The 70546-nt window shown below is 49.2% G+C and overlaps 2 protein-coding genes across 3 annotated transcripts; both read left to right on the top strand.

The window, feature by feature from the left end:
- Positions 1-15633: 15633 nt before the first annotated feature.
- On the top strand, positions 15634-42423 carry POLA2 (DNA polymerase alpha 2, accessory subunit). Of its 2 annotated transcripts, XM_079928465.1 has the most exons (19): positions 15634-16595; positions 17015-17320; positions 20781-20905; positions 21416-21507; positions 21723-21780; positions 25261-25367; positions 27584-27777; positions 28401-28489; positions 29740-29895; positions 30836-30898; positions 31581-31623; positions 35057-35181; positions 35761-35799; positions 36484-36557; positions 39520-39631; positions 39902-40008; positions 40836-40895; positions 41160-41286; positions 41942-42423. In XM_079928465.1, exons 2-19 carry the CDS (start codon positions 17242-17244, stop codon positions 42089-42091), a joined length of 1800 nt encoding a protein of 599 aa, XP_079784591.1. In that variant the 5' UTR covers positions 15634-16595; positions 17015-17241; the 3' UTR covers positions 42092-42423. The 2 variants fall into 2 exon arrangements, with proteins under 2 accessions (XP_079784591.1, XP_079784592.1); XM_079928466.1 differs by lacking the exon at positions 15634-16595 and having other exon boundaries at positions 16816-17320; positions 39523-39631.
- Positions 42424-57051: 14628 nt separating this feature from the next.
- On the top strand, positions 57052-63079 carry CDC42EP2 (CDC42 effector protein 2). Its single transcript, XM_079928779.1, has 2 exons — positions 57052-57137; positions 61647-63079. Exon 2 carries the CDS (start codon positions 61979-61981, stop codon positions 62621-62623), a length of 645 nt encoding a protein of 214 aa, XP_079784905.1. The 5' UTR covers positions 57052-57137; positions 61647-61978; the 3' UTR covers positions 62624-63079.
- Positions 63080-70546: the final 7467 nt, after the last annotated feature.

Here is a 70546-nt window from a genome sequence, read left to right as displayed (position 1 = left end):
GAGTCCTAACCACTGGACCACCAGGGAATTCCTCTTCAGAGAAGTTGTAATGACACATAACAAAGGTTTCCATGTTGTAACTTTGTTTTACCGTGATGTTGACAGTTTATTCTCTTCCCAAACTTTTGCCTGGTTTCATGTTCAGGTAAAAGCTAAGAAGTGTTTGAAAGGAAATTCAACCGACAAACTTGTAAAGATAATTTTTCATTCAATATGCCAAACAAGACACTACTATTTAACAGCAAGCCATACTACATGCAATACATTTTTGATGGTTTAAAAAGCAACAAAGTGACTTTAGAACATAAAGGAATACTTAAATATTACTTACAGAAGAAGAAATAGCTAAATGTCCTCTTGTATCTGAAAAAGACTCAAAATGTTCTAGATTTTTTTTTCTTTTGGCCCGATTAGGAAAGAAGAAATAACTAATAAACTATGTAAATACATTAGTTAAAAGAAAACAAGATAAAGAAACAGGAAATAAATCAACTATACTTCAATTTAAAAAAAAAGATAAAACTTTTCTTTTATGCCCACACACAAAAAAGGAAGAGACGGGAAGGAACAGAATGTCAGAGTCAGCCTGCTAATTTTGATGAGGAAGCTCATTGTAACTACTAACACAAACCGAAAATCTGCTGTTTACTAAAGTAGGAGGATGTATAACAACTGTAGCTTTAATTCCATATAAATGGAGCTAAAAATGCACTACAGCTTGTGGTCACTTGCTAGCTACATGCACGCAGGTATTTCGGTATTTGTTTTGCTTTGTTCATTAGTAAAAAATCAGCTAATTCTAAAAAACAAAACAGGAAAAAAAACTTGCCTCCTTGATAGCTCCATCTTCCCAGCTTGTCTTCCTGAAAGCTTATACTGTGCCCACAACCAGCCAGAAGAACATTTGGACTCATTAAACTTGCCCACCCCTCCAGCCCAAGAAGCTGAAGTGCTTGGGACAACAGGTCTCCTCTGGCTCGACCTCGGGGTGAAACACCTTAGAAGGGGAACAGCATTCCTCCTCAGCTGCTGTCCCCACCCACTCGCCAGCCTTGAGGGAGAGGGGCCGGGGAGGAACAGCTCTTCTTTGATAAATGGGGGGGCGAGGGGGAGGCCAGAGGACCACAGGGGAGAAAGGAGTCGCCTCGGGTTTCCCTTCAGTGAGTGCTTCCTAAAGGGAGAAGCACAGTTCGTCTTGTACGCTCACATGATCCTTGGAGACACAACTCATCTCCCACAATGTCACCTGTAAGGACAAGATAAACAGCCACACCTGGGGCCCAGCTCAGGCCAACCCTGGTTCTAGTTCACGTCACGTCCTAAGGAAGAACGTCTACATGCTGAGGATCATGCACCTCAAGAGCAGGGCTGGGACAGCGCGGGGAAGAAAGATTGACGGCATTTCCATATTTTCCCTTTTATACACAACACTCCCCAAATAAACAAGTTGCCTTTTCTTCCTAAATTCTTACAGTACAGAGCGCTTGATTCAATTAAAACATGTGAGGGCATAGGGCTTCCCTGGTGGCGCAGTGGTTGAGAGTCCGCCTGCCGATGCAGGGGACACGGGTTTGTGCCCCGGTCCGGGAGGATCCCACACGCCACGGAGCGGCTAAGCCCGTGAGCCATGGCCGCTGGGCCTGCACGTCCGGAGCCTGTGCTCCACAACGGGAGAGGCCACAACAGTGAGAGGCCCGCGTACCGCAAAAAAAAAAAAAAAACATGTGAGGGGACTTCCCTGGTGGTCCAGAGGTTAAGACTCTGTGCTCCCAATGCAGGGGGCCCGGGTTTGATCCCTGGTCAGGGAACTAGATCCCGCATGCTGTAACTAAAGATCCCGCATGCCACACTAAAGACCTGGTACAGCCAAATAAATACATTAATTCATTTAAAAAAAGTAAAAAGTAAAACATGTGAGTGGACTGACCACAACTGACCATAAATGCAGGGCCACCTAGTCCATACACCACACCTGAGTGAACTTGGAAAAGGTACCCCCCTCCAGGAAGATGCAGCATCCTGGGCACTCAGCTTGGTGGGTGAATGGTGCCCACCCCACCCCCAGGGAGATACAGCTTCACAGTAGGATGCACAGCTTGGCCAGTAAAACATAGGCTCAATTTCGGCAGCCTGTCCTCGCCCATCTGGCCAGGCCTCCTTGCTCAGTGAACAGCCTGCACAACTGCACTCAGAGGTTCTGCTTAATCACTAAACATTAAGCTGTTCTACAATAGGAGGAAAGCAGTTTGCCTGGCCCAGTTCCTGTCGTGTACAGTTTGCTGATAATCCTTAAAGCCTCACAGCAAGAGCTACTTTCTTTTTTTTTTTAAAGAGGAGGCTGTTAACTCAAGAGAGTCTCAGGAAATTGTCTGGTATGTAAAAGAAAGTGAACCAAATGAGACAAAACTCAGAAAGATATTTGGGCAAAGGTGCAACAGAGGGATAGATGACTTGGTCTCTAGAGTGAGCTGGAGGTGAGTTCAGATTATGGCTACATGACCTCGATAAGTCATTTAGCCTCAGTTCCGCCATCTGGAAAATGGAGATAATAACGTGCACTTCATCGGGCTATTCTGAAGATTAAAGGAGGTAACATTCATTTATTCATTCATTCATTCATTCATTCAACTGATACTTACTAGCACTTGTTACATGCCAGGCACTGAAACACAACTGTGAATATATATATAGGGCCCCTACCATCTAGAATGGGGTCAAAAATAGTATAAAGTTTCCATTAAGATGAGTTATGAGAGAGTATGATGAAGGGTAATTGGCCTGGTCAGGTGGGTCAAGGAGAGTTTCTTGTTGGTCTGTGATCTAGAGAAAGAGTGGGAGCTACCAGGCAATGAGAGACCCAAGTAGAGAGAAGGGCATGTGCAAGGGTCCTGTGGCAGGAGGAAGCTTGGCTCATTCATGGAAGCTAGACCACTGGGGCTGGAGCACAAGAATCAAGGGGAAGAGTAATATCAGAGGCGGCTGGAGGGAGGTAGCTGGGGTCAGACTGGGCAGAGGCTTCAGGCCTCAATGAGGATGTGGTTCTTCATCCTATAAGCAATGGGAAATGAAAGATTGGTCTTACGTTAGATGGGGCAAGAGGCGAGAGGTGGCCGGTGTGACAGGATTACATTGCTCTTTGAAAAGATTGCTCTGGCTGCGGAGTAGAAAATAGATTGGAAGGGAGCCAGAGTGGTGTGGGGACCAATCGGTAGGTCACTCCAGCCATCCCGGTGAGATAGGATGGTAGCCTGGTCTAGCATGGTGGTGATGGAAAGAGAAAGGCGGTTTCATTGGGAAGAGAAGAGTGAAATAAGCATATCTTGGAAATACTGCAGGTTCAGGTTCAAACCACCCCAATGAAGTGAATATTACAATAAGGCGAGTCACATGAATTTTCTGGTTTTCCAGTGCATATAAAAATTTTGTTTATACTGTAGTCTATTAAATGTGCAATAGCATATGTCTAAAAAAGGTACATACCTTAATTCTAAAATATTTTATTGCTAAGAAAATGCTATCATCTGAGCTTTTAGCAAGTCGTAACATCAAAGGTCACTGATCACAGATCCCCATAAAAAATATGACTGGGGCTTCCCTGGTGGTGCAGCGGTTAGGAATCCACCTGCCAGGGCAGGGGACACGGGTTTGATCCCTGGTCCGGAAGATCCCACATGCCGCGGAGCAACTAAGCCCATGTGCCACAACTACTGAAGCCCGCACGCCTAGAGCCCGTGCTCCACAACAAGAGAAGCCACCGCATTGAGAAGCCCGCGCACCACAACTAAGAGTAGCCCCCGCTCACTGCAACTAGAAAAAGCTCGTGCACAGCAATGAAGACCCAACGCAGCCAAAAATAATTTCTTTAAAAAAATGACAATAATGAAAAAGTTTGAAATATTATGAGAATTAAAATGTGACACGGAGACATAAAGTGACCAAATGCCGTGAAAAAAATAGTGCCGACAGACTTGCTTGTTGAAGGGTTGCCACAAACCTTCAATTTAAGTGGAGTAAAATGAGGTATGCCTACAAACAGAATAGGTGATGTGGCGGGAGGGGATGAGAGCTTTGTCGTGGGGACTCCTAGACTTCTGATGTGTGGGCCTAGGTGGACACTAGTGTCACTTGCTGGGACAGACAATGCTAGAAGAGGACCAGGTTGTACGCGAAACCCTAATTTAGTTTTGGGAATACTGAATTTAAGATGCTTCCTCTCTAAAAGAGGCACCAAAAAAGCAGTTGTGCCTGTACCTCTGCCTCAGAGGAAATGTCTGGGCTAGAGATCCATGTTGGGAGTTCCCTGGTGGCCTAGTGGTTAGGATTCCAGGCTTCCACTGCCGTGGCCCAGGTTCAATCCCTGGTTGGGGAACTGAGATCCCAGAAGATGTGCGGCACAGCCAAAAAAAAATGAAAAATCCATGAGTCATCCGTGTAGAGGTGGCGCCTGGGGTAAGATTGCCTCAACACCACTTGGATCATTTGTAAACTTAAAAAAATTATATACCTTCTTGTGTATGCTTGTTCTGTAATCAAATCACTGAATTAATATTTTAAACTTTTTATTCCTAAAGATTTTATACAATATAAGAATTCATCCAGCCAAGAAGGATATGAGTTCAAGGGAAGCTCCCACGCAGAGAAATCTCAGAAAACCTATGTTAGTTATCTATTGCCATGAAACAAATTCATCTAAAATTCAGCAGCTTAAAGCAACAAACATACTATCTCACAGTTTCTATGGGTCAGGAGCTGGGGGGAGCTGAGCTGGGTTCTTCTGCCTCAGGGTCCCTCATGAGGTTGCAGACAGAATGTTGGCTGGGGTGGCATCATCTGAAATCTGGACGGGGCTGGAGGATCTCCTTCCAAGGTGCTCATTCATGGCTGTGGGCAGGAGGCCTCAGTCTTTGCTGGGTACACCTATCCCTAGGACTGCTTGGGTGTCCTCATGACATGGCAGCTGGTTCCCCCGGAGCAAGTGAACGGAGAGAGGCTGGCTTTTATGTCCTCGTTCCAGATGTCACACACGGGCTCTTCCACCACATTCAGTCCACTAGAAACAAGTCACTAGGTCCAGGCCACACTCAAGGGGAGGGGGATGAGGCTTCACATTTTAAAGGGAGAAGTATCAACGAATTTGTAGACATATTTTAAACCTCTAAACTGAAATTACACCGTCAAATTCTTTGACCGACAAGAATCAACTCCTTCCTCTGGGTTTCTCCATGGCCTTCCACATTCAGAGGGAGTGGCTGTCGTACCCATATTTCCTTGGCTCTTCAGTAACCACTGGTAATCAAGCCCAGGGCTTTCACTTTGTCCTTCTGAGAACACAGAAGGTGAGTTGCGAGCTGGGAACTGACGCTGATGCAGCCCTGACTGTCTACACTGGTTCTTCACAGCTCCTTCATGCTTCAGATTCTGGTCCTCAGCTTTGCATGAAACAACAAACATGCATCACATGTTTGTTGGGATGGAAACAACATAAAACATGTATCACATCCTCAGAGATAATCAGGATCTGGAGAAGTGGTCCCCACTAAACTCACTTTTGAGAGACTACTTTATAAATACTTAGAATAATTCATACACCAGAACACCTCTGTGCTTGTGGCCTCCCAGGAATCTTTTAGGCCTTATGAATGCAGGTCCACCTAGGGCCATACGGAGCCACTCTGGGCATCTCCAAGAGGACCTGGTCAGCCACCAGGGATATTGCATCCAAACACCCAGCCTGCTGGGCTCTTCCTTCAGGAAACAGGACAAAGGAGTAGAGATGGATGCCCTTGGAGAAGCAACGATGTCCATGCCCAGCTTCCTCCAGCCACACCAAGGACCTCAAGACACAAGCTCAGCCTTGCCTGGTTCTGAACCAATCTGGACCAAGGCAAGCATGGGAATCCTGGTATCCAAGGTGCCAGCTTGGGCAACTTCTGGGCACCAGAGCTGCATGAGTTAGAGTACACAGAAAGCCACAATAATAGTGGCCTTAAAATTGTATTATTATTATGTTCACTATTTTGGCTACACCGGGAAGCTTATGGGATCTTAGCTCCCCAACGAGGGATTGAACCCGGGCCCTTGGCAGCGAAAGCACTGAGTCCTAACCACTGGACCACCAGGGAATTCCCTAAAAAATTAATTTCTTCTGTAATAAGCTAGGCATAAGCCTCAGGGCTGGGAAGAATATGTCTCTACAGCATCAGACACCCAAGATTATTCTCTTTGTAGCTCTGTCGTCCCTTGAGCATTTCCTTTGTTCTCAGAGTCCCCATTCCAGATGGCTACCACCATGTCCCCATTCCAGCCACAGGGAAGGGAAAGAAGGGGAAGTGCCGGCATGCCCTTTCTTCCTCTTAAGGGCACAGCCCAGAGGATGCCCACTCACATGCTATCGGACAGAGCCTGGTCACATGACCACACCTGGCTGCAAGGGAGGCTGGGAGATGCAGTCCTGATTCCGGGGAGCAATGGGCCCGGCTAAAAAGCAGGAGTGTCTTGGCACAAGAAGAAAAATGTGGATATGGGGCAACTAGCTGTTCCCACCATCAGAGTTCTGTCTAATCCCTGCCACGCGCATAAGTAGGATAATTTACATTTATCAAGGGCATTCCAGGCACCAAGCATTGTGCAAGGGTTTCACTTACATCATCACACAATTTTCACAAAACTTACACTTACTGAGATTCAGGAATATCGGCAAATTTTTCCAGTCCACCCAATAGTGCAAGGCAAAGCCTGCATTTGGACCACCCAGCTAATATTCCACATCTGAACCACGATCTAGAACAGCACCAGTAGAAATATAATGCAAGTTACGTGTGTAATTTAAAGTTTTCTAGTGGCCACGTTAAAAAAAGTAAAAAGAAATTAATTTATAGGGACTTCCCTGGTGGTCCAGTGCTTAAGAATCCGCCTTCCAGTGCAGGGGACACAGGTTGGATGCCTGGTCGGGTAACTAAGATCCCACATGCCGCGGGCAACTAAGCCCATGCACTCGAGAGCCCGCGTGCCACAACTACTGAGCCCGCGCGCTCTGGAGCCTGCGTGCCATAACTAGAGAGAAGCCCACGTGCCACAACTAAGACCCAGTGCAGCCAAACAAATAAATATTTTTTTAAATCTACTGTGACTTGTCAGAAAAATGAATAAATAGGCACATTATTTTTTTAAAAAACAAATTAATTTATAATATACATTATAGTAAAATATAACATTTTTAACCCAATATTTTGGGTTAAATATGTAATCAATATAAAGCATTATTAATGAGATATTTTACATTCTTTCGTTGGCCTCTAGCCAACACTCCAATGCCCAGATGCTTCCCTCACATGTGTCAACTCATTTCATTTTCACAGCCATCCTGGAGTCCACCTGGTTTTATACCCATTTGACAAACTGGGAAACTGAAGTGCAGATGAACTGAAGTTCATCCGTCCAAGGTCACATAGGGCTCAAAGCCAACTTGAGTGGACAGAGTGGAAATCTGCACCCGGTCTACGCTGGCATCTCTACTGCCTGCTGGACCCTAAGCAAGGCGTTCCAACCTCCACTTCTTTCCTTTGGTCAATAAGCACCTCCTGAGAGCATCTACCTGCCACACGTCAGGCACCAGAATATAAGAACAGACACGTGGGACTTCCCTGGTGGCGCAGTGGTTAACAATCCGCCTGCCAGTGCAGGGGACACGGGTTTGAGCCCTGGTCTGGGAAGATCCCACATGCCGCAGAGCAACTAAGCCCGTGCACCACAACTAATGAGCCTGTGCTCTAGAGCCCATGAGCCACACCTACTGAGCCCGTGCACCACAACTACTGAGCCTGCACTCTAGAGCCCGCGAGCCACAACTACTGAAGCCTGCATGCCACAACTACTGAAGCCTGAGTGACTATAGCCCTGCTCCACAACAGAAGACACCGCAGTGAGAAGCCCGCTCACCACAATGAAGAGTAGTCCCTGCTCACTGCAACTAGAGAAAGCCTGCACACAGCAACGAAGACCCAACGCAGCCAAAAATTAATTAATTATTTTTAAAAAACATTAAAAAACAAGAACAGACATGTGATCTGCCCCAGGGAGCTTACAGTAAAATGAGCTGGAGAAATATGAATCCAAGAAGGACAAATGTGACATTAAAGCTGTGATAAGGGTCATGAAGGAGAGACTCTGGAGGTCAAGGAAGAGGGCCTGAGAAAGAGGAGCTGGACCACAGCAGGGACTAGAGCTCTGTGGCAGATGGACCAGTGTGGCCTGAGACAGGAGAACAAAGGCTGGACCTTGGGGGTCCAAAGGTAAGAGGAACCCACTGAAAGGGTTCTACGCAGGAGCTGGGGCTGACATAACCATGGTTGAATTTCAAACAGATCGCAGTGGCCATAATAAGGAAACGATCTGGGCAGCAGAGGCTAGTCGCAGTAATGCACACCGGGTTGCCTTACATACGAGTAAGGACTACACAGAAGAGGCACCCAGTAGGGCGAGTGCGCAGTAGACATCAGCTGCTGGTATGGCCCCGGCCCTCAGCCCTCCCCGATGTAACGCCCCTCCCCCTCCCACCATCTCCGCACCACGGGGCCAACGCAGCGCCTCAGACGTGGTAGTAAGTTAATAAACTGTAGTTAATTGGTTCAAGGTTCATAGCTTTGTTTTTTAAAATCTTGCCTTCTCCTCTCCAGAAAGCCTTAGTTTCCCATAGCAACAGCATGGGGAATCTGGGAAGGGTTTGAGTAACAATCCTGCAGAAGCGCAGTCCCTGGGACTGTACCACACTACCGCCACCTGGTGGTAACATGTCCACACTGCAGAGCAGTGCCCTCCAAGCAATATTAGTGTCAAAAATAAATAAAAGATAACATTAATGAAGTGTACAAATAAAAATGGTTAAGATGGTAAATTTTCGTTTATGTTTTTTTACCACAATAAAATAATAAAAGTATAAAATAAATGAAATTATTATATAGAGAATGGAATAAATTTTTTTTAATAAAATAAATTAAAAGTGTAAAATAAGTCCTTTCTCACTTGGCTTAGGATACAACATTGCTTAATCTTGGGATTACGTTGTAGTCTCAAAATTTACTTCTCATTATTATAAATTACATTATTACATGACAGTTCAAAGTATTTCTGTCCTATCTCTACACTTCCCTCAAGCCCTTTAAAATTTCTATTTGGCAAACTTCGGGGGGGTGTATATAATTATATACTATTATACATGTATTATTAATTATGCTATATAGTATATAAAATATTATATGCTATATTTATATATACTGCTATTCTTGGCTCAAAAGCCACCCTTTATTAAGTTTGCATTTTCCAAACATAGATTCTCAGCATTGTGTTCCATATGATTTCCACTTTGCGCCAGCTCTTGCTGGGGTACAGAATACATGTGACCTATCCACCCTGTGTGTGCCAACAGCAGTGTACAATTGGCCCTGACCTTAAGCCTTTCAATCATTTCTAGCAAATGTGAGGTCCCCATTTGCAATCAAAGTCCAGGATCCGAGACAGGAGATGGTTTGAAATCTCACCTCATTGTTCCCTGGGAGTTCCCCACAATAGTTTTGCTACACCTACTCACAGCTGCAATATAAAAGAACTGGTCCACAGTTTAGTCTGTTCCTTACCAACAATGCAACCTCCAGCAAATTATCTAAACTCTCCAAGTTTGTAGAATCCCCATCAGTAAAATGGGACTAACAACGTCTTCCTTGCATGTGCTAAAAATGTGCTAGAAATCAAGTGATAAGGTATAGTAAAAGCATTATAAGCTGTAAAGCACTATGCAAGTATTGTATTCCTATGTTAAGATGGGATTCTCTCTGCTTTTTTGGTTTTGGGGGGGTCTGTTTGTTTGGGGCTGTAGTTAAAACATGAACTTGTGTTGGAGACCTGGGCTGGGCTGGATCTGCCTCAACCTTTAAGCTAGAACTCTCTCCAGACGTGTCACTTCCCTCTCTGAGTTTCCTTATTTGCATGTGGGAAATAGAGGTAACAATACCAATAACTCAGGGATTGCATCATCATTACATGACACAGTGAAGGTCAAAGAGCTGCCCCAGAGCAGGTGTGCAGTACCTGGTAGCCAAGGGCTCTCTTAGAGCACAGCCTGGTCTGGAAGGCCCCCCAGAGAGTGGCTGTTTCCTGACTGGCCACACGGCCACGTGGGCCAGAAGCTGTGCCTCTCTCCACCATAGATAGCCTGGGTTTTATGCCCACAGACAGACTTCATATTGGGAGAACAGCACGTCACTGCATGAAACATTGTATTTTATTCCCTGACCAAACTGTTCCTTTGAGATGACAAGCCACTCGAAAAAATAACGATAAACCCTACCCACCTCAGCCCTTCAGGATATGAAGGGTTTTTTATGGCTTAACAGGAATTATATTATTTCCTTTAATGTGAGATACTATATAACGAGCACTTGTATTGGACTATATTGCTTACAAAACACAGCTACATGAACATTTTTAAAATAAAAGCTTTATTGAGATAATTCACCCTTTCAAAGGGTACCATTTGATGTTTTTTAGTATATTCACACTATTGTGCAACCATCACCACTATCAACTGCTAGTATATTTTCATCACCCCAAAAAGAAACCCTGTACCGATTAGCAATCACTCCCCATTCTCCCCTCCCCAGCTCCTGCAACCACAAATCTACTCTCTGTCTCCACCGGTGTCTATTCTGAATATTTCACATGAATGGAAATATACAATATGTGGCCCTTTGTTTCTGTCTTCTCTCATATAACATAATGCTTTCAAGTTTCAGCCACGTTACAGCATATATCAGTGACTTTATTCCCTTTATTTACTGAATAATATCCCATTGTATGGATATACCATATTTTATTTGTCCATTCATGTCGATGGACATTGGAGTTGTTTCCAGTGTTGGGCTATTATAAACAGTGCTGCTATGAATATTTTTGTAGAAGCATTTTGTGTATACATATGCCTTCGATTCTCTTGGGTACACACCTAGGAGAGGAATTGCTGGATCATAGGGCAATTCTATATTTAACTACTTGAGGAACCACCAGACTGTTTGCTTCACCATTTTGTATTCCCACCAGCATGTTTGAGGGTTCCAATTTCTTCACAAATTCGACAACGTTAGCTGTTGTTCCTCTTTTTTTGTTATAGCCATTCTATTTTGAAGTAATATGATTTGCATTTCTCTAATGATTAATGAGGTTAGGCATATTTTCATGTTTTATTGGCTATTTATATATCTTCTTTAGGAAAAAGTCTATTCAAGTCCTTTGCCCATTTCAAATTGGGCTGTTTGTCTTTTTGTTTTTTAGTTATGAGTTCTTTATGTATTCTGGAAAATGGACCCTTATCAGATACATGATTTGCAAATATTTCCCCCTATTCTGTGGATTATTTTTTCACTTTCTTGATAGTGTCCTTTGATGCACAAATTTTTTAATTAAAGTGAATATTTTATCATTTTAAAAGTGACATGATATTATATCCATTAGTTAAAAGAGGAAATCATTCTCTTGTGGTATTGAGTACAATGCAGCAGCCGTTCCTAATAAACTCTAAGTAAAATAGAACTAGAAGAAAATAACTAAATTCTGATTGTGCATTCTTAACACAAACCAGTAGCAACCATCAAGCCAAATGAGGTCATCCTGAAAACCCTGCCCTCAGATACAGAAGAAGACAAGGTTGTCCACTGTGATTCAATAATGTTTTCAAGGTTTGGATTAGTGTAAAAGGTAAAGCAATTAAATTAACGCAAGAAATATCAGAAGAATAGTTGCATAAGTTTAGGTTGGGAAGATCTTATTAAGCAAAGTAGGAAACCTAAAAGTCATAAGGGAAAAGATAGACATAAAAGTTGTAAAACTTTGGATGAAGAAACATGGTTAAAAGATTGAGGAAGAAAACACAGGTAAGATGCTCTTTGACATAGGTCTTAGCAATATTTCTTTTGGATATGTCTCCTCAGACAAGGGAAACCAAAGCAAAAATAAACAAATGGAACGACATCAAACTAAAAAGTTTTTGAATGGTGAAGGAAACTATCAACAAAACAAAAAGGCTGCCTACTGAATGGGAGAAGAAATTTGCAAACGATATATCTGATGAGATGTTAATATACTATACAAAGAACTCATATAACTCGACATCAAAAAACAACCCAATTTTAAAAGTAGGAAGAAAACCCGAATAGACATTTTTCCAAAGACATACAGATGGCCAACAGACACATGAAAAAATGTTCAACATCACTAATCATCAGAGAAATGCAAATCAAACCCACAATATCACCTCACACCTGTCAGAATGGCTATTATCAAAAAGACAACAGGGACTTCCCTGGTGGTGCAGCGGTTAAGAATCCACCTGCCAATGCAGGGGACACGGGTTGGATCCCTGGTCTGGGAAGATCCCACATGCCGCAGAACAACTAAGCCTGTGCACCACAACTACTGAACCTGCGCTCTAGAGCCCGCAAGCCACAACTACTGAGCCCACGTGCCACAACTACTGAAGCCCGTGCACCTAGAGCCCACGCTCCGCAACAAGAAGCCACTGCAATGAGAAGCCCGCACACCACAATGAAGAGTAGTCCCGCTCTCCGCAACTAGAGAATGCCCGTGTGCAGCAACAAAGACCCAATGCAGCCAAAAAGGAATAAATAAAATAAATTTTTTTTAAAAAGACAACAAATAAGCGTTCGCAAGGATGTAGAAAAAGGGAACCCTTGTGCACTGTTGGGAATGTAAATTGGTGCAGCCACTATGGAGAACAGTATGAAGGTTACTCAAAAAATTAAAAGTAGAACTACCATCCAGCAATTCCGCTCCTGGGTATTTCTCCAAAGAAAAGGAAAACACTAATTCAAAAAGCTCTCTGCACCTTTATGTTCATAACAGCATCATTTACAACAGCCAAGATATGGAAGCATCCTAAGTGTCCATCAATAGATGAATGGATAAAGAAGATGTGATATATAGATAGATAGATAGATATAGATACATATACATACATACACACACACACAAGGAAGTATTACTCAGCCATAAAAAAGAATGAACTCTTGTGACAGCATAGATGGACCTAGAGGATATTATGCTAAGTGAAATAAGTCAGACAGAGAAAGACAAATACTGTATGATTTTGTTTATATGTGGAATCTAAAAAACCAAAACAGGACTTCCCTGGTGGGGCAGTGGTTAACAATCTGCCTGCCAATGCAGGGGACATGGGTTCGAGCCCTGGTCCGGGAGGATCCCACATGCCGCGGAGCAACTAAGCCCATGGGCCACAACTACTGAGCCTGCACTCTAGAGCCCGCGAGCCACAACTACTGAGGCCCGCGAGCCTAGAGACCGTGCTCTGCAACAAGAGAAGCCCCCGCTCCCTGCAGCTAGAGAAAGCCCGCATGCAGCCAAATAAATAAATAAAATAAAAAACCAAAACAAATGAACAAACATAACAAAACAGAAACAGAGTCATAGATACAGAGAATAAATAGGCGTTTGCCAGAGGGGAGGGGGTGGAAGGAGGAGAGAAATAGGTAAGGGAGATAAAGAGGTACAGACCTCCAATACAAAATAAAAGAGTCACAGGAATGAAATGTACAGTGTGGGGAATATAGTCAATAATTTTGTAATATCTTTGTATGGTGTCAGATGGTAACTAGACTTATCGTGGGATCATTCTGAAATGTACAGAAATATCGAATCACTCTGTTGTGTAACAGGTACTAGCATAGTATTGTAGGCCAACTATACTTCAAAAACAAACAAAATCATAGAAAAAGAGATCAGATTTGTTGTTACCAGAGGCAGGGGTGGGGTGATACGGAATTGGATGAAGGTGGTCAAAAGGTACAAACTTCCAGTTAAGATAAATAAGTACTAGGGATGTGATGAACATGATAAATGTAATTAACGCCATTGTACATTATATATGAAAGTTGTTATGTTAGAAAATCCTGAGTTCTCATCACATACACAAGTTTGGTGGGGTTTTTTTTTCTATTTCTTTAATGTATCTCTAGGAGAGATGGATGTTCACTAAACTTCTTGTGGTGATCATTTCATGATGTATGTAAGTCAAATCATTACACTGTACACTTTAAACTTATACAATGCTGTATGTCAATTATATCTCAATGAAACTGGAAGAAAAGAAAAGAAAAATACCTCTGCTTAAAAAAAAAAAAAGACAGGTTGGGAAAAAAATGTGTGCAACATATTTGATGGACAGGGGTTACTGTCTATGGCAGGGGTCTGCAAACATTTTCTGTAGAGACAGACAGTAAATATTTGAGGGCCACGAGGTCTCTGTCACAGCTGTTCAAGTCTGTCTTTGTAGCACAAATGCAACCATAGACCATTCATATACAAATAAGCATGGCTGTGTTCCAAGAAAACTTCATGGATACTGAAGTTTGCGTTTCATATAATTTCCATCATACATCATAACATCATGGAATATTATTATTCTTTTTTCTCCAACCATTTAAAAATGTAAAAACTGGAAATTCCCTGGCAGTCCAGTGGTTAGGACTCCACGCTTTTACTGCCATGGGCCCGGGTTCAATGTCTGGTCAGGGAACTAAGATCCCGCAAGACACCCGGCGTGGCCAAATAAATAAATAACTAAATAAATACGTAAAAACTATTCTTAACTTACAGGCCTCATAAAAACAGGTAGCTGGTCAAATTTGGCCTAACGGCCATAGTTTACAACCCCTGATCTTTGATATACAAAAACTCCTGCTACTTGGTAAGAAAGGCAAAGGACAAAGGATGTAAACCTGCAGAAAAGGAAATCCAAATGGTCAGTAAGCATTGGTAACAGGATATGGAGAGGTTTTTTTCCTGTTAACAGAGTAAATATATGACAAATAACCCCACATTCTAGAGGGAGGGCCTTGACATGCTTTTAAAAGCTTTCAAGAGGCCAGAACCAGTCCTTTGACTATCAACCCCCATCACCCACCTCCAAATAATGAGACAGCTAAATGATTCATTAAAGGAAAGAGAAGGGGGTCAGTGTCATACTTAGCCTATTTGACACACAGAACAGATGACTTTTTAACTCTCTCTCCTCTTTATGAGACTATTTTGGTAATTATCATGAAATGAAGCTATACCCAATATTGAAGACATTACATATTTCAAAATAGATCATGTCTTTGTTCCAGTAACTTCCTCTTTTGCTTTTTTTCTTTGTTGTGCTCTATTGGGCCAATGTCTTTTCCTGTTGGAACAGTGCCCTCTTCACATGCTATAAAGGGATTCTGCAGATGTAGTTATGTCCCCAAATCAGTTGACCTTAAGAAAGTGACATTATCAATGTGGTCCTAACCTAATAACATGAGCCCATTAAAAGCAGTGTCTCTGGCTGGTAGAAGAAACCTCTAGAAAAGAATGCAACTTAACTGACACTTTGATTTCAGCCTTACTGAGAACCCAGACATGCTGTGCCCAGACTTCTGACCTACAGATCTGTGGGCTAATAAACGAATGTTGTTTTATGCCACTAAATTTGTGATAAATTATTACATAGCAATAGAAAACAAATATACGCTCTACTGCCCATACCCAGGTAGACTGCTCCCACCCTCTGCCCTTGGTACCCACCAGTAAGAAGCCTTAGGGGAATGTAAGGTGGTTTTCCCTCTCCAGCCCTCCCCCAACTGTGGTTAGTATGCAGACTACCCCCTGTTTCACACGGCTGGACTGAGGCCAAGACAGGGCTCTGCCTGGCTCTTCCTCCCACATCTCATGTGCCCGCTAAAAGTCTTTGGTCTCTTTAGTGCAGTCGTGAGAATCACTGCTGTAGTGATACCCTATACTCTCCTACCTTTGGATGCTGTTTCCATTTTTTAATTGTACTTTTTTATCGTAAATTAAAAAACGAAGAGCATCTTTGCTCATAAAACTTTGAATTTCGGCTGGTTTTCTTAGGATAAGAAATGCTGAGTCAAGGCGGATGAACATTTTTAAGGCTCCTGACATACACCGCCAAAGTTTTCTAGAGACTCTACCCATCTACCATCCCATTAGTCAAGTATGATGCCCAAGGTTATTTTATCTAAGCTGAGTCAGTGGAGATTTTGGGTCAAAGAATTAGGAGATATTTCGGGGGAAGACCCTCTTCTCATTTTACCTCTGAACTCTCTCCCCCTCAGGGACCCATCTTCACTCCCAAGCTTCCAGTCGCCTAATGGGAACCTCTACCTGGAAATTCCAAAGGCACCCAAACTTGATATGCCCAAAACCAAATCACTTCTGTTACCTTTCCACCTCTTTCCACTGAAATGCTCCAGATCCAGAAAACTGACCTATCGCTGTGGCTGGGACCACGGTGGTAACCATGACGATAACCATGGCAACCAGATTCCCTAACGAAGTCACACGGAGTGCAGACATGAAGCAGGAGACACAGAGGGACGACAAGCCCGTCCTCTCCCGCGTTGGGCACAAAATGGGACATTTAAGGGCATATACACGACAGCGCCTGCGCACCAAGGCACGGAACGAAAGGGTGACGAACATACGTCACGGAGTTTCGCGAAGCCCGGAAGTCAAGGCATCGGCGGCTGGTGCAGAACCGCGGTTTCGGTTCCGGGAGTCCGGGTTTTTGTGCGCCCAGGCCTTGCTTTCGCGCCCGGTTTTTGTGCGCCCAGGCCTTGCTTTCGCGCCCGGGGATAACTGCGCAGCCGCCGTAGGGCGGGCCGACCGCCAGGCGCGGGCGCGCGAGCGGGCGCGCATGCGTTTGTGCGCACGCGCCCTCGGATGCGCGTGCGCGCGTATAGTCCGGGAACTGGGAACAGGAAGCAGAGGGGAAGGGGTGGGGTTGAACCCGGGTCTCGCGCATGCGGGCGGCATACAAAGCATTTGGCGGGTTTTTCCGGGCTGCTCAGCTCTAATCCCGTCTTGAGATGTTCAGTGGTGGCTTTTAGGAAGCTGGACGTTCTCCCCAGGAGAACGACTTCTCAAGATTTCTGCTCTCTTCCTTCAGGCGTTTGGGGGCTTCAAGAAAAAGAAAACGTGTTTCTCCGTGACTGACGGCTGGGGCCTTCCGACGGCCTGAGGTCTTGGGCCATTTGGTCACTCTCCGTCTCGGTCCCTCGGAGGGTGAAAGGATCAGAGGGAGCTCGTCCTGCTCATCGATCTCCACGCCTGTGGGTTTCTTGGCGTCAGGTCGGAGCTGGGTGGGCCCGGCCCCGGCCCTCCTCCTGGGTCATCATGGCCGTGTCCGCCCAGCTCTTGGTGGAGGAGTTGGAGATCTTCGGCCTAGAATGCGAGGAGGCTGTGGTTGAGAAGTGTGAGTCCCTTGCCCCCTCCCTGGACCCCCAGCCCAGGTTCACGCTCCCGCTCGGTTCCGAGGTTCACCTCCCCTAGATGGGGCTTCTCCGTGTTTGTGAGATGAGTTAAACTGAGTATTGAGGTTTGGGATGTGAGGACTGTGAAACGCTCACAGGGTACTGCGTGGATTCCCAAATCAAAAATAAGAATATGAAGAGGGATTTTAAATCGGCGCAGTCTCACCGAGTTTGGAAAATGCTTAAAGCTCAATAACAAAGCAAGAGATGTTGGGGTTTTGAAAAGTAGCTTTTTATTCCTGGCTCCTCCCTTTCCAGCCTACACCTAAACTTCTGCTGAAGCATCACTTCTCATCAAAACTGTTGGTGGTCTGTGCAAATATGAGTCCTTTGAGGTGGGTTCCTAAAATTGAATTTTAGCTTTGGAAGGAACTTTAAGGAGCTTCTCAGCTGTTTACAGATGGAGAAACAAATAAGGAGAGTTAATTGCCTGAGCTGGTCTGTGAACCAGGTCTCCTGTGCCCGAGTCTGGTGCTGCGTTGTATTGGTCCATCGTATCGGTCAGGGTCTGGGGCAGTGTAAGGAGTTGTTGGAAGCAAAGTCTTTGGAGGTGTGGACAGTCTCAGTTTTAGAAGCAGGGTGATTGTGCACCTGCCTTAATCATTCATCAGCATATTGAACTTTTTTAATATATAAAACCAGGATGCAAACGTGGTAATTTATGAGAGACCAGAATACTCCAAGTTTTTATCTCCAGGGCATTCTCTTCCTAACAGGAGACTTGAATGAGAAAGCCAATCATAGTCAGAAATTTATTTGGTGAGCCTGAAATCGAAACAAGAGAATTTATAAAGGCTTCCATCTCATGTAGGACTACATTGGCAGTGCTGTTGGAATTCTAGACTTGGTATTCATAATTGCTAACCTCGCTGGGACTTTAATATTGCCTGACAGTCATACCATATTTCCCTGGTCTGTTCACCCTGAGTCTCCTATGATTATTCGTCACCTGCCGCGCCTTTAACGACCTTCTGTCCCACTCTCACTCTCAGCCGACGAACTTACTTCCTGTTTTGCTGAGAATAGAAGGAATTAGAAAACTTCTTTAAGCTACCCCCATTACTTCTTCCCACTGACCTGTGTCTGTGCCATATTCCTTGCCTCCTCCCATTACAGTAAATAAATTCTCCATATTCCTGGCAAAAGCCACATGCTCCACCTGAGTCCTAAATCCCATTCCTTCTCCTCCTCAAGGACATCACTCTAATAATTCTCCCCTTATTTTCCGTTTTTCTCTCTATAAGGTTTTTTTTCCTAATAGCCTAGGAATGTGACTCTTAGACTCCCTCCGTTTAAATACTCCATTGTCCCGCCTTCCCACTCCAGTTATCTTCTCCCAATTACAACAAACCTCCTCCTCAGGATTACCTGTTCTTCAAATTTTTCCTCTTTAAGCCCACTTCAGTCAGCTTTTTCATCCCCACCACTTCACTGAAATTGCTCCTCTCAAGGTCACCGACGACCTTCACCTAAAGCCAGGGATGCATTTTCAGTCTTCGTTTGGATGAATAGCAGCATTTGATGCCATTTATCGTGTCCTCTCCTTTAAAACACGTTTTTTCTCATAGCTGCTTGGATGCTCCTCCCAGGTGTTCTCTACCATGCGTGTCACCTCCTCTCAGCCTTTGCGGATTCAGCCGCATCCTGAGCCCCGAGATGCACTCGGCTTCTTGGTGATCTCACCTGGTCTCCTGGGTTTACATTCATGTGTTTGCTGATGACTTCCAAATTATATCTCAGCCCAGACCTTTTGCCTGATCTGCGGGCTGGTCTGCCTCCTAGATGTCTCCAGCTGGATGTCTCATTGGCATCTAAACTCCACGTGTCTAAAGCTAAGCTCCTGCTTCCTCTCCTCATAGTTCCTCCTGCTGTCTCCCCAGCTCAGTTAACTGCCCCCTTCCAGGTGCTCAGGCTAAACCCACAGCATCATCCTTGTCGCCTTTCTCTCTTCACACCCCATATCCAGTCAGCAAATCCCACTGGCTTTACCTTCAAAGCGTTTCCCACCTAGAGTCCAACCACTTCTCCCCCTCGTCCACTGCCACCACCTTGATCCAAGCCACCATCATCTCTCACCTGGACTTTGCCATGGTTCTCTTAATTGGTCCCCCTGATTCTGCCCTTGTCCCCTTCAGTCTGCTTAACACAGCAGCCAGGGTGACCCTGTTGAGTGGAAGTCAGATCGTGTTACTGCTCTGTTCAAACCCTCTGGTGATTTCTTGGCTTGCTCAATAATTACAGTGGCCAACGGTCTGCACCCCCTTCATCCTTTCAACTCATCTTCTGTCGCCTCCTTCCTCAGTGCATCCCAGCCCCAGAGGCCTTACCGATCTTGCTTCTCCCTCAGGATCTTTGCCTGAAAGCTCTTCCCCTCAACACTGTCTGACTCGCTCCTTTACTTCCTTCAAGTCCTTACTCAAATGTCACCTCCTCGGGCTTCCCTGGTGGCGCAGTGGTTGAGAGTCCGCCTGCCGATGCAGGGGACACGGGTTCGTGCCCTGGTCCGGGAAGATCCCACATGCTGCGGAGCAGCTGGGCCCGTGAGCCATGGCCGCTGAGCCTGCACGTCCGGAGCCTGTGCTCCGCTATGGGAGAGGCCCCAACAATGAGAGGCCTGCGTACCGCAAAAAAAGAAAAAAAGTCACCTCCTCAATGAAGCCTTCCCTAATCACTGGGTTTAAAATTGCCAGCCAGGGCTTCCCTGGTGGCGCAGGGAAAAAAATTTTTTTTTAATTGCCAGCCCCTCCCCCCACTCCCCCACCCCTGTCCAAGCTTTATTTTCCTACAAAGCACATTTAATTGTCTAACGTATGTCTTTTACTTATTTGTTTTATTTTTTCATTTTTTTAAAATTATTTATTTTTGGCTGCATTGGGTCTTTGTTGCTGAACGCGGGCTTTCTCTAGTTGCGGTACACGGGCTTCTCATTGTGGTGGCTTCTCTTGTTGAGGAGCAGGGGCTCTAGGCGCGCGGGCTTCAGTAGTTCTGGCATGTGGGCTCAGTAGTTGTGGCGCGCGGGCTCTAGAGTGCAGGCTCAGTAGTTGTGGCACGCGGGCTCAGTAGTTGTGTTACACGGGCTTAGTTGCTCCGTGGCATGTGGGATCTTCCCAGACCAGGGCTTGAACTCATGTCCCCTGCATTGGCAGGCAGATTCCCAACAACTGAGCCACCAGGGAAGCCCTACTTATTTGTTTTCTGTTTCCCCTCCATAGTGAGCTGCGTTAAGGACAAGGGTGCGTCTCTTTTTGTTCACTGCTGTGTCCTTGGGCCTCGAACAGTGCCTGTCCCTAGTAGGTGCTGAATAAATTTTGATTGAATTTAAGTAGAGGATTATTTTCACTTTTCAAGATGAAAGCTGCAAGCAATGAACTAAGTTCTTACGTGTCTAATTTCCCCCTGCAGTGATAGAGCTGTGTGTTCTGTATGGACAGAATGAGGAGGGAATGGCTGGCGAGCTTATAGCCTTCTGCACCAGCACACGTAAAGACTGCCTCACCTCAGAGACCCTAAACTCTTTTGAGCATGAGGTAAGAACAAACTAAAAAAAAAAGAAAAGAGAAGAAAAAAGAACAAACTGTAGGCGAACTGATAACGTAACTCTCCGTGTCTACTCAGTCGGGAGACAGTGCACTGTATTGAGAAGAGTGTGGGCTTTGGAGTCGGGCCTGGATTTCAGTCCCAGTGTGAGCTTGGACCAACTAACCTAATGGCTCCGAGCCTCAGTTTCCTCTCCTCTCAGTGGTTCTCTTGATCTGTACTTTTTATGGTTATTGAATGAAATGAGAATGGATGTAAATCACCTAAAACTGTCTTCAACAAATAATTGGTGTTAATATTAGAACTGCTATGTGTTATAGGGAAACAGTCACAGGTGAAGTCTTTAATTTTTGGTCTTGTGCATCTTCTGCATTCTTCCTTTGAGGAATTTTATATCTTTGATTATGTTTCAAATGCCCATTATTACCTCATGGCTGTGGGGAACGCCTCCTCTATTACTTGACTATGGAATAATATATTCATTATCTTTTCTTCCTCAGTTTCTGAGCAAAAGATTGTCCAAAGCCAGGCTCAGTGCCTCCAAGGACAGTGGGCATGCGGGAGCCAGAGACATCGTTTCCATACAAGAGCTGTATCCTTTTCTGATCAAGGCCTTTGCATCAAACCACATACTGTATTTCATCATTTATCTATTGTTATTGTTGTCATTGCATTATTCTTATCTGTTGCATGTATAATTTTAGAAACAAGCAACAAATGTAACTAATACTCAGATTTCTTATTTGATCAACGCTTGCCTTAGATTTTGGGTGGAAGTTTATTGTTTCTCTTAACCAGTGTTCTTAGGATTGAAGTGGAGGAGGAAGAGGAGACCCTCTTGAATGCTTACACCACACCCTCTAAGGTGCGTGTGCCGTGTTTGGAAATTGCATTCTACACACAGCATTTTTTTCTTTAGTCTAAAAATATCAGCACAGCGTTTGAAGTTCTAAGGGAGAAAATTCACCACTCATACAGTTTCCTGCTCTACTTCCACTTATGCATCTTCCTTTCCGATCACATGCATAGATGTTTATGCATGATGGCAGTCCTCGTGGACACATGGTTGTCCTGCTTTCTTCAGTTATCATATCATAAAATTTTTATAAATGCAATTTCTCCATAATTACTCTTTTTTAATGGTTGCCTAATTTTGTATCAAGTGGACTGTAACTGAATGATCCGACTTGGGTGTTGGACCCCAGTGTGAGAGGTGGAGTAGGGCAGTGGAAAAGCATTGCCCTCCATGCCTGAGTCAGAGACCTCGGTGACCTTGAGTGAGTTGCTTTTATCTCTCTGAGCTGCCTTTTCCTTTCCTTTAAAATCAGGATCCATTCATTCACTTATTGAGCAGCTACTATATGCCAGGCACTGGGTGAACTGGTGAATGAAACAGGTTTGGGTGTGCTCTGCCCTCAAGAAGCTGGCAGCCAGCGCCGATAATATCTCCTATCTCAGAGGGCTTGAAAATTAAATGAATGTGTAAAGCGCCAAGCCCAAAGCAATGTATTCAGTAATATCAATAGTAGTTACTCTTTATAGAAAATATGTTTGTGGAAATCCTTAACCAGGGAGTAAGCCTTAATCTTTCAAAGTAAATTACATTGTAAGAAAGGAGGTGAATAGTTTAGGTGCGCCTGTCCAGAGCAAGAAAGCGAAAATGTTCACAGTGTTCTGCAGGACTGACTCATGGTAATTCAGCTCTCAGTAGACTGATGCATAAGTCAGATGCCAATTTACTTAATTTACTGTTGACGTATACACCCTTCTGATGGCTGAAATACCATATCAAGGACACCCCATTCCTGCTACAAAAGTACCTAAGAGGCTCAGTCACGGATTAAAATTTGTGACCCTGGAATCAGAGCTGAGAGAGTTGGGTTGAAATGAGCAAACAATTTGAAATATGTGTCTGAAGCTCAGAGGAGAGGCAGAATGGGGCTGGGCTAGAAACAGGAAAAATGCTTAGAACCGTGCCCATCACACAGAAACTGTCAGACATCAGTGGCAGCATGATGACAGAGTCAGAGCCAAGCCTTGGCCTTTCCCACCCAAACAGTGCCCGTGTCAGATCTTAGGGGCAGCGGTGCCCCTGTTACAGAGGTGAATATGTCAGTGGTCTTAGCTTGTCACCATTAAATATTTGGCTTGTGCAATTGACAGCTACACTTTTGCTCCCATGCTCACCATAAATCTTGGCTCTCCACATGTCCTTCCTGCCAGGGAGAGATGCATTCGCCTGAGGATCTGAAGTTCCCATGATGTCGGCATTATGATTCTAATAAGTGAATAAGCTGGCATCCTTGGCTACAATTTGGGTTCCTGTGTGGTGTGAGGATATGCTCACCCCAGGATGTGAGACTGTGGTCCCTCGGTATTTCTCATTACAGGTGAATGAACTGGCACGTAGTATTAGTGAGTCTCCTGAGCTTGGTTAGAGGGAGCGCACCCCCAAGGAGCGTAGCTGGAGCTGGTTTGCTGACACAATCAGGTTTCACCGCAAGGTCTGAGGATGAGAGCCACGAGGCTCTGCTCTCTCCCAGAGTCCCATCCTCTGTCCATGTCCTGGGAGACCTAGAGTTCTGTAGCCCACTGTATATTGAAGGGTCTTTGGGGGAAGTAGTTTGAGAAAATATATCAAAACCATAAAATCTTTACCATCCTATGGCCCAATAATCGTCCCTAGTAAGAGTCTCCCCTAAAAAAATAATCCAGGGCTTCCCTGGTGGCGCAGTGGTTGAGAGTCCGCGTGCCGATGCAGGGGACACGGGTTCGTGCCCCGGTCCGGGAAGATCCCACATGCCGCGGAGCAGCTGGGCCCGTGAACCATGGCTGTTGAGCCTGCGCGTACGGAGCCTGTGCTCCGCAACGGGAGAGGCCACAACAGTGAGAGGCCCGCGTACCGCAAAAAAAAAACAAAACAAAAAGACAAATCCAAATTCTAGGAAAAGCTGTGTGTGTGAAAATGGGCATCTCAGCATTATTTATAGTCACCAGAAATTACAAATGCACCCAGAAATAGAGAAGTAGTTAAGTAAATTATTGTATATCAGTTCAATCAACACAGCTACTAAAAAGGATGAAGATTGTGACAATGTGGGAAAATGCTCATAATTAATATAGAGCAAAAAATTCAGTGTATGTATTACTTAAGTGAAGGTTCATATTCAAAATAAGATTACAACTATTAGGATTTTTTTAATTGGAAAAATATTGAAATACTAGGAAGGAATATTTTTATTATTTATTTATTTATTTTTTGCGGCACGCCTCTCACTGTTGCAGCCTCTCCCGTTGCGGAGCACAGGCTCCGGACGTGCAGGCCCAGCGGCCATGGCTCACGGGCCCAGCCGCTCCGTGGCATGTGGGATCCTCCCAGACCGGGGCACAAACCCGTGTCCCCTGCATCAGCAGGCGGACTCTCAACCACTGCGCCACCTGGGAAGCCCTAGGAAGGAATATTTTTAAATGGCTCTTGTATAAGGGTGGTAGCATAAGGGTCTTTTTAAAATCTAGTTTCCATTCCAGCTCCTTAATGGTGGTTTTGAATCCTTTCTCTCCCATCTGTTCGTCGTCACCCCTGTAGGCAGCTTTGGTGGCATAACTTAAACCTGCAGCCAGGAGGAGCCCAAGGATAGGGGAATGTCTGCAGACTAGCTGGCCGCCTGGTTGCCGTCCAGGCAAGGATTTTGTCATTCCTCAGCCACAGTTGGTCGTCCCAGACTCTGGGGAACAATGGATCTCGGGATTTGGGGGTTTCACCCTCTGCTCTGGGTATCTCTGGATTCTTGATGAGCAAAACCCAGAAAACAGAAGTGACCATCAGTGAGGCATTTGCTAAGTCCTCTCCAAGTATGAGCTCACTCGTTATCTGCCTGGAGTCACTCCCTTCTTTAATTTTGAAAATGCGTGGTAGACTTTGCCAAAATAAATAGTAACATGGTCCCATCCCTTGTCAGGAAAATGTGTCCACGCAGGTCAGAACCGTATGCATAGCAAAACTCACAGCTGTTGTAAAGCAAAGAGAGGTGGGGAAGGAAAGTGAACACGCGAGTGATTTGAGAGGACAGATCGCCTGCTTGGCAATCGTTTTTGGGGAATGTTGGCGTTTGTTTCATAATTGCCTCCCAAATGGAGACATGATACTGATGAATACTGGGTTACAGTTGACGAGGATTTCTCTCTGAGATTATACTTGGAAAATGGGGCCTTAAGAAGAAAACCAACCCTATCCTATCTGTGCCCTTCATTCGGGCACCGTCCTCCCTTTCTTCCTAAGGAACTGTACACTTAATTAGCAGCCTGGATCTAGAGTGACTGGGCTCTTTTCCTCTTTTGTTTCTAGGGTTCTCAGAAGCGAGCTATCACCACTCCGGAAACCCCCCTCACAAAAAGGAGTGTGTCTACTCGAAGCCCCCATCAGCTCCTGTCACCATCAAGTTTCTCTCCAAGGTATGGCTCATAATTAATTCAGCTGCCCAACAGCAGGCCTGCCCTTGCCTTTCTCTGGTTTCTAGTGGCGGCTGACACTACAGCATGACTGAATGAATATGAGTGGACTGTTACCTCTGCAGTGAGCTGGCTGGAAAGCCTATGGCTCTCTGCCCTCCCTGCTCTCTTGTCCTGTGTGGAAAATTACTGTTTCTTACGGTAATTAAGGGAACTCACTTTCTACCTGCTTTTCTGTGGCTCATTTCCTAGATCAGGAACTGATATCTTCTACTGAAAACAACCTGTCTATTCAGAAGTTGGGAGGCCTTTGAGTCTTGCCAGTAGAGGCAAATAGGTTTCCACCTGCTTCTGTTAGTTCGTGTGTTGTTGGGGTTTTTTTTTTTTTATCTGAAGTATTTATTTTTAAAAAAGAAAAGCACGTATCTTTGTTCATAATGTTGCGTAACCTGTTCTTTGTCCCTCACTCGGGTTACAATTAGTTTCTGAGAGTTTTCTTGTCACTGGGAATCTACACCAGCTTAATTGGTATTTTATCCCTGCTGCCACCTCTGCACATAAATCCACAACGATCACATGTGACTTTTGGAAATCCATAAATGACATGTCTTATGTGAGAGAATTCCATAGACGAGAGCTCTACTGAGGAGGAGAAAGGCGCTGCCACATCAGGATGAGGCAGAGGAACAGTGATGTTAACCAGCTAGGGAAACACTTGGCTGCTAGGAGTCACTTCTTCTAGACGGAGCAGAGCTTAAGACTTTCTAGCCCTGTCACATTAGAAAGGAGATGATAGGGAATTCCCTGGCGGTCCAGTGGTTAGGACTCAGTGCTTTCACTGCCGTGGTCCTGGGTTCAATCCCTGGTCGGGGAACTAAGATCCCGCAAGCCACGCGTCATGGCCAAAAAATATTAAAAAAAGAAAAGAAAGGAGGTGATAGCCGTCATTCAAGCTGAACGGTGGTTGGATTCTGAGGGACGATTTGACTTTAGTGTGGTCCACTCCTGCTTTCGGGAGTTCTCAAACGGGCTTCCGAAGTGAGCTTTCCAGACTTAGAAGGGCATCTTTGGATGCACAGAGATGGTTGGTGTGGTGTACAGAGATGGTTCTCATAGGTGCTGGCACCATGACAGCAGTTCTATCCTCTCAGCAAGCAAGGCTTTGCAACTCGTAGATCTGTCTACGGCTGACGCCCTGTGAGCGACTCCCTGCATTAAAGGGCTGGCTGTAACGCCCACCCCATGGAGCTTCACAGGGAGGAGCGCGGAGCAGTCGGCGATGTGCTGCCTAGTCATTTTTTAATGCGCGCCATTTTTTAATGCAAGCTGACATTAGAAACTGGCTTTGTAATTTATGACAGTAACTTCTAAATTATTCAGGTAGAGGCAGCATTGGAGATAGAGGTAATTAATGAAGCTTGCTTTCTGTAGCCTCCCTGGGAAGGAGGAACTGGTAGCACCCATTGCAACGGTGCCCCCACAGAACTTGTTCCTGCAGAGTTTCGGAACATTAAATGAAGCCTGTTTTAATTGGACCTCTCTCTACGCCGTGTTCATGACCAAAGGGTTAGAAGACCTCGCTGTCCTCTAAGCAGATCAGCAATACCCGTGTGTCCTTGGAGGTGGAATTTATCAGTCAGTGAGTGGAAATACGAGAACTTGTCCGTTGAGACTCGGAGAATGGGAGTGTTTGTTCACCAGCTGACAGAACTCGTTATGCGTCCACCTGCAGAGACACTGGGGAAAGCTGATTCATTTCATTTAACTTCACTTCATTGCTGTTTCTACCTTGAACTGTGTCGTGAGGTCTTAGGTGTATGCACGGCAACTTTTGGCTTATCCACAGTTCCAGGCTCTGATGATGTTCTAACAAACGCTGAAAATTCGTAAGAAGAAAATAGTACTCGGAACTTGCTTTTTCATCAATTCAGAGTTTGGGTTTTGTTTTACTTTGTTTAGTTTTAAGCCAGGAGAAGACCTTTTAAAATGTGTCCTTGCATCTAAACTCCTCTGAACACGTTTGGTGTTCCTCAACCCCCTCGCTCCTGAATTCCTTAAAGGCCCAGAATGTGCAACCCCATTAAGCTGGTTAGATTTATAAACTGTGAGGCCAGCCTGGCGCTCCTCCAAATCTCCATTTTCAAGAGGCAGCCTCATCCTATTCCTCTCTCCTTTTAGGTATGAACACACTAACACTAATGTCTTTTGCTTCCAATTAGTGCTACTCCCTCTCAGAAATACAGCTCGAGAAGTAACCGAGGAGAAGTGGTTACCTCCTTTGGCTCAGCACAGGTGATGTCTTGGTCCGGGAGAGAAGGAGCCAGTAACATCAGCGTGAAGGTCTTGGGGTATCCAGAGCCACTAACCGGGAGCTACAAATCCATGTTTCAGAAGCTCCCAGACATTCGAGAAGGTAATTGTTTTTCTCTTTGAAATTCTGGAGGATATAAAACCACCCGGAAGGGTCTCGAGTCAGTACCAAAGCTTCAGCTAGGCTGGTAGAACAAGTTTCAAGGTTGCCTTTGATAGATGTCCTCCGGGTGCCCCTATTAGTAAAAGGATATGAGCTGATAACTCTCAGTATTTCTCCCAAATCACGTCACTTTGCTAAAGAGAAAGCACATAACCATTTCCCAGTAACAACCACTTGAACTGTGTAAAGAAAGCCAATTAAAGTGTTAAAGGAAGCAAAGACATTTATGGCTTCTTCCTTGTGAAGAATGGAAGGCTTTCCAGGTTGGGCTTGGCTTCCTCTAAACCTCCCTGACGACCTGAGTGAGAGGAAGGCTAGGGTGGGAGCCAGACTGACTCTGGGATTGTGCCGCGTGACCCCCTGTGGCCAAATGGAAGGCCGGGCTCAGCAGCCCAACATCGGGAAATTGGCTCGGCCTTCAGAAAGTTACGAACTGGCCGGTGTCCTAGGCACCCTTCCTGCTTCTGTAAAATGACTGACTTTAATGTTTTACAAGGTGCTATGTTTTCTCTTCTTGGCAAGTAAAATGTCTTAAACACACTTTCTGCCCTCTGGGATTTCAGTTCTGACCTGTAAGATAGAAGAACTTGGCAGTGAGCTCAAGGAGCATTACAAGATTGAGGCTTTTACTCCTGTTCTAGTCACAGCACAAGTAAGAGTTATTCTAATAATCTTTCCTGAATGATATTGTTTTTTTAAATCGATGAAAAAGCAGCCTCCTGCTTCCTTTTCACTGATCGTCTACCTTCTAGTTAGGACATCTATCTGGGATGAATTTGGTAAAATGGGTTATAAGTGCTCTCTGGTTTTGTGACCAGAGAAAATCATTTCCTTTGCACTTGTATTAGAGTCTTGCCTGTAAACAAAGATTGAGGGATTCAAGCATTCAAGTATCAGGATATGAGGACAGCAGCAAGGTGAGGATCTCCAGAAACGGTGACTCACAGTCTCTCCCCTTCTCTGGCCTCTGTCATTAGGGACCAAGTGTTGCCAATCGTGTCTTTATGTCATAGTTTAATCTGGCACGTGCACCAGTGCTTTCTCTCTAGAACGTACTTTAAGGGGAGATGTGTTCTCAAAGATTCTTTATGGTACCTCTGTCATGTGTTTGCATTCAGAGAAGAATGGCCAGTTGGGGAAGATAGGCAAAACCATGTCATATAAGGAAGTTTTGGGGGAATTTGGGAGGAAGTAGTGGAGGGGAGTCTGGGATGTACAATCTCGTGGGGAAAGATTAGACTTCCTCAGTTTGCCCCCGGGAGTGGGAACAGGATAGAGGAAGCCACAGAGAGGGAAATTTCAGCTCAGTTTAACGAAGAACTTCCTGTTAAGAGGCACTCTGGTGTGTGGTTCAGGATATGGCCCTGGAGCCGAACTTCTGGGCTTCAAACCCAGGCTTCTCCCACTGTTTGACCTTGACTAAATTATCTAACCTTTCTGTTACTGGTTTTTCTCATCTGTAATATGGATGCAGTAATAGCATCCACCTTCGGTTGTTGTGAGGATTAAATGAGTTAATACACGTAAGCCTTTAGAACGGTGCCTGCTGTTTAGTGAGCTCAGTAAATGAGAGCTTTTGTTAACGGTTATCCAGGGGTGCGGTGCATGGGCTGCTGGGGGTGGCAAGGGGGCAAGTTCCCCTTAACTAGAGATGCTCTGGCTCAGGCAGCCACTTAGAGGGGCTCAAGCATTAGGTGGTGGGCAGACTAGATGCCTTTTAAGGGTCCTTCCACCCCAAGGAGCCAGTGATGATGTTTGTGGTCACCTCAGGCTCAAAATGATGCCCCGACAAAAAAAAACGTGTGTTGTTGTTTTGAAAAGGTCTGTGTCCCTCTTCATTACGTTGACCAGATTTTGAGCTCCTGTCCCAAAGACTGTCATTCTTATGTGTACCTTCGGCAGGAGCCCGTCACCCTGCTGGGCCAGATTGGCTGTGACAGCAACGGGAAGCTGAACCACAAGTCGGTGATTCTTGAGGGAGATCGGGAGCATTCCTCAGGCGCTCAGATTCCAGTGGATCTATCTGAGCTCAAAGAGTATTCTCTGTTTCCTGGACAGGTGAGATCAGGGGCGTCTCCCACTGGGCACGGGCGTGCTTGTTTGCTCCGTAGTGTGTGTAGAGGGCTGTGGCTCCAAGAGTGAGCGTTTCGTCGCTGGCCAGCTGCCCCTCGCTTTTGACGTCTGATGCCGTGAGGTGTAGCTGGAGCTCAGGCCCAAGAGGGGACACCAGTGTAGGGATTTCAACCTTCCCCCATATGCTCGGACCTTAGCTCTGGGATCTGCTGCCAGGTTCAAACCCCAGTTCCACCCCACAAGGCGGGTGATTACAGAGATATTACTAACCTCTCAAAACCAGTGTCCTTGCCTGTGAAATGGGGATGATAATTCCTACCTCACAGGAGAGGTAAAATGAGGTCACCCATGTAAAGTACAATTATTATTACGCCAACATAACCCCCTTGGTTTGTTTTCTAGAAAAATACCCCCAAGTTTACAATTACAGAATGAGAGTAGCTGGACAATACTTCTTTTTTTTCTGGCTACGTTGGGTCTTCGTTGCTGCGTGTGGGCTTTCTCTAGTTGCGGCGAGCAGGGGCTACTCTTCCTTGTGGTGCGCGGGCTTCTCATTGCGGGGGCTTCTCTTGCTGCGGAGCACGGGCTCTAGGCATGCGGGCTTCAGTAGTTGCGGCACGCGGTCTCAGTAGTTGAGGTGTGCGGTCTCAGTAGTTGAGGTGTGCGGGCTCAGTAGTTTTGGCTTGCGGGCTCTAGAGTACAGGCTCAGTAGTTGTGGTGCACGGGCTTAGTTGCTCCGCGGCATGTGGGATCCTCCCAGACCAGGGCTCGAACCCATGTCCCTTGCATTGGCAGGTGGATTCTTAACCACTGCACCACCAGGGAAGTCCTGGACAATACTTTTAACTCTATCAGAGTATAACTTATTCCAGACCTCCCGTTCATCTCCCCTGTGATGCAAGCCTGTCTGCTGCCTGTCTTTCAGGTTGTGGTTATGGAAGGAATCAACACCACTGGTAGAAAACTTGTTGCCACCAGACTCTACGAGGTACCGGTGTCCCCCCACTCCCCCCCGGTTTGCTGCAGGCAGTGTATGCGGTTCTGTCTGTCCTAGAGCCCATCCTTTGTAAGGGCCCAGTTATTTGCTTCTCAATTCTCTGTCTATAGAGTGGGACTTACCTCTAGGTCAGGGCCTCGCAAGCTGTTCCCCTAAAGGGCCAGACAGTAAATATTTCAGGCTCTTGCAGGCCGTATGGTCTCTTCACAATGTCAGCTCTGCCATCGTAGCACAAAGGCAGCCATAGGCAACCCGTAAACCAGCGAGTGTGCTGTGTGCTGGTAAAGTTTACTCACAAACACAGGCGGTGGCCGGATCTGCCCCACAGCCCGTGGCTCAGCCGCCCCTGCTCTAGCAACAGGCCTCCACAGATTTCCAGAGGATGCGAGGAGAAGTAGCAGGACCCATCCTCGCCCAGCAGGACCCTGATCCTACAGGCACCTGTTTTGCTCCTGCTTTTTGCTGGGTGTTTTATGAGTTTAGCCGTGACCTTGTGCTACCCAGGTTTCTTTGCCACTCGGTAAAGAAAAATGGCAGGACCATCAACTCTGTAGGCTTTTAGCTCCAAGGGGCAAGACACCCGCAAACACACCACCATTCAGTGCTCACCGCATTCCTGATCAAAGACAGTGCCGGGGGCAAAACCTCACCGTAGCTTCTCTCCTGTTTGAAGGGCGTGCCTCTTCCGTTCCATCAGCCCACTGAAGAGGATGGAGGTAAACTTTGCTTCAAACATTATTTTGCTAACAATACGGGTGGAGGGTGGTGGACAAGGGTACAGGAGCGCAGTTCCTCAGGCCCCAGGGAAGCTACACAAGCTGTTTGAGAGCACCATGCCGGAGCTCCAAGGGCGACTGTGGATTGGTGGGTTCACTGGCCCTTTGTGGAAGGCCAGGGGTCTGGGCCTACATGGCTTTGTCAGCGTTATCGCCTGTGCTCTGACTCCACAAGGACTGTCGTTTAAAGACTAATGTTTAACAGGTATTTGAAGGTAGCTTTGAAAAGGGAAAAGAACAGCTATTTATTTATTTATTTAAATTTAAAAAATTTTTTTAAAGAGCAGCCATTTTTAAAAGAATTTCTGTAAATGCCATGTGACACCCTGGACTAGATCCTGGAAGAGAAAGGGGACATTAATGGGAAAACTAGTGACATTTAAATAAAGTCAGGAGTTAGCAGTAATATACCAGCATTAATTCCTTAGTTTCAACAAATGTACCATAGTTATATAAGATGCTAGCATTAACATTAGCGGATGCTGGGTGAAGGGTGTACATATGGGAACTCTGGACTATGTTTGGAACTTTTCTACAATTCTAAAGTTATTCCAAAATAAAAAATGTATTTAAAAATTAGGCAAATTTCTCAGAAAGCCTAGAGTTATTTGGTCACTAACCTAGATGGGAAAAGACGAACATTTTAATAAACTTTGCTTCAGAACAATTCCAAGCATTTTTGTAAGCAAAGCAGAAGACTGCTGAGGATTAGCAGGGAGATGGCTGACACTAGCACATTGTCAACACCCCCTCCACGTTAATATCGTGTGAGGTCATTCTTAGTGGCAGCCTGGAATCAGGAACGAAATCTAGGAGTTTATGACATTGCACATTCGCTCAGAAAATAAGTGTTTATGGAAGCAAGAGTGCTGGTACTGGATCGACTTCAGGTAACGAAGAAAACAGACAGGGCTGAAATGCCCAGAGCCTGAGCTGTGCCAGGGAAGCCTTTGGGAGCAGTTGAGTAGGTTGTTAACAGACAGTTTGTGAGCAGCGTCTGGGCTCACAGCACCCTGGGTGTGGACACACAGAATAGGATGTGAGCCTGGCCCTCCTGGCACTCACCGTTTACCTGGGATTGACGTCTCCTGTAGGCTCCTCAGAACCATTAGCTTTGTCCCCTGCAGCAGCACGGCACTGCTGGGTGTGGCGAGTGTTACGCTTCCCCTTGAATTCTCTTTCTCAGTTGAGTTGTTGCCACTCTGGTAGGTGAATAATGGTCCTCATTCCTGGAATATATTCCTGAACGTATTACTTTATATGGCAAAGGGGACTTTGCAGGTGTGACTGAGTTAAGGCTCTCGAGATGGGGATTGTCTAGGTGAGCTCAGTGTAATCACAGGGGTCCTGATAAGGGAGGGCAGGAGGGTGAGAGTCACAAAGATTAGAAATGTTAGGCCGCTGGCTTCGAAGGTGGGGGAGGGGCCATGAGCCACGGACTGCAGGCAGCCTCTGGAAACTGGAGAGTGCAAGAAAACAGATTCCCCTCAGAGCCTCCAGAAGGAATGCAGCCCTGCCCACCCCTTGATTTTAGGACTTCTGACCTCTAGGACTGTAAGATGATAAATGTGTATTGTTTTAAGCCGCGAAGCTTGTGGTAATTTGTTACAGCAGCCATAGGAAACTAATGAAACTGCCTGTTAAGAGGTCAGGGGGACTTCCCTGGTGGCGCAGTGTTTAAGAATCCACCTGCCGATGAAGGGGACACGGGTTCGAGCCCTGGTCCGGGAAGATCCCACATGCTGTGGAGCAACTAAGGCCATGCGCCACAACTACTGAGCCTGCACTCTGGAGCCCGTGCGCCACAACTACTGAAGCCTGTGCACCTAGAGCCTGTGCTCCACAACAAGAGAAGCCACCGCAATGAGAAGCCCACGCACCGCAACGAAGAGTAGCCCCCGCTCGCCGCAACGTGGCCAACAAAGACCCGCACGCGCGGCCAACAAAGACCCAAAGTAGCCAAAAATAAAATTAATTAATTAAAAAAAGGAAAAAAAAAAGAGGTCAGGGATCTTTGGGTTTTGTTGTTGTAAGCTACAGAACCAGGTTCAGACTAACTTAATAAAAAGAGAATTTGTTAGGGGAAATCCAGGTAGCCCACAGACTGGACAGGTGGCTGGAACAGGCTTACGACACGGATTAGGGCTTAGTAACTCGAGGTGTCCAGGTAGCAGGGAGTCCCCCGCTGTCTCTTCCAGGCATCTCTGCTGGGGTGGGTCAGCGCCAATCTTTTTCTGTCCTTGGGTAGTTCACCTTGAGATTCCAGAATCCAGAGGAGAGTGTGAATGGCTTAAGCTGGGTCCCGTACCTGCTCCTTGGCTAGGGGAGGACAGTGCCCCTAATTTACAGCCCCCCCTGGTGGAGGGGGGCGCTTATGGAGGACAAGGCTGATTCTCCACAAGGAAAGCAGACGCTGTGAGGAAAAGGGTGCCCCAAAGCAATGGCCCTGCACCCCATCACACAAGAGTCTCCCGTCCCAAGCCTTGCACCCCAGCCTGTCATTGTGGACTCCTCGAGGTACCAGATTCTCCAGCTGCACTCACCAGCAGATGGTCCCTCACACCGAGCACTCAAATCTCGGCCATCCGGGCCCCTGCCTTGCCCTGGCTTCCGGCACACCCTACTTACAAGCGTAAGCAAAGTCGCAAAAAGGCAAATACCACAAGATTCCCCTCAGACGAGGTTCCTAGAGTCGTCAGAATCATAGAGACAGACAGTGGGAGGGTGGGGGCCGGGGGAGCAGGAGTTGGTGTTGAACGGGAACAGAGTTTCGGTTTTACGAGATAGAAAGAGTTGTGGAGAGGGGTGGTGGTGATAACTACACACCATTATGAATTTACTTAATACCACTGAAATGTTTACTTAAGATCAGAGGGAATCCCCTGGAAGTCCAGTGGTTAGGATTCGCTCTTTCACTGTCAAGGGCATGGGTTCAATCCCTGGCTGGGGAACTAAGATCCCGCAAGCCTCTCAGCGCAGCCAAAAACAAAGGTTAAGATGGTAAGTTTTGTGTTATATGTAATTTACCAAACCCCCAACCCACCCCACCCCACAAAGTAAATGTTGGGAGGAAAACCATGTAAGCAAATGGTACTTTGATCAAGTCTCTCCAGATGCCCACTTCCCTACCATGACTCGTGCGCTGCTGGTAAATATCTATCGAGTTCTAGTTGTTTGCATACTTACCTGTCTCTGCCAGCAATGGAGGGTTCTTTGAGGGCAGGATGAGGCCTTGCTCCTCCTGGATTCCTGGAGTTGCACACGTAAGGAGACTCTCAGTGAATTGAGTCCCGTGGCATCTTTCCCTAATTGTCCTTTCTCCCACCATCCCAGCGTCCTCTCATCAGCATCTTAACAATCTTTTCTTTCTTAGATTCTGAGCAAATCATGGTCCTGGTGGCCTGTGGGCCATACACCACATCTGACAGCATCACATTTGACCCCCTGCTCGACCTGATCGCCATCATCAACCGTGACCAGCCCGACGTCTGCATCCTGGTAGGAGGCCCTCCTGGGACAGCTTCACCCGGGGAGGCACCAGTGGGAAAACTGGGGGGTCGGTCTTAGAAAAAGGTCTAATGAGGTTCTAAATTTTTAGGATGAGTGTGGGACTCTCCTCCTTTTTAAAAATATTTTTTAGTGCTCAGCCTACACCTTTGGCGAGGTGAGGTGTGCGTGGAATTAATCCAAAAGCCCGAGCTGTTTTGCCGCCCTGCCTTGACTTTACAGTATCCCCACCTCTGTCTCTTACTCCAGTTTGTGAGCTCACCTCTTCTGAAAACTCACAATACAACTGCATGGAGGTAGATTTCCCTTGCTGGGTTGAGAAAGGAAAAAGCCCGGTATTGTAGGAGGCAAAACAGCTAGCATCCAGGCGTCAGGTCCTTCTGCCTGTGATACTAGCTGGGTGCCCCTGCCCCAGCTGCTGCCTGGCCCAGGCTGTACAGGTGGCCTTGGAGGGACGATGGACCCTGGACAGACAACTGCTAGGAGAGGCTATGTGAGGGCACTCACACACGTGTGGTTCTGATTTGTTCTTTCGGTACCTTTGTTTCTCCCCTGCGGCTTTATCTGCAGTTTGGACCTTTCCTGGATGCTAAGCATGAACAGGTAGAGGTAAGTGACTGGGGTTGGGAGGGGGAGATACCGGATACTCACATTCAGTCAAGCCCCCACTGTTACTTTCGTCTCTTTGAGTTTACCCTGCATCTGTAACAACCTAAATGAATCCGTGTGGCTGATCAGGAAAGCATTATCACAGGGCATTTTTAATAAAGGTACTGAATTTGAGGGCTTCATTTCACCAGAATACAGAGCTGTTTGGAAGCTGGGGGAGGGGGATCCAGATATCCGAGTCCCGGTCCTCCTGGTGTGCGACCGACCCTTGGTGCTGACTGAGGCAGGTGCCCGCGGGTCCCGGAGGTGCGCCTGTGAAAGTACCTTCCTGGCTGCTACCCTCAGCTCCATGACCCACATCATGTTGCCATCCTTTGAATTTAAAACACAAATGACCCTTCTGAGGACATTTCTTCCCTTTGTCTCAGGAGGTTTTACCTGCCACAGAAAAGATTCCAAAACCCTCTTCTTCCTAGTCGTCCCCTCGGCTCACTTTCAGGAGGACTGATTCTCCGCCGCCTCCTTCCTGCCCCCAGCTAGACTCAGCTCCTGGAGCACAGAGGCCACTGTGACTCCTTCAGCTCCTTGCTCAGGGGCTGGCCCCCAGGGTCATCTGACAAGCGCTCAACAAGTGAATAAATGCCAAACGTCTCCCCTGTAAACCTGTCTCCTCTTTTCTTGCAGAGCTGTCTACTGACAAGCCCATTTGAAGAAGTTTTCAAGCAATGTCTACGAACGATTATCGAAGGGACACGAAGGTCAGAGTTCAAAATACTGGGCAGAACCTTACGCTTCCTAAGTTTCTCCAGGGCTTCTCATTAAGAAACTGAAACTATTCAAAAGTCGTGGTAGTTCCCATCCTTATATCCTTTTGAACTACAGAGATCAGATAGAACCCTTGAACTTCAAGTGCACAGATGCTGAGTGAGGAGGCGTCTTTGTAAAACAAAGATAAACACACTTGAAAAGGCTACACAGACTTGCGCTCTTCCCTTGCTCGCTCTTTCCTTCCTTCCTCCTCTCACTCCCTTTTGTATAAACTCATATTCCACGGGAATCTTCCCAGGGTGGTGTTTGATGACTTACACCACAAAATCCCTTGTGTGAGTGAGTTTGGGGTGAGCCCAAGTCCTTCCCCGAGTCAGTGCTTCCCTCGTTTCATGGGCGCCGCCGGCTTGTATGAACCATCGTAGAAACTCACGAGGGTGGGGATCTTGAATGCTTGCCCCAGACCCTAGGGACGAGACTGGGAAAGGTCATAGCAGTGATGAGAAATGGGCAGTTCTAAATTGAGAGAAAAGCCTCTATTCCAGGAAGGGTCTAAGCTAGAAGTAGAAAGTTTTTCAGGAAGCTGACACCTCCGCTTCCTGTCCCTTCCCTCCAGCGCCAGGGTTTGAGAGAAATTGCCCTTGGTGGTGGATCTCCTTCTCTGGGGATCTGCCTCCCTGTAGCTGAGCTCATCAAAAACAAACATTCCCGAGGCTAAGCTTTTAAAAGTAAGTCTGTAACAAAGGTGGTTTTTAACACAAGATGTATAATCTTCTGCCCCTTGGCCGGGAGACCTGATCTCAGGTCTTGATTAGCTTGTTTAGCTGTAACTCTACCTTCTTGTACCAGCAGCACGGGCCAGTGTCGTAGGCCTCTCGGACTGGGGAAGAACACCCCCAACTGCCCCAGAGTCAGGGGGCATGAATTGTGCAGGTGACAGCCTTGCAGCTGGATCTGCCCCTCCCTCCCTCCAAGTGAGATAACATAGGTGCCTTCCCTCTGCCTCCCAGGTTTGTTGTGACCCTGAATGAGTTTGTCAGACCTGGAGGCCCCTAGCACTCCTCAGGAGATAAATCCTGAAACACGGGAGCAGGGCTGGTGTCCCTGTTTTATCAGCCCTCAGATCCCCTCTGGGATAGGCAGGGACTGCGGGGCGGTGCCCTTGCGCAGGCTGGGTGCTTTTCGATTTGAGATGGGGTTCTGTTTTGGGTTCCTCACCCCGTATGGTATTGACAGCAGTGCTACAAACAAAGAACAAACCAGGCATTGTTGCTCTGGGGGTGAGCTCCCAGCACCACCAGGCACTTTCATCTGAGGCCAGTGTGTGCCTCGGGGAGAGGGGCTGCCCCACCCTTCCCAAAACAGTATAAAAATGGCCCTCCCTTGGGGGGAATTTATTTTTATTCTGAGAGGTCAGAAACGCAGAGCATTAAGCTGATTTATCAGTGAAAACCAGAGCCAGTGAGGAAGCACCTCCCCTCGCAAGAGCCCAGCAGGGGGGGGGGAGCTTGAGGGAGGGAGCGGCTGCAAGGCCCTTCCCCACCGTGGTGTATGAAGTTGTGCAATGCTCAGCATAGTTGGAATTTTCTCTCGGATCCCTCCCCCTGCAGCCAGCCTATAACCCCGAGCCAGAGGCCCGCTTCCTCCTTAACTGTTGCTCTGCCAGAGCCTGCGCAGAAGCAGAGCAAGTCCATCTCTTAACGGCGGCCAGCCGTGCCTCCGCCTTCCTGTCCATCACGGACTGAGCCCCGGGGATCTGAAGCACAGACTGTCCCCTTCGGGTCACCCCCCGGCCTCTCTGCCAGACTTCAGCACCCAAATCCATAGACTTGGCTACTTACAGGGACTTAACTTTCAATGTCAAAGGGACTATAGCTAATTCGCAAAGTGCCTTTGGTCTCAAGATTCTGAATTTCCGCTGCAGAAGCCTCACTTCGCGCTTTGAGCGGGCCTGACAAACAAGTGACAGGTGTGACAACCATCACCAACACCTTTATCCCATGTGGGAGGCAGCCACGGCCCTGTACCTGCACGGGTGCCTGTGCCTGCCTCTGGGAGCCACTGCGTCTTAAGCGAGAGGGGGCGCTGGAAGCGAGAGCTCTTGGTGGCTGTTAACTCGCCCCAAAGCAACACTCTCCCTCTCTACAATAGACCCCACCCCGCCAAGGACAGGTTTTTTTCCCCCTTTCTTCTTCTGCGTGGCTGGAGAGGTTAAAGGTTGGCTTCTAGAGTTACGGGGTTTTTCTTCACTTACACCTTGTAACCCTAGAGATTCTCCTGCCTCCATCAAAGGAAATGTCTGTCATCTCTGCTTTTACTGTTGCAGTTAGATATTTCTTTCATCTTTGTAAGACAGGCTGCTGAGAAAGAAGAACCAAGGGCGTTGATTCCCTGTGCGGGAGGGGTGGGCGGGGCGGGCTCTTGGCGAACCAGAACCTGCCGTGCCTTCCCCTCCCAGATCTGCTCAGCCTGCCGGGTCCCTCCCGAGGGAAGAGGCCCCCAGCCAGGGAGGCTAGTGACGCCTAAAAGCCACGTCTGTTCACACAGTGTGAAGAGTCAGAACTTTGGCTTCAGATCTGGCTCTGAGGATTTTCAGTCAAATCCTCGTCTTTCCTGCTTTCCTAGATCTCCGTTTCTTCTCCCCTTTTTCTACGAAACAGTAGTCTTCTTCCTCTCTCGAGTAGAACGTCACACGGAGCCAGGAGAAAGCGTGTCCTGGGAGGGAGCCACGAGCCCCATCCAGGTGGCTGTGTGTAAATTAGGACAAGTCGTCTCTCATTCCTGGTGTCCCACGGGGAACGGTACCCCGCCTTCATGGGAGAGCTCCGTTCGGAACTTCTTCCCTGGAAGTAGGCTCTTGTGTCCAGCTCTGACCCTTTAAGTCTGTCACCCAGCTATGCTAACTCAGCTGCACTCATTTTCCTTCCTGTTCTGATGCTTTTTTTGGCAAAGTAGCTCCGGCTCACACCTCATCTTCGTCCCATCATTGAGAGACGTGCACCACGAGCCCGTGTACCCACAGCCGCCCTTCAGCTGCTCCGACCTGCCTCGGGAGGACAAAAAGGTACCAGCGTCCCCTCCTCGACCAGGCAGCCAGAGTCCAACGTGCCGAAGGCGACCCAACTCGTCCCGGAAGCAGAGGGCGGGGGCGCCTTTGAGGCACACATGCCTGCGTCTTAAGCTTCTCTTTGTAACAGGCAGGCGTGTGACTTACTGTCCGTTGGGTTGGTCCCCCTTTCACTGGTCCCCCCAGCCCTTGCAGACCCCCCATTTTCATGGGGAAGAAGTTTCTAGCTTTGGTGTGCAAACGTCTGTCCCCCCCTTCTCATTTTAGCGAGTGCAGTTTGTGTCCGAGCCCTGCACGCTCTCCATAAATGGAACGATCTTTGGCTTGACATCCACCGATCTGCTGCTCCACATGGGGGCTGAGGAGATCAGTAGGTGAGAAGGGTTTTTCGGTCCCGCAGGCAGTTCCTCTGGATCCTGGTCCTGTCCTTGGCCAAGGGGTTGCTTGGCAGGGTTGAGAGGGCAGCCCCTAGAGCAGCACCTTCTGCCAAAGCCTTTGGCCACTGAGTTTCTCTGCACCCAAGGGGAGCGGTGGGATGCATGTGTTTCTGTTACCACTTGTTTCTGTGGTGTTTGAGACCCTGAAGGACCACATTCATTCTGTCTTTGCACTTAACTTCTAGTCATAGAAGTTCATCTACTTTTCTTTGTTTGCCACATTTGTGACCTAAACAAGATGTCCCTGCTTGTAGAGGGTGACTGTGAATTCACCCCGCAGGGTGTTCCCCCTTCCAGAACAGTGTGTAGCCCTGCAGAGGATCAGACACAGCCAGAAGTGTTGAGCTGAGGCTCAGCGGTTCACTGCTCGCATCGCCATGATGGGAAGGAGTGTGGAGCAGTTTGCGTCCTAGGCGAGAATGGGTGTGTGTTTGTTGGCTCCGGTTGGAGGAGCAAGGGTCACGCCGGCTACAGCTGGCCTCGCGCCGGCACAGACTCCACGTTCTCTGGCACGATGCGGAGCTGGTGATAGCCTGCCTGGGCCCTGATCGCAAGGTGTTCCTGCTCTTTCCCTTCTCAACCCAGTGTCCTGCTCAGCAGACCGAGCATTTGCGGGCAGGTCTTTAAACTTCCCCAGAGGTACCTTCTTGTCACACGCCTTGGCCGCGTCGCTTCTCTCTAGTTTAATAACTCCTTCCCGAGGAGAAACAGGCACTGATAAACAAGGTTCCACTTTCCGTTTCTTGCTTTTCTTCCTCTCCTAGTTCTTCCGGAACTTCAGACAGGTTCAGCCGAATACTCAAGCACATCCTGACGCAGCGGAGGTGAGCCTGCCCGACGGAGTAGCTGACCGTGAAGGGAGCGCTTAGGGCTCAGGGAGCTCTGACAGATTTGACCTCGACACCTTTCCCAGGCCACTACCAGGGAACTCCACCCTGGGATGACAAGCCTGCGTCCTGTCCCCTAAACACAGAGGAAAGGGAGAGACGGTCTGTGAAACCGTGGAAACCAGTGACATAGAGGAAATCCATCTGGGGAGGGGGGTCCCTGAATCAGCTGCCGCTGACTGTCTCTCTCTGTCTCTGCAGCTACTACCCGCTCTACCCTCCCCAGGAGGACATGGCCATTGACTATGAGAATTTCTATGCCTATGCACAGCTGCCCGTCACCCCCGATGTCTTCATAGCCCCTTCAGAGCTGAGATACTTTGTGAAGGTAGGTTTGAACTCCACCATTTCCCAGAAACGCCAGAACCAGTCTCAGAAAACAAATGTTAGTAAAGTGCGTAAGTGAGCAGCGCCCCCTCGCTGCCCTCCCCGCCCCAGGGCACGGCACTCCGTCAGCCCAGCCTGGGGGCGCCGGAGACAGGTAGGAAGACCCTCAAACCATGGTTCGCACCTGAGGCCACCTCAGGTGCCCTGGGCTTGCCTGCCCCCCTCCTGAATTCTGAGATGACCTCCAAGCAGCTCTTGGTCACTCTCATCTCTGCCGCCTGAGGCCCTGCCCGGGGATTGGGTCCCTCACAGGGAGTCCACCTGATCAAGCCCCTCTTGCCAAACCAGAGCCAGTTCAACCTCTAGAGGTAAACTTTTTTTCATGTTGGGAAACAAATAGATCAAGTTTGTCTCCAAGTTTGGGAGCTTATTGTCACCCTGCCGAGTCATCTTCTTTATTTTGTTTCAGAGACTCAAAAGGTTCTGAGTTTTCTAATAATAAATTAGCATATTTGACTTAGATGGTTCTGTCGGCCTGCGTTTCCATTTTATAAAGTCCTCTTTAGGGTCTAATCGCTAGATGAGTCCAGCTTTTTCACATCAGTCCCAATGATTTTGGCCTTTCCAAATCCACAGTCTTTCTTTCCTTCCCCCAGGACATCCTTGGCTGCGTCTGTGTGAATCCCGGGCGCCTCACCAAAGGGCAGGTGGGGGGCACCTTCGGCCGACTCTACCTTAGGAGGCGGGCCGCGGGCGCCGAGGGCAGGCGGAGCCCATGTACTGCTGCCCAGGTGGTCAGGATCTGAGTCTCGGTCCTCTGTCATCCCCCCGTCGTGCGGGCCTCCCAGACACTGAGAGCCCGGGAGTAGACATCTGCCAAGATCCCACCCATGGAAGGAGAGGGGGCAGCCAGCTGGGGAGGACAGGGCTGCAGGCAGGGGGCCCAGCGGGAAGACCTTGGGCAGCTGGACCCCTACTCCACGTCGAGCTTCTCTGGAAGAAGCTGTTGTTTCTTCATGGACACTAGGAGCCCAGCAAGAACTGACTGTGGACGCGGTGCGCTCGGGAAGGTCAAGGCTTTGCGATTTCCTACTGAGTCAGACATAGAAACAACTTTTGGAGATATGAAAGTAAATTCTGTGGCTTCTGAGTTTAATCTTTTTTCCGCTCCGTCTTTTTCCTGGTAGTGAACAAAGAATGTTGCCCCCCTGGACCTCTGCAGCGTCTGTCACACTGGGTTCCGCCCAGCCCCAGCCCCGATCCTCCTAAGACTGCTCCCAAGGCCCCCGCAGCCTCTGTGCTGAGGAGGCGCTGGGCTCGGGCCATGGAGCGAGCAGCTGGCTGCGGGCCCGGCCCGCCCAGTACGGTCCTCGCCGGCCTGCTGTGGTCCCAGCCTGACCCCTCCATCGGGAGGGGCGGCCTCCCAGAGCTGCGCCAGAGCTGGATTCCCCGGCGCTGGTTCAGCCGAGTCACCAGCAGCCTGGGGCTCACCTCTAGCCCAGAACACTTGGAAGGCCAGGCCTTCCAGGGTCCCCAACACGTCCCCGCACCTGTGTGTCCTGGCATCTGGGGAGAGGATGTCACTGGCTAAACGTGGAGCGGGTTTCTGCCCTGAGCTGGCGGCTGTCCTGCCTCACACGCCAAAGCCAAGGCTGGAAACCCGCAGCTGTCAGGCCGAGGGAGCAGCCCGTGCCGATGCCTTGAGTCAGAGATAAATAGTTAACCTAATAGTGTGCAACCTTTGCCTTCCTCCTCTGATGGTGAAGTGGAATCAACAACAGATCGGACCAGGCTTGGGTAAAACTGGTCTCCCTCTGAAAACAAGCAGTCGCTGCTTTGTTTCATTCGTTTTACAAGTGCCTCCTCTGAAGGCAGGAATTGGAGACAAGCCCCAGCCTGGGGAGCTGATTTTCCCTCCTCCCCAGGATCCCCCACACGGGAAGCACCCAGCCACGGTCAAAGGGCCACTGTGACTTAGCAGCCTCAGGATGGAGCCTGGGCCCCTCTTCCACAACCTGATAGAGTTGCCGCAGTTCGAGAATGTCATTTGTATTTCTATCAAGCCACATATCAGCTAAAACCCCACCCCTCCCCGCCTTGGAAAACCCTTGCCGGGGAAGATTACGAGCCTTTGGCCACAATAGACAAGGCTCCGGCCCTTACCGTTTGAGCCCACGTGTGGCTCCTTGGGTGTCACGGCTCTGGCAATTCTTATGTTGCTGCTGCAGCAGCCTTGTGGGGAATGGTAATGTCCTGGTGCCCATTGGTCAAGGACAATCCAGAGGCCCCAGTGGGATAGGACGGTTTACAGAGGGGAGAAAAGACCTGTATCCTGGTGGGAGGGAGGCGTGTGCCGGGCAGGCAGGCGGTGGTGTGCAGCTTCCCGGGAAAGAAAGCTGGTGCTCCGCGTGAATGGGAGCAAGAGCCCGTTGCCTGGATACAAGTCGTGTGACTGTTGGCAATGCTCTGGGAGGACCTGAGCAGGCATTTAAAACAAAAAAAGCAGGATGAGAACCCCAGATTGCAGACAGGTCTGGCGACCCGTGCCCCTCTGACACCAGACGCTTCCCTTTTGCTCTTGGCGGGAAGTCGGTGCCCAGCCACTACCGGCTGACTGCTCCTCGGCCCCTCTTCACCTGGGTCACCAGTTTCCTGAAGCCTCGTCCCACTTGCTTGTGGGGAGAGCTCTTCCCCCCTCCCCTCACTGGGGCTCAGGATTCTGAAATAAGGCTCTGGGAGGGGGCACTGGTGACGGGGGTGGATGAAGTGGAGGAACCTGGCTGGGCCTGGACTCCTGGGACCCACCTGCTTCAGAATCCCCTTTGGTGGCATCTTCCCTCGTCCTGGTCGTGCCCTGGGCCTTCAAGACACAAGCCCAAGGATGAAGCAGATGGTTCTGAAGAAGCAAAGTCCTGTGTTCTTACCACGTTTGCCTCCCAGGCCTCGATGCCCCAGCCCTGCCCAGCCCTGGCCTCGGTGTTTCCTTTCCCTTCACTCAGGGTCACCTAGCCCGGCTCAGCCCAGCCTTGCGGCTTCCCCTAGTGCTGGGAGTAGCCATTTGGGCTGATTTTTCACTTCTCTGTTTGATACACGCTTCCTTTCCCCCGACCCTGGGGCTCCTGGCTGAGCCACCTGAGAGCCAGTTCTGGTTGGACACACGTGGCCTCTCCCTCCAGACGGCCCTCTAAGTAGATGTGAAAGGTCTTGACTGACTGGGGTGGGGTGAGGTAGGTTTTTTTTTTTTTACATTAAAAAAAAAAAATGTTACTGAGATATAATAATAACACGAATTTCACCTTTTTTTTTCCTTTTCTTCTTTTTTTTTTTTTTTTTTGCCAGCAAGGTCTGTGGGATCTTAGTTCCCAGACCAGGGATTGAACCCGGGACCCCAGCAGTGGAAGTGCAGAGTCCTAAACACTGGACCGCCAGGGAATTCCCGAATTTCACCACTTTAATGTGTATAGATAGTTCAGTGGCTTTTAGTACATTCACAGTGTTATGCAAACAGCATCACTATTTCTAGAATATTTTCTTCACCCCAGAAAGAAGCCCCATACCCACTAGCACTCACTCACCATCTCCACCCCACTCCCATCCCCTGCAAATGCTAAACTACTTTCTGGCTCTCTAGATTTACCTATTCTGGGCGTATCGTATAAATGGAATCAACCAGCATGTAGTCTTTTGTGTCTGGCTTCTTTCACTTAGCATAATGTTTTCAGGGTTCACCCATGTTGTAGCATTATCAGTGCTTCGTTCCTTTTTATGACTGAATACTATTCCACTGTACAGATAGACCATGTTTGGTTTCTCCATTCATCAGTTGATGGACATTAGTGTTGTTTCCACTTTGGGGGCTATTGTGAGTAGTGCTGCTGTAAACACTCTGTACAAGTTTTTGTGTGAACATGTTCTCAATGCTCTTGGGTATATCATATACCCAGGTATGGTAGGGGGAGGGGCTTTAGAGTTATGGAAGAAGGGAATGCAAGGGAAGGGAGGGAGAAGAGAAGGAAGAAAAGAGGGAAAGAAAGAAGTGATGGGCCTGGAACTGTGCTTGCTTAGGAGCCAGATGCCTCGAGGAGGCTAGACTGCCTTGCTGAGAAGTTTGGATCGATTCTTGTGCCTTGGGGAATCTTTGAAGGCTTCTGAGTAGTGGAAGGACAACATCCAATCTGTGTCTTAGGAAAGGGCTGGCAGTGCCGCAAAGGGCAAAGTGAAGCCGGGAGAGGCGGGAGACGGGAGACACGTTCAGAGCCATCAGAGGACAGAGCCCCCCAGCAGTCTCTCTCTGTTCCTATGGAAACAGTACCCCAGTTCCCCTGTGGAGGAACTGCCTGTCCTCCCCCCACCTCCCTTGCCTAAACCAAACCGCACGTTGCATTTCTCTGGCCTCAGTGATTGGCCAGGGATAGGCACAACCTAAGACATGCCAAACATAATGACTCTAAGGCTTCTGCTGGAGGTGGGAGAAAAGACACACCATAAGGGTGGAGCTGCTGCAGCCGTCTTGCCACCATGAAGGGAAACGCCTCCTGAATATGGATCAAACCAGAGGACAGAGAGCCAGAAGCTGGGGAGAGAGGTCAGCACCAGGCTACAATGTCCGAGCTCTGGTGAAGTGAGTCTCCTGCCCCCAAACCTAGAGCACAAATACCAACCCCGCTTTGCAACAATGCGTGTGAACCTAGAGAAGATTATGCTCAGCGAAATGAGTCAGAGAAAGACAAATGCTCCATGTTAGCACCTATATGTGGAATCTAAACAATAAAACAAACAAGTGTATCTAACAAAACAGAAACAGACTCAGATACTGAGAACAAAGTAGTGCTTACCAGTGGGAGGAGGAAGGGGGAGAAGCAAGATGGGGTATGGGATTAAGAGATAAAAACTGCTATATATAAAATGGATAAGCAGCAAGGATATAGTGTACAGCAAAGGGAAATATAGCCATTGTTTTGTAATAACTTTAAAGGAGTATAATCTATAAAAGTACTGAATGACTATGTTGTACACTTGAAACTAATACTGTACATCAACTATACTTCAATTTAGAAAATAAAATAAAAAGAGAAATAGCAAATACCACCACCACCACCACCACCATCCGGGTTTTGTTTGTTTTGGCCATGCTGCGCGGCTTTTGGGATCTTAGTTCCCTGACCAGGGATTTAACCTGGGCCGCTGCGGTGAAAGCGCCAAGTCCTAAGCCCTAACCACTGAACCACAAGGGAATTCCCCCCCACACCCCTTTTTTTTTCTTAAGTTTAAGTTGAGAAAACACAGCTTGGGTAGGAAGGAAAGGGAATTACCATTTCTGAGGACCAACTGTGTGTACTTTGACACAGAGATCACATCTAACCCTCTGGCAGCCTCCAAGAGGTTCAAGATCACCGGCCGAAGTAAGCAATGGGGCTGGGATTTGAACTCCAATCCCTCGTCTCTCCTCTGTGCCATACTGACCAACTTGGCCACCCAGCAAGGACAGACTTCAGAGGAGTCCCAGGGAGCAACCCAGGTGCCTGGGAGCATGTGGGAGGAGGGGATGCCTGGGTCTGTTGGGGCAGGTCGGGATGAAGGGGGCACCCAGATGGGCCCAGCCTCCCAGGACATCAGGGATGACAGATCCGGGCTCTGGTGAGGCGTGAGGATTGGAGGCGTTGATCCAGGAGTCGCCTGCGTAGAACTCATTACTCTCAAGAGAACCCAGAGCACTGGGAGTCTGGCCGACGAGAGGGGAGACCAGAGGGGGAGCTTACGCGCCTGGCCTCAGAGTCCGGAGGTCGCTGGGGTGGGACTTAATCACCCACGCTCAGGCATTTGGGCCCCTCTGTCACCCTGGCCTCATCATTCTAGATCTTCTTTCCCTGAGCGGCCAGGCCTATCTATGTCTGCTCCCTCTGGGTCTGCCCTGGAAATGCCAGGGCCCCATGGGCCTCAGGGCTGGTCTGCTCTGGGACCCACTGGGCCCACGGCCAGCTCCAGACTCCCCACCCAGACCCACCCTCCTCCTGTCAGCAGGGAGCCCGCCTAACAGCTGAAAGCCATGCAGCTGCCGGGGCCCAGGGCCCCTCGGGGGTCTTGGGGACAGCTGCTGGTCCGTGACCCCGCTGACCCCTGTCCCCGTGCACTGCTCCCTGAGAGCCTGGGCATCTGCCCCGAGCCTGGCGGGGCCCCGCAGAGCCCCATCTATCCTGCTGGCTCCCGTGGCTCCCAGATCCTCCCAGGGTCTGAGCATTTCTCACTGAGAGAGAGAACTGAAGACCTGCAGGGCTGAGTCAGCAGGCCCTACCCCCAGGAAAGGGGGAGAGCAGGGTGGGCAGAGGCAGTCCCGTAGCAGCCCCTCTCTGCTCCGGGAGCTGGAGGAGCCCTGGGCCAGTGTCTGGAAGGCTCAGCCATGCCTGAGTCCTGGGGGGCTGCTCCCGGGGCCCACTTTCCCGTGAGATCTGGAGTCCTCTTCAAATGTTCTTCTTCTTAGCCTAACTTCCAAAATATACAAATAGCTCAAACAACTCAATAACAAAGAAACAAACAACCCAATCAAGAAAGGGGCAGAAGACCTAAACAGACATTTCTCCAAAGAAGACATACAGGTGGCCAACAGGCACATGAAAAGATGCTCCACATTGCTAATTATTAGAGAAATGCAAATCAAAACTACAATAAGGTATCACCTCACACCGGTCAGAATGGCCATCATTAAAAAGTCTACAAAAAAAAAAAAAAAAAAAAAAGTCTACAAATAACAAATGCTGGAGAGGGTGTGAAGAAAAGGAAACCCTCGTACACTGTTGGTGGGAATGTAAGTTGGTGCAGCCACTATGGAGAACGGTATGGAGGTTACTAAAAATAGAACTACCATATGACCCAGCAATCCCACTCCCAGGCATATATCTGGACAAACCTATAATTCAAAAAGATACATGCACCCCTATGCTCATAGCGGCACTATTTACAATAGCCAAGATATGGAAACAACCTAAATGTCCATCGACAGATGAATGGATGAAGAAGATGTGGTATATATATATATATATATATATATATATATATATATATATATATATATAATGGAATACTACTCAGCCATAAAAAAGAATGAAATAATACCATTTGCAGCAACATGGATGGACCTAGAGATTATCACACTAAGTGAAGTAAGTCAGACAGAGAAAGATAAATACCATACAATATCACTTATATGTGGAATCTAAAACATGACGCAAATGAACTTATCTACGAAACAGAAACAGACTCACAGACATAGAGAATAGACTTGTGGTTGCCAAGGGGAAGGGGGGTGGGGGAGGGATGGATTGGGAGTTTGAGATTAGCAGATGCAAACCATTATATATATATATATGTATAACTGAATTGCTTTGCTGTACACCAGAAACTAACACAACATTGTAAATTAACTATACTTCAGTAAAATAAATTAAAAACAAAATAAATGAACAAAGAAACCCCAAATGTTCTGACCTTAGATTATTTCCAATCACAGTGGTTTACCTCTGGGGATGGGTGTTGGAGAACCAGGGGTCAGGGCTCGGAGGATTATTTGTCGTGTCCATTCTCACATCCTGTTTGACATCTTTTGCCATGCGCATGGACTATTTTAAAAGAAAGAAAAAATTATGTGTGTGTGTGTGTATACACACAACTCTCTTGCCCCTCTGCTCCACGATGCCTGCTCCCTGAGGGCAGGGACCCTGTCCCGTCCCTGTAGAGTGCTTGGCACACAGTAGGCCCACAAAAGATACCTGCCGAAGGGATGCCTTGTCATGAAACGTCCACCTGGGCCCTAGCCCATCAGTTCCCATGCCTGTTCCCACGCCTACTCCTGTTCGCAGACACTTGCAGTGGTGCCGGCTCTGTGTGGGGATCTCTTCTCAGCATCGGGATGCAGACACGTACCACCAAATGGAGAGAATTCCTGCTCCACCTAGAGGGGGCGCCAGGAAAGCACCGAGAGCCACTGTGCCTCAAACAGAGGCAGCCCACTCCAGGGTCTTTTTTTTTTTTTTTTTTGCCTGCATTGGGTCTTTGTTGCTGCGTGCGGGCTTTCTCTAGTTGCTGCAAGCAGGGGTTTCTCTTGTTGCAGAGCACAGGCTCTAGGCGCACGGGCTTCAGTAGTTGTGGCACGTGGGCTCAGTAGTTGTGGCTTTCGCTCTCTAGAGCGCAGGCTCAGTAGTTGTGGCACCCAGGTTTAGTTGCTCCACAGGATATGGGATCTTCCCAGACCAGGGCTGGAACCCTTGTCCCCTGCACTGGCAGGCAGATTCTTAATCACTGCACCACCAGGGAAGTCTCAACTGCAGGCTCTTTTACTTCCTAAACCCTCGTCTCCTATTTGCCCCCTGTATGCTACCCACAGTACCCTGCCCTTCATTCATTCATCTGTTCATTCATTCACATTCATTGGCATCCACTCTGGGGAGGCAACAGTGGTTACAGCCCAGTGGGGGATGGACATGAATCAGATGACGATGACTCAGAGAGGACCGTGGTCCGGAGTTTCTCCGAGGGAACTCGACATCGATTGGGGTCCAGAATGCTTCCCCGAGGGGAGATACCATGGCTGAGACCTGCAGGAATCGCAGGAGGCGGCCGGTGAAGGGAGGAGCCGTGTAAGGAGCCCGTCCTGGAGGCTGGGTGTGCTCAAGGCCAGAGAAGAGGGAGCTGAGAGGTGGCTTGAGGCTGGAGGCCAGCAGGGTCCCTGACCAGGGTTTGTGGCCACTGAAGCATGTGAGCAGGGGCGTGTGGCCGTCAGGTTGGTGTTTTGCATCAGTCATGATGTGGGGTGGAGAGTGGGCGGGGCCCCTGCTGGGATCCTCCATCTCCCTTGGTGGCCCCACTGTCCTCCCTTTCCTCCCTGGCCCCTCTCATCACCCAAGTCACCACACTGGACCGGCCTGACCCCGGTCCTTCCTCCCTGGCCCCTGTGGCCCATCTGTCACCAAATTCCAATCTTTCGACCTCATCATCTCCAGCGCCGTCTTTCACACCACAGCTCAGAGCCAAGTTCCGTCTCTCTCCTGATCCATCCCCCGCAAAGTGGCACCTGCCTCCAGTCAGGCCTCCCTCCACGTCCCCTTCTCTGAATCGATCCTCTTAAGCATAATTCTCTAATTCCTTTTCCAGTTCATGGAAAAGGAAATAGAAATGGCCCTGAAGCCTATGAAAAATGGCCAAACTCACTTACAAAAGAAACACAGATTAAAACCACACTGAGGCTCCTTTGTCTTTAGTTAGTGTTTACCTACCAGAGTGACACAAATCAAAAAGGCTGAGAACCAGTTGCCAGTGAGGCTGAGGAGAAATGGGCCCTGTGGTCCCTATGGGGGCCTGGACCTGGCACATCACCTGAGAAAGACAAGTGGACAGAGCTGACCAAATGACAACAGAGAGTGTCCTGCGACCCCCAAGTCCCTATGAACTTATTCTTCAGCTGTGCTCACACGAGTGTGTAACAGCATCTGTGCAAGATGGCAGCACTGCTTGTCACAGGAAAGGGCTGGGGACAACCTAAACGTCCGTCAACTGAGGCCATGGGTGTGGCTGATGGGCTGAAAGACCCTTGTCCAGAACAGAGGGAGTGGAGAGGGGGCTTGAGGCTGGAGAGACCATAATTTGCATAAATTATGGTACACCCCATGTGAAGTACTGTGCAGCTGTGAGAAAATGAAACTGACGATATACTCTATGAACTGACATGAAGTGGTCATAGATATAATGTCAACTGAAGAAAGGAAGGTGCCGGACAATGTGAATAGCAGAGGCTCAATAAATTGTGGCTTCCCATGGCTCCTGCAGAATCTCCCCCATCGCCCCCGGCAGTGGGGCCTGTCCTCCCCCTGCTCCCACCAAGGTCTGCTGTACTTTGGGGCTCTACTTGTCTAAATATTGCCATTTGTGTAAAAAAAAAAAAAAATGGACGGGGCTTTGCTTGCATGTGCAAAGAGTATCTCTAGAAGTGTTTACAAGAAACTGATAACGCTGGTTGTTTGTGGAGAGGAGAACTGGTGCCTGGGGAACAGGGGTAAGAGGGAGACGTTTTGCCTCTTGTGATTTCTTCTTTTATATTTTTATTTATTTATTTATTTGGCAGCTTCGGGTCTTTAGTTGCAGCACGTGGGATCCTCGTCACGACATGCGGGATCTTTCGATGTGGCGCGTGGGCTCTTCAGCCTGCTGTGATTTCTAAATTGTGAACCACACGAAAGCATTACCATGTCAACAAGATAGTTTACATTAAAAAAATGCAATTCTGGTCATGTCGCACTTCTGCACAGATCCTTGCTTCCCTCCCACAGCATTCGGCTGCTCTCGTGAGCTATTGTCTGCTTTTAATTATTCTTTAATGGGCAAGTGACAGAAACCCAATTCCAACAGGACTAAACAAAAATTGTAAGTTGTTGCTTCACGTAATGGATGTCTGATTCAGGCATGGCTGGATCCAGAAGCACGAACAATGTTATTGAGAGTCATTCTCTGGGCTCTGCTTTCCTCTGTGCTGGCTTTATTCTTGGACAAGCTCTTCCGTGAGTCGACAGCCCTGAGTTGACATCTTGGCATCTGTCACCCTAATAGTCACCACAAGTTCCCAGGCTGAAGCCCACTGCTGACATGCCCATCCCTAAACCATCCCTATGACTCAGATTGGGTAGGCTGGGGCCTCAGACCCACTTTTAGAGCTTGGAGGCAAGGTCAATCATACTGGAGACTCTGGAAGATGGAGGGGTGGTCAGCAGAATAAGAGGAATGGGAGCTGGGCAAGGATAATGGTGCTCGCCAGCTACCCTCCTGGTCTTTCCCCTCTCCTATGCCGTGGTCTGCTGGACACATCTATCCTGTTTCCCGCTCACACCATGCATCTACTCGCACTCCTTCTGGCCTTTGCCTTTGCCTCTCCCTGCTCCCCCTGAAATATCCTTTCCTTTCTCCGCCTGGCAAATTCCTACTCATCCATTAATACCCTGCTCAAATATCACCTCCTCTCGAAGCCTTCCTAACTCTTCCATCTGTTTCCCCACCTCTAGCAGAACAAATCCTTCTTACTGCTGTTCTTTTTGGTTCTTCACTCAATCCATAGTCGCTCACTGAGCCTCGTCTATGCTGCCTGGGATAGAAAGAGGTAAATCAGAACTGGCCTCTGCTTTCAAGGACCTCCATTATGGCACAGAATGTGCTGTTTTAGAATTGGTTATTTGTTTTACTCAGGGTATCTGTTCTCTGAGGGCTGGGCCCAGCCTTGACCCTCTGTGTCTTCTCCAGTCAGCACAGCTCTAGGCACAAGGTAGATGCAAATGAGTTTTCAAAATGAATAATGACAAGGTGCCTTGAAGGGGTGGGAAGTGTTGAAAACAACGCCTGCTAACTCTGTGTTCCCCAGGCCGAAAGACAGCCATGTGGCTTGGATGTTCCCAGAGGCCTCCGGGAGGAAGTGCCTCAGTCCCTGCTAGGACAGGGCTGTCACCACTCCGGAAACCCCCATGGCCCTGGGCCTGGGGCCAAAAATCCGGACCCAAAGGAAAGTCCCCCAGTAAGGCCCTGCCACCCAGCTCCCAAGGAGGGGTCCAAGGCAGAGGCAGAAGCTGGCGGTAGCTTCGAAGGGACTCTCATCTCGAATCCCAGCCTCTGCCAGGTCAGAGTTCTATGAAGGCAAGTGAAAAGCGAGGAGGGCAGGGCTGGAGTTGGCAGGAGCCCAGGGGAGGAAGGAAACAAGAAACAATCAAGGAAAAATCCAAACCAGGCCTGGGGTTGGCTCAGGCCACGGAGCCCTGCAGGCTGAGCTCAGGCTGTGCAGAGGAGGCTTCCTAGGGGTGGACGGAGCTCTGGCCCTGCTCCCTGTCTCCCTGTGGCAGGGGATCGGGGTGGCGGGGGCTGAGGCCCTTCCAGAGACCTTGTCTCCTCACACTGCCCCCTAGACGCCCCCAAGAGTATCACCACCCTTCCCTTTTGACTCCCTGCTCTCAGACCTGTCCCCAGACTCCTGGTCCCCTCATCCCACCTGCCTCCCTAGGTCCCCGGGTGGGCGGGGCCGAGGAGAGCTGGCTCCGGCCTGGGAGTCCTACCCCTCCGGCTCAGTTCCTCCGTTCTTCCAGGCTAACCTCGGAAAAGGGGGCCTCGGGCTCTATCCCCCAGGGCCTTTGGGGGCTGGGGCTGCTGACGTGGGTGATTTTCAGGAAGAAGAGACTGGGCGGGGAAGGAAGGGCTGAGTCAGTCCCTGTGTGGTGATTACAGGTCCTGTGAGTGTGGGAAGTTGCTGTGGGACTGGGGGGCAGAGGGGTGGGGACTGGGCTTATCTCAGGATCAAGGCGAGGCTCCAGGCTGAGAAGAAGGAATTTGAATACCACATTTTTTGGGGGATTTTTTGGCCGTGCCGCGCAGCATGTGGGATTTTAGTTCCCGGATCAGGGATCGAACCCATGCTCCCTGCATTGCAGGCACAGAGTCTTAACCACTGGGCCTCCAGGGAAGCCCCTTGGGGCATTGCTCCACACAGGCTTCCTTGCCTCTAACCTGTCCTGAATGTCCCTCAGGGTCCTACCCCCTCAGACACTGGGGTGTCCAGGAGTCCTTCCAGCAAGAATAGTCCAGGCCCTAGCTGAGGCAGCAGACCCTCAGTCAGGCTGGGCAGGGGGCACTTGGCCTGAGTGTCTACGGGGTCAGAAATACAGGACACCCTGGCCCTCCCGTGGCTCAGGATCCCGGCCTCACCACCCATACTTGGGCCTTTACACACTGCCTGAGAAGTTGCATAAAAAAGCCAGTTTTAGTCAATGAAATCCTGTTTTATAAATGCTCATTAATTGCAGGGCTGCCATGGCAACACTGGGCGTATCTGCAAAGATCTCGTCCATTCAGCAGAGCTGAGAGCTGCCAGCAGCCCCATCCCCAGGGATTCCTCAGGCCCCAGCCAAGTGACATGACCGCATCTGTGAATGGGGAGAATGAACCACCTACCTGAGTGCTTGCAAAGCACAGAACCCAGTGCCCGGCACAAAGCGGGCCTTGGATGTGGGCTTTGTGGGGGCCATATCTCTGGCTGATGGCAGGAGAGCAGCACAGGGAGCCGGCACTGGGCGGAGCCACGTCACAGCCAGGTGGGATTAAAACAGTCCCCAGAGCACGGTTCCTGTGGCTTTGGGTCCTGGTTGGGAGGATGGCTAGTTGCTGAGGGAGGGGTCCGGGGGTTGGGTCAGGCTCGGGGGCCAAATCTGCTGCTCTCTATCCATCCCCCAAGGTTCCCCAACTGCACAAACACACACACACACACACACACACACCCCCCAGAACCTCTCCAAAGGGCTCTGGAGTTCGTTCCTGGCTTTGAGTGACCTTGGATGAGGGTCTTTGCCTCTGCAAGCTTTCACCTCTGTAACTTTGTTTTGCCGCCAGCCCTGAATGGAGCTCCTGACCTTCCCCGAGCCCCTTCCTCCAATGGAGGACGCTCAGCTGATGGGCGGGGCTGCGCCGCAGGCTCAGGGGGGTCATCATTAGAGTCATCTAGGCATCATTAGACTCATTCCAGGTCAGGTGACAAGGCCAGTCACCACCCCCCAAAGCTCCTGTTATAATGTTTCCATGAAACTCCTGCCTGCGGGGACTGTGTGGTCCCATCAACAATACACTCGCAAGTCCCTTCTCTTGCTTGGGACTCATGTAACTCCCATTTTACAGGCAAGAAGGCTCAGAACGGGACTGTACTTTCTTCGTCTGTGGCCACAGAGCAAGTCAGCAGCACAGCCAGCTCAGAACCTGGGTCTGTGGCTCAGAAGCAGTGCTCAGGGCCTGGCACCTAGCTGTCCCCCTACCTGGCTGTGTGTGGGAAGGAAGGCGGGGTGGGGGGTGACAATGGCTGGGTGAGAAGACTGAGTGGGGACGAGGGCCCGGAGCCAGCATGTCTTGCCACTTGCAGTCTAAGTAGATCACTGTCAGGGCCCGAGCTTCGGTTTCCATTTCTGTAAAGGGGGATAGTGATGCTGGCTCTGCCCACCTTGCTGGGCTCTCAGAGGATTTGAGGAGCTCAGGGGCAAGAGGCACTTGGTAAGGGCACAGGCAAGCCTGGGTGGGTGGATTCTTGGCAGAGCCGCGGTGGCAGGAAGGGAGAGAGGTACAATACTTATCCACACACACGACAATTTGGCCCAGGGCCCCATTCCTCCACTGTCCAGGCCTCAGTTTTCCTCTGAGCCACCAGGCCAGTCCTGGCAGAATCCACCTGACTGATGCTCCCTGGGGAGTTAAAGGAGGAAACTTCCCTGTATTAGTTTTCTATTGCTGCTGTAACAAACCACCACAAACTTGGGGGCTTAAAACAACACAAATTTATTAACTTACGGTTCCGTTGGTTTGAAGTCCAACATGGGTCTAAAATCAAGCCGTCAGCTGGGCCGTGTTCCTTCTGGAGGTTCTGGGGGAGAATCTGTTTCCTTGACTTTTCCAGCTTCTAGAGGCCACCCACATGCCTTTGTCTGTGGCCCCTTCCTCCATCTTCCAAAGCAGCAACACAGCATTTCTGTGTCATCACATCTCTTTCTCTGACTCTCCTGTCTCCCTCTTCCACTTTTAAGGACCATCATGATTACATTGGGCCCACCCAGATAATTCAGGGTAATCTCCCTCTTTTAAAGTCAGTTGATTAGTAACTGTAATTCCATTGGCAACCTTAATTATTCTTTGCTGTGTAACGAAATATATTCACAGGTTCCAGAGACTAGGACATGGACATCTTTAGGGAGGGGCCATTTGCCTACTCCACTCCCCTTCTCCCCATCCTTCCCTCCCTCAGGATGCCTTCCTGACCCCCTCTCCCTAAGAGTCCCTCCCACATTTACAGTATGGAAGCTTTCATCATCCTGGTCACATTGTACGGTCACAGCTGTCACCCTCCAGAAAGCAAGGTCCCCTCACCTCATTACCATCCACCCTTCCTTTGCCCCACTCTTCTTAGCACTTGCTCCCTCAGACGGGTATCACAGTCTACTTGGGGACTTGGGTTTCCTCCATTTCCCTTCATTGGACAGTAGGTCCCAGTCCGGAGGGGGCTGCATCCCCAGCGACAAGAACAGCGCCTGGCACCTATAGATGCACAATTATCTGCTGAATCACTGAAAGGAGCAAGGGCAGAGTTCCCTTTAGTCTATCTCCAGCTCCTGTGTAGGGCCTGCCCTTCAGTAAATGTTGCTCGTACTGAACGAATGAAAGAATGAATGAACCAACCAACCAGCCAATCAACTAATGTTGGAATGAGTCTAAGTACGGATCCCACCCCAGCCCCGGAAGCCACTTAGCCTGACAGCAAATACGGGCATGGCCCGGCCACTCCTCCCGCACACACCCTCAATGCCCTGTATTCTAAGGGGCGGCAAACTCCTGAAAGCTCTCGGAAGTCTGTAATATTTTAACATAGACGCCTCTAAGGCCTCATTCATTTCCTTAGTAGTCACTGAATACACTTGTGCGGGCGCCTCCCCGGACCCGGCCCTCCTAGAACCGAGAGTTTTGGTTCCGACGGGCACAGCCGGAGTCCGCGAAGTCCAGCCCGTGCACCCGACGCCGCCTGGGCCGCAGCCGCCCGAGCTTGGAATGGACCCCCGGGCCCGCGCGGCTGCTGGACCCCCGCGCTGCGCCTCCAAAGGGGGAACCCAGGCGGGCCAGGGAGTAGGGCGAGGCTGTGGGCGGGGCCTAGTTGGGGCGGTCCCGGCATTGGCTCCGCGGCAGGGGGCGGGGCTTTAGGGGCCACTGTCAGCACTGTAAGTTCACAGCCCAGGTCTGTCCCATCGCCGCGCGGTCCAGCTCCTGAGCTTTCGCCGCCCGCCGGTCAGTCGCTTGAACGCGCTCAAGGTGAGTTCAGGCCGGGACTCTGCGGCCCGACCGCGGCTCCTAGGGAGGCCCATCCTCGAGGCGCCCCATCCCAGCTCGCGCCCCGGCCCCCGACTCACCTCCACGTAGATCCTTTCCCGGGTGCCTCGGGCTGCACCATGTTTCCCGCCCGCGCCTTGGTCCCGGCGGCCACGCCCGCTTCCCCCTCGGCCTGCGGTGCGCCGCGCATCCCGAACCTGAACTCCCGGTCCAGCCCTCCACACTGCGCCAGAGCCCCCGCCCCCCACCCCAGGACCCGGGAGTACCCTCCCGCCGCCATCCCCGCCCGGGCTCAGGGTCGTATGGTGAGGTGTCCTCCTATCTTTAGCCGTGGCCGCGAGTGTCCTGAAACGGATCCGGACTGCGCTGGGCTGCACTCGGGCAGAGGGCTGGGAGGGGTCGGCGCCGGAACCCCAGCTGGGGCTGAGGAGCCGGACCCACGGGAGCCAGGGGCGGGGGCTGCACGCCAGAGCTCTGGCCCTGAGCCGAGCGGACACTCGGACATCGCCCAGGCCGGAAAGCACGGGGGAGGCTCCTCCCTGAGTTTGGATACCCGGGCAGGGTCCAGGATCTCTCCCTTTCCCCCCACTGTCGGGTTGTGAGACCAGAGCCCCCCAAGAGAAGAAGATCCCGCAGACAATCCTCACCTGGTACGTCAACGTGCGGCTCCTTGGGGGAGCAGGAGACGCTCTGGAGACCCGAGTGCGCGCCGGGAACCCTCCGGGACGAGGGGCAGTAGAGGGAGAGAGCGCGCCACCTAGTGGCCGCGGAGCCGAGCGCCGCTCTGCACAGCGACGCTGGGAGACCCCGCTGCCAGCGAGGGGGACTCTACGCAGGCAGGCTAAGTCCTGGCCGGCAGGCGGAGGCGGACCCCTCTGCTCGGGGGCTGTTCATTTTTGGTCTTGTTTGGAGCACTGTCCCCGGAGAACCAAAATGCTTGAGGAAGGCCCTACAGCTATTTGCTGAATAAATATCGGGGCTGACAAGTGACCCGCTACCCCTGTCTTTGTACATCGGCGCTCTCTCTCACTTGCAGTATGGCAGTAGGGTCTCCAGTAGCCCCCTGGTAACGGCTTTATTGTCATCCCATTTCATAGACGAGGAAGGTGAGGCCCAGAGAGGAAAGGTGTCTTCCCAAGGTCAGGGTGAGTTCCAGGTAGAGATGGGTTCAAGGTCAGAGGCCTGCTTTTTGAACACTCCTGGTGGAGAGTGGCCTAGTAGTTCTTGTGACAGGAAGGGTTCTGCATCCAGGAAGTCATTTTCTCTAAAGGAGGCCCCGGGCTCCTTCCAGAGCAAGCCAACAGAGCTGGGATGTCTCCCATCTGCTCCTCCCAAAGCTGCAGGAAGGCCCCCCGTCCCAGGCCCCCAGAGCCTTGTCCTGATGGAGAGCTCATTCTCACATCTCTGGACACTTGCAAATTGAGAGAGGGGGCCAACCAAGAGGTAGGACTTAAATGGAGGAGGTCTGGGGACCCGGTGGCCCCAGCCCAGGTGGGAGCCTATTTCTCTCCTGCTCCCCAAGCAGTTCACAGAGGTTGACACGGCCCACTGCATCGGAGCCACTGGGACCCAGCTACGTAGTAGTGCCCACTCTTCCTCTTACTAGCTGGGTGACCTCAGCAAAGTTGCTTAACATCTCTGAGTTTCAGCTTCTGCCTCTGTAAAGGCCAGTAATGACACCCACCGTGCTGTGCCTGGGACGTTAAAATGGAAACCATGCAAGGGTAGCTGGAGCCTGGGGTCTTGTAGTTGCCAAATCTGAATACTTGGGGCTTGACGGTTGCAATTCCCAGCTCTCCCCTGGTGGTTGAGGCTGGCCCAACCCTTCCCCCCAGCCTCAGTTCTCCCCACATCTGGAATTGGGTGGGTACATCTGGCTCAGAGCAAGAGAGCTGTCAGGGACACCGGATTTGTTGTGGAAACATTCAGGCTGTCTTGGCACCCCTGAATGATGGGAGGGAACTGGCCCAAGTTCTGGGCAGATCCCCTCGGTTAGCCCCCCTCTCCGTGAGTGAAAAAGAAGGAAAAGCTACCCCAAGACTTCTCCTGCCAAGGGGACAGATAGGAGGTGTGTCGGCATGCCCCCAGGCCTGGCATGGTGGGCACAGATAAATGTTTGTTAGATAAAGGAGTGATGGGAGTCCAAGACTTCAACTTCAGAGCACTCCCTGCCTCCCTCTTCCTCCCTCCAGCTTCTTCCAAGCTTAGCTGGAATTCTGCCACCGGAGAGTCATTCTTTTGTTTCCTATTAAGCTGCAGGTGCTCTGGGAGGGGCAAGATGTCCGGTCTCTTTGGCTCAGCTCAACTGACCCAGGGTGTTCGGTCCTGGGGTGGGGTTTCCTGAGTAAGGGCCTGGGCTGGGGGGGTGTAGCTGGGACTCAGCCTCTCCTGCATCCTCTTTCCTCCTTCCTGCTCCCTCCTGCCAGTCCCCTCACTCTTCCCTCGCCCTGCCCGGCCTGGCCTGGGATGAATAATGGGGCAGAGGACCTGGCAGAGGCCTCCCTGATGCTGCTCGGTGCTTCCCCAGTGATTTCCCACCTGCTCAGCCCCTGTTGGCCTGGGGAGAGTGTGCTTATCTAGGTACCTGCTGGGTGACCTTGGACAAGTTGCTTTGCCTTCCATGCTCTGATTCTACACATCAGGCCAATCCCCCACCGTGGGAACTAGAGGAAGTGCTTGCTCCACTTCCTTTTTCTGTCAAACCTGCACGATACCCCTCCAGAGTGTATTTATTTTTTCCACATTAAAAATATCTTTATTTTTTATGACTACATGAATAATACGTGCTCATAAATAATACATGCTTCTTATTAAGAATTTGAGCTTATAGGGCTTCCCTGGTGGCGCAGTGGTTGAGAATCTGCCTGCCAATGCAGGGGACACGGGTTCGAGCCCTGGTCTGGGAAGATCCCACACGCTGCGGAGCAACTAGGCACGTGAGCCACAACTACTGAGCCTGCGCGTCTGGAGCCTGTGCTCCGCAACAAGAGAGGCCACGATAGTGAGAGGCCCGCGCACCGAGATGAAGAGTGGCCCCCACTCGCTGCAACTAGAGAAAGCCCTCGCACAGAAACGAAGACCCAACACAGCCATAAATAAATAAATAAATAAATAAATAAAAGAGTTCCTTTAAAAAAATTTAAAAAAAAAAGAATTTGAGCTTATAAAAGTATGAACAAGAGAGGGAAGTCACCTGAAATTCTACCACTTTGAGAGAACCACCATCAACATTTTGGTGACCATCCTTTCATATTTGGCTTACATATATCATTTCTTAGTAATGGGCCCCAGATTTTAATTTTTTCTGAGGACAACTTTCCTCCCATGTCACAAGACCCACACCCCATCCCTGCCCTCTACCCCAGTCTAGGTATACCACATGACAACCTAGTGCCAGCCTTCTATATTCTTCTCTGTTCCTATATCGAATATAATCCTATGCAGACCTGTATACGCAGGTACACATACATGCATGTTCAGGGAGTGGGGAGGAGAGCTGGTCAATGTTTTCAAAAAATGGATCCTTCTAGACTACATTTTTTCATTTTGCTTCTCTCTCTCTGCAATGCCTTATGGGAATCCCTCCAAAATGTCCGATAGCTCTAATTTTATTTATTTATTTGTTTGTTTGTTTGTTTATTTAGTGGCTTGTGGGATCTTAGTTCCCCTACCAGAGATTGAACCCCGGCCACAGCAGTGAAAGCGCTGAGTCCTAACCACTGAACTGCCAGGGAATTCCCTGATAGCTCTAATTTTAAAATGGGAATGATAGGAAGGTGGTTGTGATGATTAAATGAGATGTGTGTGCAAAGAACTCAACGAAATTCCAGGCACAGAGCAGAGCTGCCACGCCTCAGATATTTGTATCCCCCACTCCATCTTCCCCTTAGGCGCTGGGGCAGGGAGGAGGGGCAGAAACTACATTAAGCTTAGGCCCTGCCCATAAGGAACTCCTAACGGAGAGGAGGAGAAAAGGGAAGCTCTGAGCAGGTGACCTCACTTCCAGTAGGATGTGATGGGGCCAAATGGGAGGTGTCGGTCGTTATGCACTGTTGGCTGAACTCCTGCTGTGCCAGGCCTGGGAGGATGAGACAGAGGTTACAAGATCTCAATCCTCCGTCAATCGGGAGCTGAGACAAATCTGCGAGACCCCCAGACAAGTTGGCACGGTCATGTCCTGGGCACAGTTGAATGCAGACCACAGCGATGAGCAGAGCTGGGGACTCAGGGCAAGAGATCAGAGCCGGGGCAGGTATGTGACTTCAGTCCTGTCGCTTAGGTTCCCCACTCACGGAGGGAGGGGCTTGGCGCTGCTGATCCAGGCCTTGAGGTGCAACAAGTCCGTGAGCGAACACAGGCTTCAGCCAGGAGGGCTCCCCACAGGCGTGCAGCGCCACGTGGGCTCCCAGGGCTGATGAAAGAGACCCAGAAACAAGACGGATGCCTCTGCCTTTGTCCTTCTGTCCCTGACTTGTACCCTTGATGTTTCAGCTCCTCAGCCCTGGACCAGAGAGAAGCTGGCGAGGACGAGCCCAGACAGCATCACTGCCTACGAGCTCTGCGCCTTCCTGCTTCCAGTTTTCAGACGAGTTTTCAACCCTCTTGGGAGAAAGTGATTTTTGTTATCTCGATCCTCTGACTTCATCGATCGTTTATCTTTCTTTTCCAAATTCCTTGGGCCAACTTTGGTCACACCACACGCACTTGGCAGGTGTTTGGTGTCTGGAAACCTCCCTCTAGGTGTTTCTTGAGGGTGGTGAGAGGAGGCAGCGGAGGCCGTGGTCCTGCGAGCAGACTGTCCAGGCCTGGGTGGTGAGGTCGCGATGTCCACCAAGGTGCCCATCTATCTGAAGCGCGGCAGCCGCAAAGGCAAGAAGGAGAAGCTGCGGGACCTGCTGTCCTCAGACATGATCAGCCCACCACTGGGGGACTTCCGTCACACCATTCACATCGGCAGTGGTGGCGGCAGTGACATGTTCGGTGACATCTCCTTCCTGCAAGGCAAGTTCCACCTCCTGCCGGGGACGGCGGTCGAGGAGGCCGAGGAGGATGGTGGCTTTGAGCTGCCCTTCCAGTTCACGCGCACGGCCACCCTGTGCGGGCGGGAGCTCCCCGACGGGCCGTCCCCTCTGCTCAAGAACGCCATCTCCCTCCCCGTCATCGGCGGGCCCCAGGCACTCACCTTGCCTGCCGCCCAGGCCCCACCCAAACCCCCTCGCCTGCACCTGGAGAGCCCTCAGCCTTCCCCACAGCCCTCCCCGCAGGAGGCAGGGAGTGTGGACATCTGGCGGATTCCAGAGGCTGCCTCGACCCACAGTGGGCTGAGCCCCGAGTCTGGGGCTGAGGAGCCCTTCCTGTCCCACGCCAGCTCCCTGCTCTCCCTGCATGTAGACCTGGGGCCTTCCATCCTGGACGACGTTCTCCAGATCATGGACCAGGACCTGGGCCACCTGCAGATCCCCACATAGGACACAAGAATGGCCAGGCTGGGGTGAATGCCAGAGACAGTTGGTGGACACGGCCCTGATCTAGAAGTCGGGGTCCCAAGGTCCCACCTGCGTGGTTGCTGGCCAGTGATTTCTCACTTTGAGCCTTTGTTTCCCCTCCCTCCCACCCTCTCCCCGTGGACAGAGTGGCCTCTTTGCTTTCCCCTAAGCCCCACGAGGATATGTGTAGACGTCAGCCCAAAGTGCCCTGTGCCTCCTGGGCCACCTGGACCCCCACCGCCAACTGCTCCTCAGACCCCTTGGACTGAGGCTCTGCTGAAATGGAATCTGCTTTTCACCTCCCTCTGCCTCAGCCCCATCAGCGCCCTGCTGGGGGGCGGAGGGTGAGGGAAGACGTGGGGCACAGCCAGCTGGATCTCTGGCTCTGTGTCCTTAACTGGGAATGTGGCACCAGTGACCGATGTCCCTCCACCCCACCCCTCCTACATGACCAGGGGATTCTGGTTGCAATAAAACTTGCTGCTGCTGGTACTTGTGTTGGCCGTACCCTGCCCCCAGGCTCCTCTTGAAGTCAGGCCAGGCTCTGGGAGCTGTGGGCTGACCCTGGGGGAGACCCCAGCCCCAGAGGGCCTTGAACAGGGCGGGGCCTGCCTTCTGGAAGACGGTACCCCATTCCTAGCCCATAGTGAGAATGAAGCAGGAACGAACCAAGTGCCAATTGGGGATATTCTGACGTTAATTCGGGTGTTTGACAAGAGACGGCCAAGCACCGGAGTAGGCCAGGAGCTGGCCCTGGGGGCTGGGGTTTGTCAGGGAGGCCCAAGAGGCAAGGAATAACCACGGGCCTGGCGCAGTGGAACCAACAGCTTCTTGGGCGCCAGAGGACTGAGGGAGCGCACAGCAGGGCGGGCTGGGCCTGGGGCTGGGCGGGATCAGCCTTGCTCGTCAGCAGACCCATCTCATCAGCGCTGCCTACTGAGCACCTGCAGTGCATCAGACATGCTCCAAGTCTGGTGGGGGGAAGGATATCAAATCTGTAAGCAAGCAAATTTCCTATAGTGTTGAACACCATGAAGAAAACACCAAGATTGGTAATGTCTGGGGCAAGGGTGCGGTGGTGTCGTGATTCTGAGCCAAACCTGAGGGCTGACGGACTTATGCTCACGCATAAGCAAAGGCACTGAGGCACCAGAGTGAGTGACAGAGAGGATCTGACATGTGGCAAAAAGAGCAAAGGTCTCTGAGTCCAACCTAGCCTTGTGAGGCTCAGTTTCCCCATCTCTAAAATGCAGCCAGTGATACCTACCTAACAACCTAGCAGGGTTGTTAAGCAAGTCAGGGATAACGTTTATTAGCGTGCACATGGAAGGTATTCAAACATGGTTATGCTGTGAGACATAAAGGAACACGGGGCTTGGGAAAGGCAGGACCGTGAAGCTGGGAAACTGGGTCGGAGTCGGCTTAGAACAGTTCTCCTTGCAAGGCTGAAGCTGAGGCCATGGGAGCTGCCGAAAGAGTTTAAGCAGGAGAGACGGGGGGTCAGACCCAGGTTTTAGAAGGGTCACCAGCCAGGCCGAGTAGGGAGACGGACCAAAGATCAAAGAGGAAGAAGCCGTTGCAGGAAGAGGGCTGGCTCCGCGTGGGGACAGTGGGGACCGAGAGGAGGGGAAGGTGCTGGCGTGGGGCTTCGTGTCTGACTGGTACAGACCACGTGGGCAGCTGGAGGCCAATGCCGGCCTCGGTGACCCCTCTTCCATTCTCTGCTGGTTCTTTTCCATCCTTTTGACCCTACAAATCTCAGACTCCCACCTCACCCCCAGGCTTTTCTACCTCTAGGCAGAGATTTCATACCAGAGGCCAAAGCAGAATTAGACCAGGAGGCATTTTTCTTGACTACACTGATTTGTTTTTTAAAAGGTGATGCGTTTTTTTTATTCTGGTAAAACATATATAACACGAAATTTACCATTTTAACCTTTTTTAAAATTTATTTATTTATTTTTGGCCGTGTTGGGTCTCTGTTGCTGCACGCAGGCTTTCTCTAGTTGCGGCGAGCGGGGGCTACTCATTGCGGTGCGCGGGCTTCTCATTGCCATGGCTTCTCTTGTTGTGGAGCATGGGCTCTAGAGCGCACGGGCCTAGTTGTTCTGCAGCAGGTGGGATCTTCCTGGATCAGGGCTCGAACCCATGTCCCCTGCATTGGCAGGCGGGTTCTTAACCACTGCGCCACCAGGCAAGCCCCCATTTCAACCATTTTTAAGCATATGGTTCAGTGGCATTAAGTACATTCACATTATTCTGCAACCATCACCACCATCCATTTCCAGAACTTTTTTCATCTTCCCGAAGTGAAACTCTGTACCCATTAAACACTAACTCCACATTTCCCCACACCCCCTGCCCCGGCCCCTGGCAGCCACCCTTCTACTTTATGTGTCTATGAATTTGACTACTCTAGGGACCTGATACAAGTGGAATCATACGGTATTTAGTTTGGGGGTTTGCTTTATTCTTTTGGCCGAGCCTCACGGCTTATGGGATCTTAGTTCCCAGACCAGGAATTGAACCAGGGCAGTGAAAGCACCGAGTCCTGACCACTGGACCACCAGGGAATTCCCTATTTGTCTTTTTGTGACTGCCTTATTTCACTTAGCATGATGTCTTCAAGGTTTATCCGTGCTGTAGCATGTGTTGAAATTTCATTCTTTTTAAAAGCTGAGGACTTCCCTGGTGGCACAGTGGTTAAGTATCCACCTGCCAATGCAGGGGACACGGGTTTGATCCCTAATCAAAGATGCCATATGCTGTGGAGTAACTAAGCCCATGCGCCACAACTACTGAGTCTGTGCTCTAGAGCCCGCAAGCCACAACTACTGAAGCCCACGTGCCTAGAGCCCGTGCTCCGCAACAAGAGAAGCCACCACAACGAGAAGCCCACGCACCACAGCGAAGAGTAGCCCCTGCTCACCACACCTAGAGAAAGCCCGCACGCAGCAACAAAGACCCAACACAGCCAAAAATAAATAAATAAATATTTTTAAAAAAGCTGAATAATATTCCATTGTCTGTGTATTCCACATTTTGTTTATCCATCCATCCATCAATGGACACCTGGGTTGCTTCTGTCTTTGGCAGTTGTGAACAATGCTGCTCTGAATGCGGGTGTACCCATATCTGTTTGAGTCCCTGCTTTCATTTCTTTTGGGTGTGTACACTGAAGTGGGATTGCTGGATCACACGATCATTCTATATTTAATTTCTTAAGGAACTGCCATTTTCCATAGGAGCTGCACCATTTTACGTTCCTACCAAACTTTCTGTTTTTAATCTGAAATTTTTGCCATCATTTACAGAATAGGAGATGTACTATCTGTAGTGGGATTTGAACCCACTGTGAGACCCCAAAGCCTGTGCTCAACTGCAACCCTCTCCCCCAACATGGGTTCAGCTTCAGACCCTGGTAAAGTGTGAAGGCAAAGGATGGGGAGCTGAAGGCCAGCAGCGTCTTACCTGCAGGTTCCCCCTCGGGGCTTGAGTGGCTTGTCTCCATCTGCCCAGGAGGGGAAGACAAGAAAAAGGACAGCTTCCTTATAGCTTCACCGAGCTGGAAGAAGGCACCTCAGCTTGGACCTGAGGTGAGGACAGAGTGGCCATGAAAGAGGGACATTCTTGTCCCGGTTCCCCTGGTAGTGCTCCCCACCTACCTTGCATCAGGCATGAGGCCAAGGACCCTGGGAAACCACTCAGGGTTGCCATGTCTGGGTGGAGAAAGGGGACTAGATGGCGAAACTGAAGCATCAGACTAAACTCGGGATACCTGCTTCACCAAAGTAGCCAGAGGCGGAGTGAAGGACTTTCCCTCTTCAACTTGGAGAGCGCTATACACATCCTACAGATACCACCTCCCACAAATAGGAGGACAAGTTGTCGTTGGACAGCCAAAAAAATGACAAATATGCCACGGGAATTCCCTGGTGGTCCAGTGGTTAGGACTCTGCGCTTTCACTGCTGTGGGCCCAGGTTCAATCCCTGGTCAGAGAACTAACATCCCGCAAGCCTCAGGGCACAGCCAAAAAAAAAAAAAAAAGACAAATATCCCTACAGTCCACTGTTTTAGATGTCCAACGTCCATGCATGTCCTTATTCCAGTATTTACTCTTAAAAATATCATAGGTATTATTATATATATATATAATATATATACATATATTTATATGTATTATATAATATATAACACATACATGGTATAATACATCTATGCCTCTTTCTGTCCAAAATACATTCACTCATTTCCCAAAGGGAGACAACTCACAATCTTGTCAATGACCACATCCACTTCCAAGTCCAGGATATCGAGATGATGTCCATTCCCCCTGCAATTCCTTTACCAGCCCATCTCAATATTTTGCAAACTACAAACTACACTGTAAAGTTAATTACCACCAATATACCCTATACCCAAGAGTGGAGAGAAAGAGAGAAGAATGGGAGAATTAAAATATATAAAAAATACACTGGACACAGCAATAAAAGAAATATATGTAGACTTTTCTACAACAAAGCTTTGTCTGGTGTGAATAACCTCCCTTCTTCACTACCCAGTTCTTGATACCTTTGCCTTCAACCTGCATCTTGCCTGTTCAGGGTTCTTTACCAGGTGACATGTCCTAAATCTTCTTTTTTAAAGAATTTGAGTTCTTGGAGGATCTCCCTGTATAGACACTTCCCCAAAACTTTTTATTTTGGAGCATTTCCAACCCACAGAAATATTAGAAGGATGGTACAGTGTACACCCATACACCTTCATCTAGATCTGCCAGTTATTACCATTTTGCCTCATTTGCTCTATCTCTTTAATATAAAAACTTTCTTCCTGACCTTCTGAAAGTAAGTTGCAGACGTCAGGACACTTCAGTATTTATTTCCATTGTCTTTCTTTAGCTTGCTTGGGCCTTATTTGGCTTCTGCAACGTGTGAATTCGTGTATTTCATCATTTTTGGAAAATTATTGATCACTTTCTCTTTAAATATTGCCTCTACCCCCTTTCTTTCTCCTTACCCTCTGGGACTCCAGTTAAATGCATCTTAGATCTCTCTCTATATCCTCTATGTTTCTAGTCTAGTTCTGTATTTTCTTTTCTTTTGTCTTCCATGCTGTATTAAGGACAAGACAATGTCTTCCTATGTACCCTGTAGTTCACTCATTCTCTCTTCAGCAGTGTCTATTCGCTTTTTCAGCAATTTATTGTGTTCTTAATTTTGGTGTTGGTATTTTTCAGTTGGACGAGTTCTATGTGGTTCTTTAAAAATTCTGTTGTGACACTTCTTACTAGAAATGTGTTGCCTGTGGGGAGGGGGAGGGGTGAGCTGTGACGGGGCGAGAGAGAGTCATGGGCATATACACAGTAACAAACGCAGTAAGGTAGAGAGCTAGTGGGAAGCAGCCGCAGGGCACAGGGATATCGGCTAGGTGCTTTGTGACAGCCTGGAGGGGTGGGATGGGGAGGGTGGGAGGGAGGGAGACGCAACAGGGAGGAGATATGGGAACATATGTATAACTGATTCACTTTGTTATAAAGCAGAAACTAACACACCATTGTAAAGCAATTATACCCCAATAAAGATGTTAAAAAAAAAAAGAAATGTGTTGCCTGCAGATATTTTTACACTTGTCTTTATCTTCTTTAAACACAATGAGCAGTGTTATGTTATGGTCGGTATCAGGTAATTCCAGCATCTGAAATCTGTATGGGTCAATCTGTGCTTTATATCGTTTGCAGTCAGTTTTTTCTTTCTTTCTTAATTTTATTTATTTTCAGCTGTGTTGGGTCTTCGTTGCTGCGTGCGGGCTTTCTCTAGTTGCTGTGAACAGGGGCTACTCTTTGTCGCAGTGCATGGGCTTCTCATTGTGGTGGCTTCTCTTGTTGCGGAGCCCGGGCTCTAGAGCACAGGCTCAGTAGCTGTGGCACATGGGTTTAGTTGCTCCGCCGCATGTGGGATCTTCCTGGACTGGGGTTCAAACCCGTGTCCCTTGCGTTGGCAGGCAGATTCTTAACCACTGCACTATCAGGGAAGCCCTGCAGTCAGTTCTTGTGCAAGGTTTCTTGTTTCTTTGTGTGCTTGATTATCTTTGACTAAGAGCTGGATATTGTATCTGAAAAAGTATTTTTAGAAATAATTTGAGGCCTTGGATGACAGTACATTCTTTCAGAAAGGATAGTGCTTGGTCCCAAATATGCTTCCTTCTGCTAGGTGACTAGAGGCATTATAAGGATGCGTCCACTTAATCCAAGTTCAAGGCTTGAGCTTCCCTGGACCACCTGGATAATATGATTCTGGACTACTAGTCCACAGAAGTTAGGATCCCATCTTAAAGTGGGCATGTATTGGTAGTAGGGTATCTGACTTCTACCTTGGGCAGGCTCTGGGTTTTGATTTTGACCTTCCCCACCAAAGACCACCAAACAACAGCTTAGCTTCACAGTTATATCTTCCAGATCAGTAAATGTCCCCAGGACAAAAATTGCCTTGAATTCTGGGCTTACAGCTCTGGGCTTCAACCTCTTAAATGTTAGCTCAGGAATTCGTCACTATACTACTAGCTTGTCAATGCTTTTAAGTTTTTTTTCACTTCCTCTGTTTTTTTAGTTTGTATTCAGTGGGAAGGTTGGAATTAAATACCAAATCAGGTGGGCTTCCCTGGTGGTGCAGTGGTTAAGAATCCGCCTGCCAATGCAGGGACACAGGTTTGAGCCCTGGTCTGGGAAGATCCCACATGCTGCAGAGCAACTAAGTCCATGAACGACAGCTACTGAGGCTTTGCTCTACAGCCCCCGAGCCACAACTACTGAGCCCGTGAGCCACAACTACTGAAGCCCACGTGCCTAGAGCCCGCACACCGCAACGAAGAGTAGTCCCCGCTCTCTGCAACTAGAGAAAGCCCGCACACAGCAACGAATACCCAACACAGCCAAAAATAAAGAAAGAAAGAAAATAATTTTTTTTTTTTTTTTTTTGCGGTCCGCGGGCCTCTCACTGTTGTGGCCTCTCCCGTTGCGGAGCACAGGCTCCGGACGCGCAGGCTCAGCGGCCATGGCTCACGGGCCCAGCCGCTCCGCGGCATGTGGGATCCTCCTGGACTGGGGCACGAAGCCGTGTTCCCTGCATTAGCAAGCAGACTCTCAACCACTCTGCCACCAGGGAAGCTCCAGAAAATAATTTTTTGAAAACTACCCAATCAGGAGCCTGTCTCCCTGACTGTAATTTTTTTTTTTTTTTTTTTTTTTTTTTGGTCTCGCAGCTTGCGGGATCCTAGTTCCCCTACCAGGGATCGAACCCGGGCCCTCACAGTGAAAGCGCCGAGTCCTAACCACTGGATTGTCAGGGTATTCCCATCACTGAACATAATATTAAGCAGATCCCCTGGGTTTTGTTTATATTTCTCCCTGCCCCCACTGGGTAACAGCAATCCCATTTACCCTAGAGAATTAAAATCAGTCACCCCAGCCAACAATGGTACCCACTTTTTACTTTGCCCAGTGGCAGGTGGAACTCAAAATAGCCCACTGGCAGTCTCAGATCCTAATTTAGAGAAAACATTTTTGTGCCCCCTGGTGGAAGCATTCCTTCATTGGGTCCTAAAGGCTCTAGATCAGCCAGAGCCCTGAGCGGCAGAAACAGAAAACAAACATTTTGCAAAACAGTCATTAGTTGAGCTTGCAAGACGCTACACCCCGACTTCCACTGCTTGGTTCCTGTCTGTAAGAGTAACACTGTATATATATATCGGTCACTGGTTCAGAGCATAGGGAGTATCTGTTATTCAGTGATGGAGTATTTCTTAAAAGAATCCCAAAAGAATCAAAAGCCATTGGTGCTGCGCTCATAAACTGCCTTTCCAATAATAGAGAACTAGCCTACTTATCATTTCTAATATTTTTTATT

This window comes from Stenella coeruleoalba (assembly GCF_951394435.1).
Source record: "Stenella coeruleoalba genome assembly, chromosome: 8".
In the NCBI taxonomy this organism is placed as follows: domain Eukaryota; kingdom Metazoa; phylum Chordata; class Mammalia; order Artiodactyla; family Delphinidae; genus Stenella; species Stenella coeruleoalba.
This window is presented reverse-complemented; position numbering and strand designations above follow the sequence as displayed.

Coding starts and splice junctions, on each gene's coding strand:
- POLA2 (XM_079928465.1), top strand. CDS start 17,242: ATGGCCGTGTCCGCCCAGCTCTTGGTGGAGGAGTTGGAGATCTTCGGC. Junction 31,624..35,056: donor GCCCACTGAAGAGGATGGAG/GTAAACTTTGCT, acceptor TTTCTTTCTTAG/ATTCTGAGCAAATCATGGTC. Junction 36,558..39,519: donor ATTATCGAAGGGACACGAAG/GTCAGAGTTCAA, acceptor TTTTTGGCAAAG/TAGCTCCGGCTCACACCTCA.
- CDC42EP2 (XM_079928779.1), top strand. CDS start 61,979: ATGTCCACCAAGGTGCCCATCTATCTGAAGCGCGGCAGCCGCAAAGGC.